This window comes from Dermochelys coriacea, chromosome 20 (genome assembly GCF_009764565.3).
Source record: "Dermochelys coriacea isolate rDerCor1 chromosome 20, rDerCor1.pri.v4, whole genome shotgun sequence".
Taxonomy (NCBI): Eukaryota; Metazoa; Chordata; order Testudines; family Dermochelyidae; genus Dermochelys; species Dermochelys coriacea.
The window spans coordinates 2,634,550-2,702,504 of NC_050087.2; the positions used below are offsets into that span (position 1 = coordinate 2,634,550).

At 59.7% G+C, this 67,955-nt stretch overlaps 3 protein-coding genes across 3 annotated transcripts in view; 2 read left to right on the forward strand and 1 right to left on the reverse strand.

Annotated features, from left to right (window-relative positions):
• Positions 1–1,272: 1,272 nt before the first annotated feature.
• On the forward strand, positions 1,273–6,151 carry SPRYD4 (SPRY domain containing 4). Its single transcript, XM_038378293.2, has 2 exons — positions 1,273–1,462; positions 3,973–6,151. Exons 1-2 carry the CDS (start codon positions 1,291–1,293, stop codon positions 4,518–4,520), a joined length of 720 nt encoding a protein of 239 aa, XP_038234221.2. The 5' UTR covers positions 1,273–1,290; the 3' UTR covers positions 4,521–6,151.
• A 15,040-nt stretch (positions 6,152–21,191) lies between these two features.
• RBMS2 (RNA binding motif single stranded interacting protein 2) lies at positions 21,192–43,445 on the forward strand. The gene is given in 22 exon segments (XM_043506523.1): positions 21,192–21,410; positions 33,904–34,039; positions 34,042–34,081; positions 36,248–36,306; positions 36,772–36,863; positions 37,608–37,644; positions 37,647–37,714; positions 37,716–37,765; positions 38,170–38,249; positions 38,677–38,715; positions 38,718–38,759; positions 38,762–38,784; positions 39,934–39,957; positions 39,959–39,981; positions 40,202–40,295; positions 40,855–40,898; positions 41,562–41,599; positions 41,602–41,634; positions 41,637–41,677; positions 41,767–41,847; positions 42,285–42,368; positions 42,789–43,445. Coding segments are annotated over 21 exon segments (1,191 nt in total). The 5' UTR covers positions 21,192–21,344; the 3' UTR covers positions 42,366–42,368; positions 42,789–43,445.
• A 7,766-nt stretch (positions 43,446–51,211) lies between these two features.
• Positions 51,212–67,955, reverse strand: part of BAZ2A (bromodomain adjacent to zinc finger domain 2A) — a 25,707-nt gene continuing 8,963 nt past the window's right edge. Inside the window, 31 exon segments of the mRNA XM_043506385.1 lie at positions 51,212–54,745; positions 55,157–55,300; positions 55,409–55,641; positions 55,911–56,057; positions 56,320–56,452; positions 56,894–57,177; positions 57,518–57,563; positions 57,565–57,673; positions 57,746–57,832; positions 57,835–57,898; positions 58,321–58,406; positions 58,409–58,461; positions 58,463–58,526; positions 58,881–58,950; positions 59,054–59,607; positions 59,697–59,835; positions 59,964–60,023; positions 60,424–60,586; positions 61,612–61,686; positions 62,273–62,487; positions 62,714–62,968; positions 63,321–63,349; positions 63,352–63,526; positions 63,633–63,698; positions 63,839–63,900; positions 64,540–64,750; positions 65,091–65,192; positions 65,426–65,534; positions 65,650–65,710; positions 65,823–65,999; positions 66,805–67,026. Coding sequence (XP_043362320.1) covers positions 54,577–54,745; positions 55,157–55,300; positions 55,409–55,641; positions 55,911–56,057; positions 56,320–56,452; positions 56,894–57,177; positions 57,518–57,563; positions 57,565–57,673; positions 57,746–57,832; positions 57,835–57,898; positions 58,321–58,406; positions 58,409–58,461; positions 58,463–58,526; positions 58,881–58,950; positions 59,054–59,607; positions 59,697–59,835; positions 59,964–60,023; positions 60,424–60,586; positions 61,612–61,686; positions 62,273–62,487; positions 62,714–62,968; positions 63,321–63,349; positions 63,352–63,526; positions 63,633–63,698; positions 63,839–63,900; positions 64,540–64,750; positions 65,091–65,192; positions 65,426–65,534; positions 65,650–65,710; positions 65,823–65,999; positions 66,805–67,026 — 4,364 coding nt within the window. The 3' untranslated portion in view covers positions 51,212–54,576.

Below are 67,955 nucleotides of genomic sequence, written 5' to 3' on the forward strand. Positions count from 1 at the left end.
ATACACAGAGAACATGAAACAATGGGTGTTACCATACAGACGGTAACAAGAGTGATCAGGTAAGGTGAGCTATTACCAGCAGGAGAGCGGGTGGGGGGGGACCTTTTGTAGTGATAATCAAGCTGGGCCATTTCCAGCAGTTGACAAGAACCTGTGAGGAACCGTGGGGGTGGGGGAGTAAATACGGGGAAATAGCTTTACTTTGTGTAATGACACATCCACTCCGTCTTTATTCAAGCCTAAGTTAATTGTATCCAGTTTGCAAATTAATTCCAATTCAGCAGTCTCTCGTTGAAGTCTATTTTTAAAGTTTTTTTGTTGAAGAATTGCCACTTTTAGATCTGTAATCGAGTGACCAAAGAGATTGAAGTGTTCTCCGACTGGTTTTTGAATGTTATAATTCTTGACGTCTGATTTGTGTCCATTCATTCTTTTACGTAGAGACTGTCCAGTTTGGCCAATGTACATGGCAGAGGGGCATTGCTGGCACATGATGGCATATATCACATTGGTAGATGCGCAGGTGAACAAGCCTCTGATGGTGTGGCTGATGTGATTAGGCCCTATGATGGTGTCCCCCGAATAGATATGTGGACACAGTTGGCAACGGGTTTTGTTGCAAGGATAGGTTCCTGGGTTAGTGTTTTTGTTGTGTGGTTGCTGGTGAGTATTTGCTTCAGGTTGGGGGGCTGTCTGTAAGCAAGGACTGGCCTGTCTCCCAAGATCTGTGAGAGTGATGGGTCGTCCTTCAGGATAGGTTGTAGATCCTTGATGATGTGTTGGAGAGGTTTTAGTTGGGGGCTGAAGGTGATGGCTAGTGGCGTTCTGTTGTTTTCTTTGTTGGGCCTGTCCTGTAGTAGGTGACTTCTGGGTACTCTTCTGGCTCTGTGAGAACAGGGGGAGCCCTGGGACTAGAACCCAGATGTCCAGGCCCCCCCAGCACCCCCTGTTCTAACCCCTAGACCCCAACTCTGCTCTCCGAGCCAGGATCAAACACAGGAGTCCGGGCCCCCCAGCACCCCCTAACCACTCAACCCCACACCCCTCCCAGAGCTGGGGAGAGAACCCAGGCGTCCGGGCCCCCCAGCGCCCCCTGACCACTCAACCCCACACCCCTCCCAGAGCTGGGGAGAGAACCCAGGCGTCCGGGCCCCAGAGCAAGGCCCCCCAGCCAGTCCCCCAAGCTGGGCTCTGGAGCAGGGACTTGCCCCGCCCCTTTGGCAGGTGGAGGTCAAAGGTCACGCCTCGGCCCCGCCTCCCAGGTTTCAGCGGAAGCCAGGCCCATCCAAGATGGCGGCGTCCCCGCCCGGCTACTTCCGCCCGGGTCACGTGAGGCGGGAAGGCCCGCGACTCCTCCCACGCGGCTCCAAGATGGCGGCGCCCATGCTGAGCGTTTTGCGGCGGCCGGGCTGGGGCCTGCGCGGGGTTGGGCGGGCTCGCGCCAGCGGCCCCCACGGGAGGGGTAGGCACCGGCCGGAGCCCCGCCCCCCGGGAGCCCCGCCCCCCAGGCCCACGGGGGCTGGGATTCGCCTGGCCTGGGGGTGCCCCCCCCCCGAGCTAGCCCTGGGGGGCTGAACTGCCCGCCGGGGTGGGGGTGGGGCTGAGGGGACTGGGGGCTGGCACTGCCCGCCGGGGTGGGGCTGAGGGGAGTGGGGGCTGGCACTGCCCGCCGGGGCGGGGGTGGGGCTGAGGGGACTGGGGGCTGGCACTGCCCGCCGGGGCGGGGGTGGGGCGGGGGCTGAGGGGAGTGGGGGCTGGCACTGCCCGCCGGGGTGGGGCTGAGGGGAGTGGGGGCTGGCACTGCACGCCGGGGCGGGGGTGGGGCGGAGGGGAGTGGGGGCTGGCACTGCCCGCCGGGGCGGGGGCGGGGGCTGAGGGGAGTGGGGGCTGGCACTGCCCGCCGGGGTGGGGCGGGGGCTGAGGGGAGTGGGGGCTGGCACTGCCTGCCGGGGTGGGGCTGAGGGGAGTGGGGGCTGGCACTGCCCGCCGGGGTGGGGCTGAGGGGAGTGGGGGCTGGCACTGCACGCCGGGGCGGGGGTGGGGCTGAGGGGAGTGGGGGCTGGCACTGCCCGCCGGGGCGGGGGTGGGGCGGGGGCTGAGGGGAGTGGGGGCTGGCACTGCCCGCCGGGGCGGGGGTGGGGCGGAGGGGAGTGGGGGCTGGCACTGCCCGCCGGGGTGGGGCTGAGGGGAGTGGGGGCTGGCACTGCCCGCCGGGGGGGGGCGGGGGCTGAGGGGAGTGGGGGCTGGCACTGCCCGCCGGGGTGGGGCGGGGGCTGAGGGGAGTGGGGGCTGGCACTGCCTGCCGGGGTGGGGCTGAGGGGAGTGGGGGCTGGCACTGCCCGCCGGGGTGGGGCTGAGGAGAGTGGGGGCTGGCACTGCCCGCCGGGGTGGGGCTGAGGGGAGTGGGGGCTGGCACTGCACGCCGGGGCGGGGGTGGGGCTGAGGGGAGTGGGGGCTGGCACTGCACGCCGGGGCGGGGGTGGGGCGGGGGCTGAGGGGAGTGGGGGCTGGCACTGCCCGCCGGGGTGGGGGTGGGGCTGAGGGGAGTGGGGGCTGGCACTGCCCGCCGGGGTGGGGGTGGGGCGGGGGCTGAGGGGAGTGGGGGCTGGCACTGCCCGCCGGGGTGGGGGTGGGGCTGAGGGGAGTGGGGGCTGGCACTGCCCGCCGGGGCAGGGGTGGGGGCTGGGTCGGGGGAGGGGTGACATTTTCCTGGTACTGCCCCGCTGGGGTGGGGGCTGGCTCTTAGGGGGCTGGCCCTGCCCCCCTGGGTTGGCTCAGGGCTGGCATGACATCACTTCCTCAACACTGAGCTGCCCTGTTCTTGCGGTCCCACCGCCTCCTCCCCAGCTGGCCTGGGCCCGGTACCTGCTCTCTGGCACTCTTCTCCCCCCCCCCCCCCGTCCTGGGATTGGGACCCTAACTCCCATTCTCCTTGCTGGGGCAGTGTGTGGGTCCGTCCTCTCCCTCCCCCCCCCCCCCGAAGCTGGGCTGCCTTTGCAAATGTTTGGTGCGACCTTGTCAAACGATTTCCCAGTCCCTGATGCACAGCCCCTCCCAGCCCCTGAGACTCGCAGCCTGACCTTTCTCCCATTTCTCTGCAACCCACTTCCTGGCCAGCTCACTCTCCTCGCTGAGACTTGGCTCCCACCATGGAAAAGATTAGAACAGCTGCAGGGGCGGCTGTTTTTAAAGGGACGTTCAGCTCAGCCCCACGGTTAAGCTTTGTTTAAGAACCCTCCGAGATCTCACGTGAGTTACTGTGATTTGCTTTGCATGAGTGCCTGGTGGGGCACAGGGATCCTGTCTGGGTGCTCACAGGGGTCCCCGCACCAAAGACTGGCTTCAAATTGAGAGAAATCGGCATTGGGTTCTTTTGATCTGCCTCCTACTTTAGGATTCATGCTTTTCCGTGCTCCTATGAAGGTTACAAACTTACTCCTACGTTTTTTGCTGGGAAGCTGAGATGCTCCTGTAAATCAGCTCACTCCAGGAGCCAAGACATTTAGCAACATTGGGGGGGTTTCTTGACTCACGATGAAATTGCAAGAGTTGGCAATGCTGTGATCATTAATGCATGTATCCTTGCAATGCCCCTTGTGAGAGAGAGAACTGCGATTAACTTCATTCTACTGATGTGCCAGAAGAGAGATTTTTCAAAAGCGACCTGCCTGTAAGACTCAGAGCAGGGTCTGTCTTTTAACTACATCTTTGCAGTGCCTTGCACAAAGGGGCACTGATGTCAGGTGTGACTAACCCTAAAAATGTCAGGTGTTAGCAAAACAGAAAGGACCCCAAAGTATAATTTTTATTTTGTGTGCCCTTTAAACCAACAGCTTAACTGCCTCACCCCAGCCCACTAATGTGAATTATCTTGGTTCTAGTCACTTGGAGTGGAAGAATTTGCTGCCCTAGTGGATTCTTTCTGTGAGCCCTCAGTAAAGCTTCTCCTTGTTTTTTCCCCCTCTCCCGCAGACATCAGTTTCAAGCTAGATGAGCGAACGGCTCACAGCAGCCTGGATCTCTCCAAAAAAGACACCGGCGTCATTTACCGTATGCTGGGGATTGACCCAACCAAAGTCCCCCAGAACCCTGAGCGATTTCGGGAGTGGGCTGTGGTGCTGGGGGACACTGCCGTGTCCACCGGCCAGCACTACTGGGAAGTGACAGTCAAGCGCTCGCAGCAGTTCCGTATCGGCGTGGCTGATGTGGACATTTCCAGGGAAGGGTGCATTGGGCACGACGACCACTCCTGGGTGTTTGCGTACTCCCACCGCAGGTGGTACGCCATGCTGGCCAACGAAACCACCCCCATCAGCAACATCGGCAACCCTGAGCGCGTGGGGCTGCTGCTGGACTATGAGGACAGGAAACTCAGCCTGGTGGATGTGGGCAAACAGGTGTTCATCCATACCCTGGTCACAGAATTCCAGGGGCCCGTGGTGCCCGCGTTTGCTCTCTGGGATGGGGAGCTGCTAACTCATTCTGGGTTGGATGTGCCCAAGAACCTCCAGGACAGTTAATGGTCAACCGCAGGGCCTGGGATGTCTGTACATGCCCTCCTGTAGGGAAACCCTTTGACGATCCTTCAGCGTGAGACGGAGAAAGGGATTTGGTCAGTCCCCTCACCCCGTTCAGCCCCGAGGGGGCGCTCTCCAGGCAGCTCTAGAGCTTGCTTTCCCCTTGGGAAGGAGCAGTCCCCTCTCAGTCCCCAGCTAGGAACCAACTCCAGCTCTTCTGCTCAGCTAAACCAGGGTCCTCAGGCCAAGATTCTGCCCGCTACATCTGTGGCTCAACCCTGGAGCAGGGAAGCCCCTCGCTGCCCTGGAGATCAGGCAATCCCAGACTTGTTTCCCTTCTCTATCTTAGCTAGTCCTAAGGAGCTTTGTGGCCATCTGCCACTCCTCTGCCAAACGCCCTGCCGGTCCATGCGCTTGTTCCCCCCTCAGTGCTCCCGGTGGCAGATTTGGATTTGAATGACATGAGGCTTTGCTGAAGGGAGGGAAGCGTCACTGTCACCCCCTTCGTCTCAGGGAGGGGAGGACAGTCGGGTGCAGCAGCTCTCAGCCGGTCAGTCCTGCGTCTCAGCCGCTGCACCTGAACCCAGCCGGAAATCTAGATTCTATTCCCCTCCTGTGTCAGCAAGGGCTGTTACGCTTCCGTTTCCACAAGTGCTTTATTAAGACGTGCTTTATTAAGAAGCTCCCCCTTCTCCCACAGCATCCCCGCCAAAGCTGTGGTCATTTCCCCCCCACTGTCTGGAGCCAATCAGCAGGCCCCAGGGATGGGCAGGCAAAGGAATCCTGGTGCCATTGCTTAGTGCTGCCACAGGGCTGTTCCTAGGTGCAGGGGAAAAAACCCAGGAAGGAGCAATAAGTTTGGGCAGGGGCTTTGTGTCTGTAGCTTTCCTCTTAGCCATGGTTTGTCTGGCTTAGCAGGGGAGGGGGAGCAGTGCTACCCCCTCACCCCAGCCCCATTAAGGACTTTGCCACTGCCCCTTCCCAATCCTTCAGGGCAGGGACGGCCAACCTGGGGCTGAGAAGGAGCCAGAATTTACCAATATGCATTGCCAAAGAGCCACAGTAACATGTCAGCTCCCCCCAACCCCCTGCCCCCAGCGTCTCCTGCCCGCCACGATCAGCTGTTTTGTGGTGTACAGGAAGCTCGGGGGGGGGGGGGGGGAGGAAGGGCGTGTCAGACTTGGGGAAGGGGCGGGGGCCTTGGGGAAAGGCAGTGTGTGTGTGAGTAATGTGTAGCATGTGTGGATTGTGTGTGTGTAATGTGTAGCATGTGTGGATTGTGTGTGTGTGTGTAATGTGTAGCATGTGTGTGTACACACGTGCATGTTTCCACTGGAGTGGGGCATAGCCAGGGGTTGAGCAGTGAGCACCCCCCAGCACATTGAAAAGTTGGCACCTGTAGCTCCAGCCCGGGTGTCTATGCAAGGAGCTGCATATTAACCTCCGAAGAGCCGCCTGTGGCTCTGGTGCCACAGGTTGGCCACCCCTGCTCCAGGGGAACGTCCTGTCCCTCAGCAGCCCCAGTGCATACAGCTACATTCACACAAACCCAGCCCCCCCGGCGGTGCTTTGCTGACTGTGTGTATTGGCGGGTCTCCCAATCCCCTCCCCTGTAATAAACCGGAGAATCCTCAGCAGTGTGCGTCCCCTCTCTCTGCGCCGGTGCCGCTCTGCCGGTTGCCGGTGCAACGTGTGCCAGGAGGGGACTTTTAGCGAAAACAGCCGCTCCCTAAACAGTGCCCAAATGCAGCCAGGTTGGTCTGTCTGGGCCCCACCCCCCCGCAGCTTTGCTGATGCTCCTCACTCCTGACCCACAGCCCCCTGCTCTCCCAGCCCTAGGCTCCCCTCAACTTGGCTGGTGCCCCTGACTCCCGACCCGCAACCCCCTGCTAGCCCAATCCTGTGCTCCCCTCAACTCTACTGGTGCCCCTGACTCCCGACCCGCAACCCCCTGCTCTCACAGCCCTAGGCTCCCGTCAACTCGGCCGGTGCTCCTGACTTGCAACCCCCTGCTAGCCCAATCCTGGGCTCCCCTCAACTCTGCCGGTGCCCTGACTCCCAACCCGCAGTCCCCTGCTAGCCCAGCCCTGGGCTCCCCTCACAGCTTTTTTTGGCGCCCCTCACTCCTGACCCACAGCCCCCTGCTAGCCAAGTCCTGGGCTCTGCCCCAGCTCTGCCAGCACCCCTCAATCCTGACCTGCAGCCCCCTGTTCAGTAGTGGTCCATCTTTCAAAAGCCAGAATCTTGCTCTCAAATAAGGCCCCAATCCTCCCCTCCTCTGTTCGGATCTATTAGGTGTGTTACAGTTGCATTAGGAGCGCCAGTCCTGGGCCAGTTGTGCGAGGTGCTGCACAAACAGAACAAAAAGCTGCTCAGGCCCCTAAGGAGCTCACAATCGAAGTGCGCGGACAGGCCTGGTCAGAGATCTGGCCGTGCAGAAGTCTCTATGGGACTCTGTGTGTACTACACAAGAACTGCAAGAATCAGAAGTCATGGGGCTAACAAGACGTGCTTTAAACCGCTGCTCCAGCTGCTGTTCTCTGCCGGAGCTGCGCTTCCCCCTTCCTCTATACATGGTGGTCTCTGGGAAGGCAGCGAGACCCTCTGATCTGACTACTATGGAGAGAAATAACCAGCACCCATAAAACGATCATTAAGGTAACCCAAATCCACACGCTGATTTTAAGCGTCCCACCCCCACCCCAGAAACAAAGGCTGGGCTGGAAGGGACCGCAAGGTCATTGCATCCAGCTCCCTGTGCTGAGGCAGGACCAGATAACCCTAGACCAGCCCTGTGAGCTGTTTGTCCAACCTGCTCTTAAAAACCTCCAATGTCAGGATTCCACAACCTCCCTTGGAAGCCTGAGTGGGAGTTTAACTACCTGTAGAGTTACAAAGTTTTCCCTAATGTCCAACCTAAATCACCCTTGCTGCAGGTTAAGCTCATTGCTTCTTGTTCTCCCTTCTGTGGATGTGGAGAACAATTCATCGCTGTCCTCGTTAGAACAGCCCTTGGCGTATTTGCAGACTGTTCTCAGGTCCCCCCTTATTCAGTTTTTCTCAAGACCAAACCTGCCCGGATATTTTAACCTTTTCTCACAGGTCAGGTTTTCTCAACCTTTGATCATTTTTGCTGCTCTTCTCTGGTATCTCTCCAATTTGTCCACATCTTTCTTAACGTGCGGCACCTGGAACTGGATACAGTTCTCCAGCTGGGGCCTCCCCAGGGCTGCGTAGAGCAGGACAGTTACTTCCTGGGTCTTACGTATGATGCTCCTGTTAATACAGCTCAGAATGATATTAATCTCTTGCAGCTGCATCTTCAACTTCATTGAAGATTTACCTGCATGTCTACCAATGTGATATATGCCATCATGTGCCAGCAGTGCCCCTCTGCCATGCACACTGGCCACACTGGACAGTCCCTACGTAAAAGAATAAATGGACACAAATCGGAAATCAGGAATGGTAACATACAAAAGCCAGTGGGAGAACACTTCAATCTCCCTGGCCATTCTATAACAGATTTGAAAGTAGCTAAACTTGAACAAAAAACCTTCAGAAACAGACTTCAAAGAGAAACTGCAGAACTAAAATTCATTTGCAAATTTAACACCATTAATTTGGGCTTGAATAGGGACTGGGACTGGCTGGCTCATTACAAAAGCAGCTTTGCCTCTCCTGGAATTGACACCTCCTCATCTATTATTGGGAGTGGACTACATCCACCCTGATCGAAGTGGCCCTGTCAACACTGGTTCTCCACTTGTGAGGTAACTCCTTTCTCTTCATGTGTCATTATATAATGCCTGCATCTGTAATTTTCACTCCATGCACCTGAAGAAGTTGTTTTTTACCCATGAAAACTTATGTCCAAATAAATCTATTAGTCTTTAAGGTGCCACCAGACTCCTCATCTTCAATTTATGATCCACTCGAACCTCCAGATCCTTTTCAGTAGTACGACCGCCTGGCCAGTTATTCCCTGGTTTGGAGTTGTGCATTTGATTTTTCCTTCCTAAATGTAGTACTTTTCACTTGTCTCTATTGAATTGCATCTTGTTGATTTCAGACAAATTCATTTGTCAAGGTTGTTTTTAATTCTAATCCTGTCCTCCAACGAGCCTACAACCCCTCCCAGCTCGGTGGCATCCACCAATTTTATAGGCATCCTCTCCACTCTATTATCCAAGTCATTAATGAAAATATTGAATAGAACCAGACCCAGGACTGACCCCTGCGGGACACCAGGAGATACGCTCTCCCAGTTTGATAGCAAACCATTGATGACGGCTCTGAGTACCGTCTTTCAACCAGTCGTGGATCCACTTTATAGTAATTTAATCTTGACTGGATCTCCTTAGTTTGTTTATGAGAATATCATGTGGGGCCGTACAAAAAGCCTTGCTAAAATCAAGTTCTATCACATCTACTGCTTCCCCCCATCCACTGGGCCAGTAACCCCATCAAAGAAGGAAATTAGGTTGGTTTGGCATGTGTTGGTCTTGACAAATCCATGCTGGCTTGTCCTTATAACCCTGTTATCCTCTATGAATTGGTTTATAAACAGATTGGTTAATCACTTGTTCCAGTATCTTTCCTCGTATCAAAGTTAGGCTGATTGGTCTATCACTCCCGGGCCCTCTTTATAAAGGTAGGTTCTGTGTTTATACATCTCCAGTCCTCTGGGACCGCCCCCGTCCTCCAGGAGTTGTTGAAGATAATTGCTTCAGCTAGTTCCTTAAGTACCCCAGGACGAATTTCATCCGGCCCTGCCAACTTGAATACATTTAAATTAATGAAATATTCTGTATCTTAGGGTTTCCCTGTTCGGGCTTATTATTTAGCATGTTGAGCATCTGGTAACCATTAATGTCTTTAGTGAAGACGAGAGTGGATAAAAATCAATGATTTTTTAAAAAAATCAGAATTTTTTTATTTAAATCAGATTTTTTTGATAAAATTCTTTTTGAGGGAAAAACCTGTCTAAAGATCGTTTTAATTAAGATACATTATAGCTCAAAGATCTCTCATCATGGAATAGGGATTATAAATTTTAATTCTATAGTATGAGACAATATATTCATGTCATGTTTAAGAAAAGTTTTGTAAATGAGTTCCAATGGTTCATGGATTAGAGACCCAATTTTATGGGTCTCCACAGGCTTCTGTGTAGATTATTTAGGTTAATCTTTCTATCTGCCCAATGGGATTCAGTGCTCAGTCTAGAAGATACCATCAGAGATGCTTAGTTTTGCAGTTTTCAAACTGTGGATTTGTGTCTCCAGAGGTAACATGCTTATTAACAGCAAAAAATTTTTAAATAAATCATATATAGAAGTGAGAAATAACAGACCTCAACCCTATTGTCCCTCTGCAAATTTGTGTACACAGAGACAATCTCTTACCTCTCTCTAAAAGTGCAAATTTTCAAAAAGTTCAATGAATAGAGCTCTGGGGGTGGAATAGATCTGGACACGGAGAAGAAGTCTGGAGATAAATGTGAGAAGGGAGGGACAGGCAGTAGAAACAAAAGTGAAACTGTTTGAGCAGCATAGTCCAGAAATCTTGCGGTCTTTCTGAGTGTGGCCTTCATTGATTTGAGATCTACATACCATTCTGTCACTAGAAGGGAAAACTTATAATGGCAGCAGGCCGTAAAAGAGACCCAGTTTGGGAATACAAACCATTCAAGAAATATATGTTTGAGGATGATGTTTTAAAGAAAGTCACACCAGTGAACTGGTGGAAGTCACTCAAGCACTTGGATTCAGAGGCTGTTGAAGTGATCATCTCACTTTTAACAGCAGTAGCTTCTTCTGCCGGTGTAGAAAGAATATTTTCTTCCTTTGGACTCATTCATGCCAAATGGAGAAATCATTTGGGTCCTGAAGAAGCAGGAAACCTGATTTTCCTTTTCCAGATTATGAACAAACAGGAGAATGAAGGTGAAGACGACTGAGTTAGCTGCAGAATCTGATATTTTAAGTTTCTCATGATGGCCTGGCTGACACAGTCGATTTAAATTTTTTTAAAAAGTATTTTTGAACTATTTTAGTTTAAAACAATTGTAACAAACACAAACCTGATTTTAAAAAACGTGAATGTTTAACTAAATTCAAAAATTCATATGCTTGTTTTGTTAAAATATTATATGTTTGCTGTTGAAGAAAAAAAATCCAGAATACATAACGTTGTTGTTTTAGTTAAATAAAACAATTTAAATGTCTGTCTAGTGATGTTCTCCTCCTAATATAGCATGGCAAGGAAATCCTCCAAATAAATAACCTGTTAATTGGAGATAGTTCATCTCCCAATGACTTCATAAATATCTGCTTCAATTACCTTTGGTAAATGAAATAACCAAACAATCATTCATTTTCTGATATAGCTGTAAAACTAATCTGAAAAGTTCTCAAAATAAATCACTTAAAAATGTATAGTGTGTACCTTCTAAAAATGAAACCTACGTCTATCTCTGAGTTGTGAAGAATACGTATTAACGTTATAACAACCAACATGAAAGCACTTTTATGTAGAAAACCATGATTACATCAAGTCTTCCTGACTAGTGAGTTAAATCATGATTTAAATCAATTTGATTTAGATCAAATCCACCCTGGTGAAGACTGAAGCAAAACACGTGTTAAACCCCTCAGCCTTCTTGATGTCGTCAGTTGTTAGCTCTCCTTCCCTGCTGAGCAAAGGACCTCCTCTTTCCTTCATCTTTTTCTTGCTCCTAATGGATTTAAAGAACCTCCTCTTACTGCCTTTTATGTTGCTTGCTGGATGTAACTTGTTTAGCCTTTCGCTCCCTGCTTGTGCTAGTCCTTTGTGCTGCTCCTTAACAATTGGGCCATGTTCCACTTTTGGTAGGATTCCTTTGTGATTTTGAGGTCAACAGCGAGCTCCTGGTGGAGCCCCATTGACCTCTGCCTCTGTCTCTTCCCAGCGGTAGAGTTTGCTGTTGTGCCTTGAATATTGTCTCCTTGAGAAACTGCCAGCTCTCCTGAGCTCCTTTATCCCTTGGATTTTCTTCCCATGTCAGTGCCCACGTACAGTGACCTACCCTTGGGGTGGGGGCACATAGGCTAGAACTGTGTGGATCCCAGGGGCAAGGTGTGGCCCTGCCTGTGTTTGACATCGAGACAGAGCTATTGCGATATATTTAGTAGCCAGTGACGCAAGCCCCAGAGAGAACAACAGTCTCTGAATGTTTAGGGCCAGGGACTAAATTGGGATGGGGGGGAAAGAAAAATCATAGTCTTCCCCCCCAGCACTGCACCCATGCACTCACCCTGGCCAGGAGATGTGTGCACCCCCCTATGGATCCTTCTGCTGCTGCTGGGGGCTGCTGTTCATTGCCTCCCATCCCTTTGGGACAGGGGAAGCGCAGAACCCACTGGCTGTGCCATGCCTAGGAGACGGGATCCCCTAGCCCCCTACCTCCTCTTCCAGGGGCGCTGCCCCCAGCTAACTCCAGGATGCCATGATGAAGTGCAGGGCTGAGGCTGTCTCTCAGCCTGGAGTGAAGAACATCTGGGGGAGGGGGGCTGGGGTGTCGGGCATCTCCACGCAGGTCTCCTGCCCCTTTAAGGGAGCTGGGAGCAGCTGTGTGACAAGTACCCACCGCAGGTGGGAAGGGAGGGACCAAGGGGGGGGACTGACATAAGCTCTGGTCTATCAGCAAGGGAAAGGGCTGGGGGAGAAGGGGAGGGACCCAATGGGGAATAGAGGGAGGGGATCCAGGAACGCCCCCATCCTTTCCAGTCTCCCTGTGTCACATGGGAGAAGCGGCCATGCAGATAAGAAGTTTGGGGGAGAGGGCAGCGCTGAGGGGTCCCTCTTCAGGGGGACAGAGGGGGCAGTGCTGGGGGGGTCCATCCCAAGGGGAACACAAAGGGGAGGGGTGCAGTATTGGGATCTAGATGTATCCCTGCTTTTCAATGCGTGTTGCTTTGTGATTTCCTTGCAAGGGGGAGAAGAAAGACAGAGAGAGAGACAGACACACACCCCCGTGCCAACCCCAGCCCTGCTCCCCTCTCTGTGTCCCTTTGGTTAGTGGCCTGTTTGTGTTAGGGGCCTGTCCAGGATACGCTGCACCAGGTGCTGCCCAGACAACCTACCGGGGGAAAGGCCCTGCCCTGAGGCACTCACGGGCCTGGCATAAGATGAGACAGCGGGTCGTGCAGCCAGGCAGAGACGACAGCATGCCAAGGTGCGGCCAGAGGTCCCAATTCTGCAAATGGGTCTATGGAGAGTGCCGCCGGGGCCATGCCTGCGTGGATCAGATCTCAGGAGTGGAGCTGATGCCTCTCGAGGGGGGTGGTATGGAAATCCGTGCTTGTAAAACTCTGATCCAATCAAAGGAAAATACTATACCCCCCCCAGGCCACTGGTTTCCCAAAGCACTGTTATCAAAGCGGGGAATAAACGGGATAGAGAGACAGACTTAAAGGCATTTTAGTGTGTGGTGGCAGCATGTCCTAGTGACTAGAGCCTGAGACAGAGGTTTGGGCACATCACTTTCCTCTCTCGTTTGTAAACTCCTTAGGGCAATGAACTGTCCCACTAGTGGGACATGCCGCACCCACCACAACAGGATTCTGCTCTACGCGGGATCTCATCCAGCCCTCCGCCAGACGGTGTAGAACATCCTGAGCACGCCAGCGTGGCAAAGGGGAAAATTAGTCTATGGAACTCTCTGCCACATGATGGCATGGAGGTAGGGTGACCAGGCAGCAAGTGTGAAAAATTAGGGGTGGGGGGTAATAGGAGCCTATATAAAAAAAAGACCCCAAATCGGGACTGTCCCTATAAAATCAGGACATCTGGTCACCCTACATGGAGGCCAAGAATTAAGCAGGACTCAAAGAGGGATGCGATGTTTCTAGGGAGGACAGGACTAACTGGAGTTAGAAGAAAGAAAAGGAGGACTTGTGGCACTTTAGAGACTAACACATTTATTTGAGCATAAGTTTTCGTGAGCTACAGCACGAAAGCTTATGCTCAAATAAATGTGCTAGTCTCTAAGGTGCCACACGTCCTTCTTTTCTTTCTGCGGATACAGACTAACACGGCTGCTCCTCTGAAACCGGAGTTAGAAGAGTTGATGCTAACACAGATTTTTGGAAGGGAGGTAAAACCTCACACTCCGGGATTGAAACCAATCTCTTAGAGGTTAGAATGAGACCTTCGCAGGGGCTTGATTATCCCACAGCTGCCTCTGGTCCTTGTCCGAGGCAGGATACTGGTGCAGATGGACCAGGGGTAAGGAATCCAGGGGGAAAATCACTCCAGGTCTAGTGGAGCGGTTCCTGTGACCCTACAATAACAAATCACTGCAGCTTCACCAAGCTTCTCCTCCATTCTAGTTGTGTGTCATCACCTGAGGAGTGACCCTCCCCCCCGGACATGACCGGGGCGCAACACAGAGAAACAACACATGGGTAAAAATGTGACCCGTCTGGCTTGGGCCTCGTGTGTTTAATGGGAACCAGACGTCAGTTTTCTAACCGCAGCACCTGACGGTTCCAGGCCGCTCTGAAACACCCCCGGTTCATGCACATGTAAATATTTATTGCATCAATACAGGCTAGCCAGTAAACCAGCCGGCCGTTGCTCATTTCAGACCCAGACCTCCTAGTCTGTTTGCTTTCTTGGTTTGGCTGGTGAATTTTATGCTTAGAGGGGGAGGTGGAAGAGAAGAGTTGAAGGCTTGCTTGGCTCTTGCTTGATGCTGCATGGCCGTGGTCCCCATCCTCTCCCTGCCAAGGGAGGTCAGGAATTACCCCCACCCAAGAAGGGAAAGAGGCTGGGAATAGACCCCAGGAGTCCTGGTGCTCAGTTCAGTGCCTATGCTGCAAGATCATCTTTCCTTCTCTTAGGGATTTCAGTTCTCGTCAGACGTGCAGTCCCATTGCAGAGGGGCAGGTTCTGGTTTAGCGACTGAGACCTAACAGCCCCCCACACCACCTGATATTCAGGGGTCTGGGAACTAATTTGCCACTCTTGGGTTTCCTTAGAGGAACTAAAGCCCTGTGGATTTTTACAGAGCCTTTTGCATCATGGGAGGTAGGTCCCGCATCATGCACCAGAGGCAGCCGGTTTACATTTTCTTCACCCCACGCATGGTCAGCCTGTGGAACTCCTTGCCAGGGGATGTTGTGAAGGCTGAAAGTATAACTGGGTTCAAAAGGGAATGAGCTCCGTTCATGGGCAAGAGGTGCCCCAGTGGCTATTAGCCAGAGTGGTCAGGGACGCAGCCCCATGTGCTGGGTGTTATAAATCCATGGGACGCCCACATTGTGAATGCTCCCTGCAGATGTGGGCATCTCATGCCATCTCAAAAAGATCTAATGGAATTGGGAAAGGTTCAGAAAAGGGCAACAAAAATGACTAGGGTTTGGAATGGCTGCCATATGAGGAGAGATTAAAAAGACTGGGGCTTCTCAGCTTGGAAAAGAGACGACTAAGGGGGGATATGCTAGAGGGCTGTAAAATCATGACTGTGTGGAGAAAGTCAATAAGGAAGTGTCATTTACTCCTTCTCATAACACAAGAACCAGGGGGTCACCAAATGAAATTAACAGGCAGCAGGTTTAAAACAAACAAAAGGAAGTATTTCTTCACACAACGCACAGTCAACCTGTGGAACTCCTTGCCTGAGGACGTTGTGAAGGCCAAGACTATAACAGGGTTCAAAGAAGAACTAGAGAAGTTCATGGAGGATAGGTCCATCAATGGCTAGTAGCCAGGATGAGCAGGGATGGTGCCATCTGATTGCCAGCAGCTGGGAATGGTCGACAGAGGATAGATCACTTGATGATTCCCTGCTCTGTTCATTCCCTCTGGGGCACCTGGTATGGGCCACGGTTGGCAGACAGGACACTGGGCTTGATGGTCGGATCCCAGTGTGGCCATTCTGGTGTCACCAACTGCCCAGGTGGGGCGTACCTTGACACCCCACTAGGTGGCAGCATATCTCCTTCATTTCAGTGCCCAGAGGCTGGTGTCCCTTGGCTTGCAGGCAGGAGGGGGCAGTTCTGCGGAGGATTTGGGGTGGGATCATGGGGCCTTGGAGCTGGCTCTCTCTCCACCTGGAGTGGGGTGGGGGAGCGGCACATGTAGCGCCCCTCACTGTTTGCCCCGCCCGCCAGGAAAGGAATCACGATGCCCTGCGGGCCCAGGAAGTCGTTTCTGAGCCATGGGGCATCTCGCCGGCTGGGGGAATGATGCCTGTATGAGAACGGGACGCCACCCTGCCCGCACCCAGCGCTCTGCTCCACCATGCTGGCACCAGAGTCATCCCATGGCCCACAGAGCTGGGCAAAGTAGCTGGGTTATGCCAGGCAAAGTGCCACCCTAGGGGAAGGGAGGAACTCACCTGATTTATCTGGTTTCACTGCCTGGCCTAGGGACCCAGGTGTTCTGGGTTGGGGACGCCCAGAGGGCAGGGCTGCTTAACATTTGTACAGCAAAGCATGTTTCCTAACATGAGCTAACCCAACCTCGCAGAGAGATGGGGATGTACTGTAGTGATCAAGGTCACTGCCTCTGCTGGATATTATCAGAGCAGCACAAGCTTGTGTCATAAGCCCTATACTGCTATCAACGAATGGAGAGTCTCCGTTAGCTCAGGTGTTGGGGGCTGGGTTCCTGGAGCAGAGGGGTGCCGTTTTAACCCTGCTGTCATCATGTCTGGCTTTGTGTGATGAAAGGGAAGATATTGTGGGGGGGCAAGAATTTGATACAGAGGGGGGAAATAGGCACAGGAGGGCTGACTTGCCCTGACACCCTCAGTGGTAGCACTGGGACTAGACCCCAGGAGTCCTGAGGCCTATCTAGTGCCCTACGCACTGGCCCATGCTGCCTCTCCTGATGCCGGGTGAGCACATCCACAGAATAGAGCTGATGACCTAGGCTCCTTTGGGATGGTCCTGCAGAGTCCATTCCAGCTGGTGCTAGGATCCAGGTTGGGTCTTCCCCCCTCCCCACTCTAAGAGAATTTACAGGCTCAGGAGGGGGGTGGAGTTTGCATTCTAGGCTCCGCCTGGCATGGTGGTGGGGAAATCCTGGACTGGAATGCTTTCCATAATGGGCCCATCTGGAATGGACTCAGGCTGCAATCCCAGCTCTGGGCTCCTGGCAGGGCGTGTGTCAATGGGCCCCCATCCCATCAGGGGAGGCCGTGCAGGGCAGGTTTGGGGATGGGTGCAGGGGGATTCGCTCTGACCCTGCTGTAGCCCCGAGGTTCCCACAGTAACCCCACCCCAAGCCATGGGTAAGCCCACGGGTGCCGTCAGTGTAGTTCCCCAAATCGGCCAGAGGCATTCCCCTCCCCCCCTCGGACTGGCCTTGCTGGAGCTCAGCCTGCACTCTGGCCACATGTTCCCTGCCCGGCCAGGCCCCTGTTGAATGGCTGGCCGGCCTCCAGCACATCTGCAGGGAGCGCGCCAACGGCTGCAAAACCTGGAGGCCATGACGACAGCAGAGGCCATGTCCCAGCTGGGTCCCAAAGCCTGAGCCCTCCCACAACAAGGCACCTGCTGCTGCCCCGGCTCCATCTCCCCCCACACACACACACACGTCGTCCCTCTGCAGATTGGAGAGAAGGAGAGGGGGGGATCCGCAGAGCCTGACTCCCCCTGCAGAGTCCCCCCGCCCCCAATCTGCCATCAGCTTGAGGACCAATTGGGTTTGATCTTTGCGGCCCCTGTTGCAAATAGATTCAGCTTCTCCCCCACTTTGTCAGGCCATTTGGGGAACCCCCCCTGCCTTCGCCTGAGGCCTGGAGCAGCCCCTCTGCTCCTAGGTCACCCAGAGACCATGTGGCCTCCCGCACCATCAGCTCTTGAGTTAAGGCTGGGGGGCGTGTGACCCTATGCAGCCCTGATGGGGTTTAAAGCCCCCCTCATGCCCCAGAAAGCAGGCCAGGCTTCATTTGGGGGGTGGGGGCAACTGGGGACAGAGAACTGCATTCTGTGTTGGGGGGCTCCCCATCCTGCCTCCCCTTAGGGGGCCTCCCGGATCCCACGTCAGCTCCTTCCTCTTCCCTGCCCCCCTCGCCCGGGAGCTATGCGAGGAATTCACAAACAATCCGGCCCTTGGCTCAGGGTCCGGCCTGGTGCGTGTGGGGAGATCCGGTTTCCCGGCTCCGGCCAGCTGCATAGGGAGCCCAGGAATGCGCCGCTGACCCCAGGCAGCCCCCCACCCCTTGTGCCATCATCCTGTGGCCTAGCCAGGGAAGGGGCAGACAGTCCCACGTCCCACCTGGGTTGGTGCGGGGGTGGGGGGATGCTCCAAAGTGGGGGATCTGAGATGGCCACACTGAGGGGAATGTTCTAACAGGCACATACATTTGCATGCATTTTTCTAAGTTGCTTTCTTTCCAAGGCCCAATTTCGGAGCATCACCTCCTGGCCCGTTCTGCCCCATGGGCTTTCTCCTGTCTCCCCTACCCAATCTGTCTGTCCTCCAGGCCCCCAGTCATCCCAGATCCGCTTTGGGGGCTTGCGCCCACCCTCCGACTCCGGGCCACGTTTTCCTTCTCGCTCCTTGGGAGGGAGGGAGAGAGCCTCTACCTGCCTCTGCCTCAGACTGGGTGGGTCCCTGGCCTTTCACCTGCTGCAGCTGCAGGGAAATCCTGGCCTGGGATCTAGTCCCTGGTGGCCTGGGCTGGAGACTGGTTACCCTGCAGGAGGCTTCTGTGACTGTAACTGGGGCTGGTCCTAGGCCCGGGCCCCCCAGCTCCCCAGAGGGCTCAAAGTAGAGCTACAGAGCAAGAGGAGGCGGCTTGCTGTCCCCTCCCCCATAGTGAGGAGCAAAGGGTCTGTGACCTAGTGCTTAGAGCAGAGGGAGATGGGATTCCTGACTTCTTCCCCCTCAGTCACAGATTCACTGGATGAGCTTGGGGAGCCAATCTCCCAGGCCGCTCTGTGCCTCAGTTTCACCATCTGTCAGATAAGGGTTGCTGATTCCCTGCCCTTGGGGAAGAGCTTTCCATCCAACCCTCTAATCCACCCGTCTGTCCCTCCATCTAACCCCTATTTCCATTCCCCCAACTTTATCCATCGCCCCACTCTCTATCCATCCCCCCATCCATCCCCTCTTGCCATCCATTTCCCCACCTACCTACTTTTCTCTCTCTCCTTCCCAGCTCACCCTGCCAGGCATTGGGCTCTAATTGCCTCTCTTAGCTGCAGCTCAGCTCCCCTGGGACAGGCTGCTCCCTCCCCAGGGCTCCCTGCCCCCCTCTTCTCCCCAGAGCAGCATCCGCAGCTGGGCCCTTTGTTTGTTCCAGCCCTGGAGCTGGGCCTGGACTGTGTTCCACATCCCCTCCCCTTGGCGTGATGCTTCTCTCACCTCCAGGCGCAGGCCCCAGAGACCCCCCATCTGCAGGGGGAGGCATCCAACCCCAAATACCTGGAATCAACTGCCCCATGAAACCTCACCCTGAGCCTGTAAAGCTCCTCCAGGTGAAAGGAGCTGGGGCGGGTGCTCTGTCCCGGGGGGAGCCCCTTGTGTTCTGTTCTGCATCCCCCAACCAGGGGGACTCTCAGCCTGCCTCCCCTGCCCAGGATCTCCCAACGAGCAGGGATGCATGTGGGCTGGGGACCAGCTTGCTCCAGGGTGAAGCTGGGCAGGGGGCTCCTGATTTTTCTCAGTTCCCCGAGAAGCTCATGTGATCGGCCCAAATTCCTCACCTCCTGAGCCAGCTGCCTTGGGGCTAGCATACCCTAGAGGGGAAAGGCCCCATGTCCCATTCCTGGACCCCCGACTCTCCCCCCAGCCAGCCAGTTCCCACCCTGGGGACGGATCAGAGCTGGCGCCCCTAGGGGAAAGGCCCTGTGTCCCAGTCCCTGCCCCCTTTGCCCCAGCCAGTCCTCTCAGCTTGGGCCATCCTGACATCACAGCTGCAGAGAGATGACAGGGCCAGATTTTCCAGGCTTCCCCATAAAGTGCACCCTGTGACTTGTTCTGGCAGCGCCCAGTGGCCCCAGTCAGGGATCCAGGCCCTGCTCGGCACTGGGCAGAGGGCAATGCAGGGAACCCCTGCCCCAGATGGCGGGGAAGGGGGCCGTATGGGAGCTCCGGACTGGGGACTGGAGTTGAGCCCAGAGTGGCCTGAAGGAGACTCAGGGTGATGGCCGTTGGACTGACCAGGTTATTCCTGAGAAGTCAGGGGAGGGGGATCTGGTCCGTAGATCAACCCCCCCCGGCCCCGAACTCCAGAGGATACTGATGGCTGCAGCCGGATCCTTGGCAAAGGGAGGTGCTGAGGGGTGGGACCATGAGCGCTCAGGGAGGGGCACACGGAGCAGCTGGGTGACGCGCAGCATGGGAAGGGTTAAGTCTGTCCCCATCCTGTGCTGGGTGTCGTCCCCCCAAGTCTCTGGATGTCTGGGCCTGGGTGGGGCCTTGTGATCGCCCAGTACAGAAAGCAGGGGGCTGGGGGCCCCATGGCCCCGGAGCGTTCCCCATCCTTCGGTGACTCATGTGAAAGACCCCCCAGACGGGGCAGCGTGGCACAACCCAGCCCAGAGGGGGCGACGCTGAGATGGGCTCGCACAGCCCCGCCTGGCCTGGGGGGATGATGCTGAGACCGGCTCACACAGTTCCTAGGGTGGGGGTGGCCCCAGGGTGACTCCGTTCCTGCCAGGAATATCCCCCCAGCTGGAGACCGTGCCCCTCCCCCCCGGGGATGTTAGGCTGGGGCTGCCCTCTGTCTAACCCCCACAACAGTGCTGGCCAGCAGGGGGTGCTGTCCTGCACCCACCTGCCCCTCACCGGGCCCTAGGTGACAGCCCTGCCCAGGGCAAGTGCTGGGCTACTTTGTCCGGAAGCACATGGATGGGAGATGAGTGGAGGGCTCAGTAGGGGGCGCTCTCCTCCGACAGTCAGTGCCCCATGCACCACTAGGGGGTGCTGTGCTCTAGGGAGTGGGGCCAGGGGCTCAGTAGGGGACGCTTTCCCCTGGCAGTCAGTGCAGGCCCCAATGCCTGCCAGGAATAGGGGCGAGGGGCTGGGCTCATGTGGGGGGCTGGCTGGAGCAGGGGTGAGAGGCCTTCCCGAGGGTCTGGGCCTGCTCGGCGAGGCTGTTCCCTGTAGGGTGACCAGATGTCCCGATTTTATAGGAACAGTCCCGATTTTGGGGTCTTTTTCTTATATAGGCTCCTATTACCCCCCACTCCGTCCTGATTTTTCACATTTGCTGTCTGGTCACCCTAGTTCCCCGAGTAGCGCGGGGCGGCTGGCCGGAGACGGGGCGTCGGGCCCAGCACCCCGAACGCCGGCCTGCGCCTTCGCACCCTGCCGCCGGGCCCGACTTCCCGCAGCTGGGTGCGTGCAGCGCCTGGCGCGCCGGGGGGGAGTGGGGCGGACTCTGATTTCTCCCTGCGACTCTCCTGAAGCCGCAACCAGGGCCACACCCGCCCCCCCCCAACACCCAGAACTTCAGCAACACCCCAGCCACCCTGGCACCCCCCACGCCGAGCGGCTACTGATTCTTTGGGCTGGTTGCCCCCGGGGCCGGCATTATTTCGGGGACCCCGGTGCTCGCTGCTGTGCAGGAGGTCAGACTAGAAGGATCCTCGAGGGGTCCCTTTCCGGCCTGGGGACCCCCCCGCCCCGTCGGGGAGGAGAACCGGCCCCTCCCTCGGGCGCCGCTCCTTCCCCGGGGCGCTAGGACCCAGTGGAAAGTTGTCATCCCAGCCCCGGATTCCAGGCTGGCTTCCCTGGGTGTGACGTCAGCCAGCAGCCCCGTCTCCCCCCCCCTCCAGCGGCCCCCCCCGCCCCGTTCCCAGGCCCGTAACATTAGGCAGGAAAATGTTACTTTCCGTCCAGCCCCGGGCCGCCATCGCCACATTTGGCTACAATAAGACCAGCAAGAAGGTAGGAAAAGCGGCTCCGCCTAGCCCCCCCCCCGCCCCAGCGCGCCCCAATGCCCTTGGCTCCCCGGCAGGGGAGAAGGGGGGGGTTCCCACGCCCCCGCGCTCCCTGCACCCCCCCCAGTGAGCCGCGGGGCCCGGCTCAGGCCAGACCGAGTTAGCCTTTGTGCTTGGGGAAGTTGAGGGGGCCCCCCCACATCGCCCCCCCCCGCACCGCCCAGGGTGAAGATCTGCGCCTTCCCCCGCCCCGCCGCGCTGCTCGAATCGCTTTTCCGGGCACCCCCGCGCCCGGACCCAGCTGGGCTGCGCCTCCCCCCCCCCGCCCCCAGCCCCGGAGTGTGGGGGTGGCGGGATCTGACCGCCATCTCGGGGTTCAGGGGCAGAGCGAGGTCCCCGTGTTCCGGGGAGACGGGTTTGATTGGTGGGAGAATAGCCCAGGCAGGCCTGGCCTGGCACCAGATTCCCATGGACGGAGGCACGTGGGTGCCAAGAGGGGGGGGACCCCGTCTGCTCCCCATCTCCCTCTGGCTATGACTGGCTCTGGGGCTACCTGGGGGGCGCTGTGGAAGGGGTCAGGGAGGGGCTGTGTCCCCCTTGTGCCAGGCAGAACGCGAGGGGGGTGGTATTGGGCATTGGGCTCAGAGTTAGGGGGTTTAGGGTCTTGCTAGGATTAGATTTGGGATTTGGAGTGGGGTCTAGTGGGTTAGAGTGGGAGGGGGCAGGAAGCCAGGACTCCTGGGTTCTATGCCTAGCTCTGGGAGGGAAATGTAGCCTGGTGGTTAACACAGTAGGGCCTGGGGAGGGGCGAGCAGGACTCCTGGGTTCTAGTCCCAGCTCTGCCACTGGCTGGCAGTGTGACCTTATGGGGGGTGGGGACAAGCCTCTGTGCCTCAGTTTCCCTGTCTGCAGAGCAGACTGGGGCGCGGGGGGGGGGGAGGTGGTTGAATTCTCATGTCTCTGAATCCCAGCGAGACCCTCTGCCCTTCACAAGCCTCTTCTCCCACAGCGCCAACCCGGTAGGCAGAACCCTTGTGCCCTTACGTGCTGCTATCGGGGGGTGGGGGGCAACAGCTGGCCTCTCTTGGTCCCACGGGGCAGGGATCCATGCAGCACCAGGGGGCCTCCAATACCACCCCCATGTTCTTTGACCCCCCCCCCTTGGACTCCAGATTACACTCAGATATATGGTCCTGTAATCCAGATCTCTCCCTGCCCTTTCGGGGCTCCCTTCTGCAGACCATGGCTTGGATTCCCCCCACCCCCTCTTGTCCCCGTGACATTAATGTCCTGAGCGTTGGAGATGAGTCTGCAGCTCCAGCCAGCCAGGCTGAACTCCCCATCCAGAAGCCATGACTGACAGGCCCCGCCACCCACCCCGAGTGTCCGCATCCCCCCCTACACGCCTAGGGTCCACCGCCGAGTCAGGCTACCAATTCCAGTACTGCAGGAGATGGGGAGGAAAGTGGAGGGCACTGAGAAGCCAGTTGTGCAGATTTAAAATCATTCCTTTGTGTGTGCAAGATCTGTCACTTTCCAAGCCACTGAACTTTCTCCAGGGGAGCGTGTGGGTCGTTGTCGGGTTCGTGTGTGCAAGCCTGGGGGATCAGCGTGTGTGTTGTCCGCAGTGTACTTGTGCCAGCCTGTTCTGTCGGTGGGAGTGTACAGGGGGTGTCGGCACGTGTTTTGTGTGCTTTTGGCGTCTGTCTGTCTTTGTGCGCCCAGTTCGTCTCCCTGTAACTGCTGGTGCATGTCCGGTGTGTATTTGGGGCAGCGGTGTTGGGATGTGCACCTGTAACATAGTTGCCGTATTGATGTATGAGGCGGTGAGTTTGATGACATGCTGGTGAATTTGCTCTTGTGTGTCTGTGTTGGCGCGCGTGCATGTCTGTCGTACTGGTGAGTCTGTGTGTGACAGTCAGTGGGGTGGCGGAGGGGAGAATCAACAAGGCGGGCGAGTTTGTGGCGCACATCACCGCACAGTCATTGGAGTGGTGTGTGGGTTTGTGGAGGAGCTGCTGGGTGTGAGTGCCTTGTCCAGGGATTTTGTAGATCTGGGTTTCCAGTTGGGATCTGGGATTGTGGGACATGGTCCGCCCAAAGATGCAGCCACTCCACCCCACACAGGCAGTTCTCAGCCACAAAACAGCCCCACCCCTGATGTCTGTAACGCAGCTGGGGACGCGGGGAGTCAGAATACGTCTTCCCTGAAGTTAGGGGAATTTTTGCCTCATAATTTGCTGACTGTCTGAGTTACTCATCTCGAACGAGTGGAAATACTCTGCGGGGAGCTCTGCGATTTAGGCCATTTCTTGGGCTGAGACATGTTACTTGCTGATTTTGCGTATTTAAAGGGGTCCAGTGGCTTGGTGGCTGGTACTGTTTTGTTTTGGGCAGCCCAGGTTGATGAGGCTCTGATCTGGGTGCGGAGTTTCTAGTTGCTACATAAAACTACCACGACTAATAGCTTCATAGACTTTTAAGGCCAGATAATCCCATCTGACCTCCTGCCTAGCAGAGGCCAAAGGATCTTGCTGTTCCTGCACCCAGCCCATATCTTGTGGTCGAGCTAGAACTAATATCTCAACTGGACAGGAACTCAGCTCAGACTCCAGGGCCACCTAGTGTCCGGTCTCCAACAGGGGCCAGCACCAGGTGCTTTAGAGGACGATGTAAGATCCTGCCCTTTGGCCCACATGGGATAATCTGTCCCCTACTCTGGGCTCATCTGGCTCTCTAAGAGATTGGTGTCAGCCGTAAAGCAGGTGGGTCAGTACCGGGGCTGGCTGGAGAAAAACTCCATTTTGTGGGAAATGTTGAGGTTTTGAAATTTGTTTCCATTCCATGTTCGGAGACTGGGGGGAGGAAGCGACCACACAGTAACCCAGGGGTCAGGGCATGTACCGGGCATGTGGGAGACTCCGGTGTGGTCTACACTACAGATTTATGTCGGTGTAACTACATCGCTACGGGAAACATACATCCCTGAGCCGTGCAGTTAGACCAACCTAGTGTAGACAGCGCTCTGTTGGTAGGAGCGCTTCTCCGAGCAGCACAGCTCCCACCTCTCGCGGTGGTGTATTCACCGTGCCCATCTCCCGTTGGGGTAGGTAGCGTCTTCTCTACGCACCGCAGCTGTACCAGCGCAGCATGGCACGTGTAGACAAGCCCTCAGTCATGGCCCCGGGTCTCCCCCTCCCAGGCAAGCTCCTGGCTCCTGTTCTGGGGCGTGTCTTGCTCTCGTTCTCCTGTGGTTCCTGGTTTCTAGAGCGTGACCCCTCCAGGAGCTTTGACCTCTCTGCCTGTGATGACTCATGCCAGTCTGCACCCTGAGCCTGTTTCTTACCTCTCTCTGCCCTCCTGGCGCTTCTTCTGGGATCCTCGTTGTTCGTTAGCACGAGGGTGACGGCTTTGGGAACCCAGCTCCGTGGATTCGGTGCTTCCGAGCCCATGCTGGGTTGTCCGTCCGACCTGCAGCTCCCAGCGACGCCGCTGCATCCACGCCTCTGTCTTGGGTCTGCGTCCACACTGCGAAACGACAGGGCTGGGACCTAAATCACAGTGGGACTTGGTTCAGACCCCACTCCCCTGCTCCAGCAGGTCCTAGGACCCGGGTCCTGAGTGCTTGCTGGCCTGAGCCAGACTGATTTGTATGTGGACGGAAATGGGGCTTGGCTCAAACCTGAGTCAGAGCCCAGCCTTTAGTGTGCAGGGTAGACGTACCTAAGAACCCCAGTCATGGGCCATGGCCCCATGGTGCTAGGCCCTGTGCATTATTTAGGTCTATTACGGTAGCACCCAGGAGCCCCATTCGTGGGCCAGGGCCCCATGGCGCTTGGCGTGGGCTGGCAGAGCTCTGGGAAGCAGCCATGCTGGCCCCAGAGATATTTGACATCATGGTTTAAAGAACCAGTCCCTCTTGTTAGGTTTGAAATGAAACCCTCGGGCCCACAGCCTTTCGCTTGCGAGCTGCCTGGGGTCAGCAGGGCCCTGACCTGCTCCTGCGAGCCCAATGCGAACGAGACATTATGCACCGGGGCAGACCCCTCTGCCCCAGTGGCTCAATGGGTAACCTGAGTGAACAGCTTGCCAAGGGGAGCGGGGGGCACAAAACCTAAATCTATGGTGGGGACAGTCTGAGGGGACTGCCCACAATGGCACGTAGCTGATCTGCAACTATTAGCAAATATCTCCACTGGCCCGGCCGGGGACGGGACACTGGCTGGGGAGGGCTCTGAGTTACGACAGAGAATTCTTTCCCTGGCGTCTGGCTGGTGGGTCTCACCCCCATGCTCAGGGTCTAACTGATCCCCAGATTTGGGGTCGGGAAGGAATTTCCCTCCCCGTCAGGTTGGCAGAGACCCTGTGGGGGAGGGGGGTTTCACCTTCCTCTGCAGCGTGGAGCACTTGCAGGTTTCAACTAGTGTCAATGGTGGATTCTCTGTAACTTTGGAGTCTTGAAACCAGGATCTGAGGATGTCAGTGACTCAGCCAGAGGTTTGGGGTCTGTTACAGGTGTGTGGGGGTGAGGTTCTGGACATGCAGGAAGCCAGACTAAGGTCTCTGGGTCTGAGTCGGCAGGCCTGAAAAAGGAATTGTGGTGTTGGGGCGCCTGGGGGACCCCAATTCCAAGCAGAATAATTACAACATGGCCGTGTAGGTGTCCCTATGGAAATCTGAGCAACAGGGAGGCTGTGTGGCCTTGTGGTAAAGCATGGCCTGGTATCCAGGGGGCCTGGTCCTAGCATCTTGGGCTCTGTGCCTCAACTTCCACATCTGTGAAATGAGGTTAATGATCCCGCCCACCCTCAGTCACATGCTGTGGGAGCAGCGCTCGGTGCTGTTCGTTTTATACCTGACAGTTTTCGATGTTTCTGTTAGTTTAAAAAAAAAAATCGTCCAGTGAACCTCGAACCTGCACCAATTTCCCCACGTGCCTCACTTACCGCTCCTGAGACGTGCCGTGAGCTTCGGCGGGGCTAAACATCTGTGTGAAATGGGGCGCTGGGGGTACATCAACTAGGCCAAGCTTCCCAAAGGCCCCACACCCACAGATCGGGCCTGGAGCTTGCAAAGATCTCAGCAAGGCACGAAAACAAATGGTTGGGTTTTTCAAGAGGGGCTTGGAGAGAGAGTTGCAATGGGAGTTGTGTGGTGAAATGTTGCCCTTGTAATATCATTATTAATTGGGGTAATAGGATAGCACCCAGGCGCTCCAGTCAAGGCCCCATTGCCGGGCGCTTTACGTGATTTGTTAGGTGTCTTACGGTAACATCTCGGTGTCCCAGCCATAGGCTGGCACCCCAATATGCCAGACGCTGTACAAAACGCCTGCTCCCGGGCATTGCTTCCTGGCAATTCCGCTCTTTGGCAAACCTGGCACAGCCGGTGGGTGCTGGGGACTATGACCCCCGGCTGCCCTGCAGCCCCACTGCAAAACAGCAGCTTCAGCCCGCAATAAATCTTTGCAAATGTAGGTAGCATTGGAAGGAAAAAAAAACAAAAATGTATTGAGGAATGTCATGGTATCAGCCACACCCAGCTGGCATCACTGCCCAGGCATGTGTTGTGGTGATAATTAGTGATGTCACCAACCATTTCCTGTGGCGGGCGGGGGGCGGGGGGGGAAGAGAGAGAGGGGACAATTCTCCTGCTGGCCTAGTCCAGCATCACTGGAGGGTTCTGTCCCTCTGTGACTGAGTCATGCAAGGGGCATTGCAGGAGCTGGTGGGTGAACCCAGACCGGAGTGGTGGCTTTGAGCTCCCTTTTTCACAGTGATCTCAGTTTTCGGAACAGTCACAGTAAATTTGGGCTCCCGCGTTTGTGAGTTTTGTATCGGTTTTGGTGGGTTTTGTTTTTAAATTCTTGGAGACATTGACCAAACTTTAGCTCAGTACAAATATTTTCTCCAGAAACAGCGTTTTAATAACAATGACAACCCCACCCCCTCCACACATTCTTGTATCTCCAAGCGCTTTGCAAAGGAGGTCAGCGTCAGTGCTGTTTTGCAGCTGGGGAAACTGAGGCACAGAGCCGCCGTGACGTGGTGGCAGAACCAGGTATTGAACTTAGCTCGCTGGACTCCCGGCCCAGAACTGAGCCTTCCCCACCACCCTGCCTTCCTGTCAGGGCCCCCTGCTCCTGCCTGAGAACCCGAGAGTGACACTGACTAGAAACGAACTGGAAGGGAGTGTGAAACTGACGGTCTGTTTTCACTCTGGAGGGGCCAATCCTGAGCCTTCAAAATCATGAGTTTGGCTTGAAAATCAGGAGATTTTATCCAAACTCTTCTTCAGAGCCTCCTTGTGTCTGAGCCTTTGGGGTCACACTCAGGTCATGTTTTCAAGGTTTTTCCCTGCAACCAGGAGGGCTAGAAATTTAATCTTTGGGGTGTTTTTTTTTTTTTTCCAATTAAAGCTGAGATTCCCGCCTGACCCTCTGGCTCCTGGAGCTGGGTCTTTCAGAGAAACACCAGATAGTGTTCAGAGCAGCAGCCGATGGAGTGAGCTGTAGCTCACGAAAGCTTATGCTCTAATAAATTTATTAGTTTCTAAGGTGCCACAAGTCCTCCTCCTCTTTTTACTAGATAGTGTGAGACTCATGATAAGATCATGAGCGTTGGCAAGACATGGAGACCCGCCATTTTTTTTAAAGCAACCCCAAGGTGGAAAAGTAATTCGTGTCTACGAGTGCCAGGCATGGACCCAGCCCCAGCTGTGCTCGGCGCTGTACCAACCTACTTCAGCTCGTTCCATTCCACTCACCTCTGGGGCGGGTCAAAAACCCAAGGCAAGGGGATGATTGTTCCTTCAATAACCGTGTGTTTGTTAAGCTCTTACCGTCTCAGCCTTGGATTTTCAGAGGAAAACTGACAATCTCGCCGGCACATCCCAGCTTAGGGCTCCACCAGGCTAGCCCTTTCTCCAGCTGCCTAGTTGGAGCTGTTCCAATTTGTACAATAATTACACACCGGCTGGGCCAGTGGCAGACACGGGCCCTATGGCCCGGTGGTCATGGCCCTCGCCTGGGGAAAGCAGAGGTCTGCATCAGGCGGAGCAGGGAGTGGAATCGGGGTTTCCAGCATTGCCATGCTCTGATCACGGGGCTGTTGGCTATTCTGGGGCCGAGGCGCGTATCTTGTTCTGACCTGAAATCCTACCCTGGCCCGGGAACCCGCAGCATCAAAACCGGCGCATTTCCACGGGCCGTTCGGGTTGCCACAAACCGGTGTTTTCCCTGGTTTGGTTGACAAACTCCGGAGCAGCTTTGGCGCAGAAGCTGCACTATTTCATACTCTCTGTCCGGCTGGCGCTCCTTCCCTGGGTGTATTGCGGTAGCAGCCCGACCGCTGGTGGCGCAAGGCGCTGTACGTAGGGTCCCTGCCCCAGAGAGCTTCCAGTCTGAAGAGACAAGGGAGGGGAAATCCAGGGACAGCGGGGACTTGCCTGAGGTCACAGGCTGGGGCCATGGTGTTGCTGGGAGAAGAACCCAGGTAGCCTCACAGCCAGGCCCCTAAACTAACCTTGCTCCTGGAGCTGGGGAGAACCCAGGAGTCCTGACACGTCCCTCCCTCTGCCAACGTTCGATTCACCAAACCCAACCCCTCTGTTGCTCTCAATCCCACCTATGTTTGTGGCCTCAATTCTTCCAAACCCACCTGCCTCTAATGCTTCCTGTCACCCTTAGCACACCGCGTCTCTGCCGGGACTGGGGGGTCTCTGGGCCACGCCCTCCCCCGATGCAGAGTCCTGTTGGCTTCATGGGCACTGCGCTGCAATATGGGGGCCTAAGGGTGGGATTTTGGTAAGGGTTAAGGGAGTTAGGCACACAACAGGAGTCTGGCACCTAACTCCCCTGGGCTTTTTGAACCACCCCCCACCCCCACGTGGGTGAAACTAGCCCGCTGATCCATGTTGCTTTCCACGTCCCGCAGGCGCCCCCCCGTCTCCTTTAACTACCCACTCAGCCATACCTCCCGCCCCTCCCCTGGCAGCTGTCTCCGTCCACCTCGCTGCCGCACCCCGACATACCACCTGGGTGGGCTTCTCTGAAGCCACTGGCAGCTTTGGTGGAAACAGTGTGCTCGGCTCACGCAGCTCGGCAGTGAAATGAGCAGCGGAGGGGAGAGGAGCTCGCATCCCGTCCACCCTCTCAGAATAACCAGGTTCACACATGATGCTGAGAACGTGGCTGGGGCCAAGTCATGTGCTTGAAGCGTTTCTTTTCTTGCCTGTGTGGACCTGCCTGGGGACCCGTGTCCTGCCCCTTGTGGCTTGCTGGGCCGAGACGGGGGTTTTCCGCCCTCCAGTCTCAGAGGCAAAGGCAGAGCAAGAGCCGGTGGCTGGGAGGTGAAGCCAGAGCCACCCCGACGAGACGTAGGGCCCAGGTTGTGAACAGGGAGGGGAACTGATCCTTGGACCCGCTGCCCGAGGCATGTGGGGTTTCTCCATCACTTGGAAGGCTGTACCTCGAGATGGGGCTTTCACAAAGATTGGGTGTAGCTCAACCACAAGGTATGGGCTGGCTGCAGAAATCCTTGGGACAGGGTGTGTGTGTGTGTGTGTGTGTGTGTGTGTGTGTGTGTGTGTATTACCTCTGACCTAGGGTGGGGGTGTGGTGTGTGTGTGAAACTGAGGCACGGACATGTCTTGCTCAAGATCCTGCAGCAAAGTGGGGTGAGAACCTAGGGGTCCTGGCTCTCCGCCCCGCTCAGTAAACTGATCACCTTTTCTTGTGCGTCGGGAAAGCTTCAAATGAGGAAAGGGGTATCAGGGAAACTCAAGTGGGCGTTTCCCCTCTGACATTCATCCCTGACCTGGTTCTGTTTCGCCTGGTCTGGGCCCCTTTCCCATCCCAGGTCTCTGGCCCTGGCCCTGATCCTGTTCAGTTTGGGGTCCCTCCTAGTGTCCTGAGAAAGACTCATTTCTGTCTCTGGTTTTGTGAAGGTGACTCTGCTCCCACCTGGTCCTGGACTCACCTCAGGCACCTCTCACCCCCCTTCCCACACTGTGCCTCAGTTTCCCCAGCAGTAACTCACAAGGAGGAGTTGATAGATTAGTATTTGCCAAGGGCTTTGAGCTCCCTGGGCAGAGCAAACCTTTGCTGATGAGCCTCTGGCGTTGCCCTCTGCTGGATGGCACAAGAACTGCTCACGTATGGATCATAGACCCCATACTACTTTGTGCTGCTGGAGAGTCCCCCATTAACTCAGTGGGGCTGGGGGCTTTCGGAGCAGGTGGGCCTGAGTTCTAGACTTGTCGCTCTTGTGAGGCCCCGATGCTCTGTGCCTCATGCACGCAAGCCCTGCACGTTCTGGGGTGAGTTCCAACTCCGCCTCTGTCAGTGGGGTGAGCTCCCCAGAGACGCTCCCATGCCGGGCTGGGCTGGGCAGGGCTGGTACCGGCTGCCCAGGGAGGAGCATTGGACCAGCCCCAAGCGCTGCCCTGGGCCAGCCCCCCATGGCGCTGCTGTTGGGGAGCAGGGAGCCGGGTCCTCATGGTGAGCTGCCCTGCCATGTCCCACGCCCCTCCGCGCCTGGCCCAGGGAAGCCGGTGGTACCATTCCCGTGGGATCAGCGTTGGGTGCTGGGCAGACGTGGCTGGCACAGGCCTCCTGCTGACCGGAGCAGCTTTCATCACATGGTTGCAATGGCCCCAGGAGCAGCCAGAGTCTGAGAGTGCAGGGACAGAGGGCTGAGGTGGAGGCAGGGAGGGGCTGGTGCCCCTCACTCCCGACCCGCAGCCCCCCTGCTAACCCAGCCCTGGGCTCCCCCCCCAGCTCTGCCAGTGCCCCTCACTCCCAACCCGCAGCCCCCTGCCAGCCCAGCCCTGGGCTCCCCCCCAGCTCTGCCAGTGCCCCTCACTCCTAACCCGCAGCCCCCTGCCAGCCCAGCCCTGGGCTCCCCCACAGCTCTGCCAGTGCCCCTCACTCCTAACCCACAGCCCCCTGCCAGCCCAGCCCTGGGCTCCCCCCCAGCTCTGCCAGTGCCCCTCACTCCCAACCTGCAGCCCCCTGGTACCCCAACCCAGGGCTCCCCCTTCCCCAGCTCTGCCGGTGCCCCTCACTCCTGACCTGCAGCCCCCTGGTACCCCAACCCGGGGCTCCCCCCTTCCCCAGCTCTGCTGGTGCCCCTCACTCCTGACCTGCAGCCCCCTGGTACCTCAACCCAGGGCTCCCCCCTTCCCCAGCTCTGCTGGTGCCCCTCACTCCTGACCTGCAGCCCCCTGGTACCCCAGCCTGGGGCTCCCCCCTTCCCCAGCTCTGCTGGTGCCCCTCACTCCTGACCTGCAGCCCCCTGGTACCCCAACCCGGGGCTCCCCCCTTCCCCAGCTCTGCCGGTGCTCCTCACTCCCGACCTGACCAGCAGCCCCTGCTATCCCAGCCCTGGGCCTCTCCTGAGCTCTGAGCCAGCCCTTCCTGAACACTGCAGCGGTTTTGCAATGTGGAGCGACACCCACACAGGGCGAAGTGGATCCCCCCCCACCCCCGTGACCCCACTCAGCAAATCACAGCCCAGCCTGGGGAGTAGGGAGTTACTGTGCCCGGCCCCAGATGTGCATTGCACACCCCTCGCACACTGGGGCACAAGCATTCTGGAGCTCCTCGTGTGTCGCACGGCCCCTCCCTTCCATCCCCCAGGGCACATCCTGCCCTGCCGGGTCTGGGGCGGGGGATGGGGGTCCAGCTGCGAAGGGCTTTGACAGCGGCCCAGGGGTTAGGGGCTGAGCCCTCCCTCCAGGCCGGACTTGGGGTTGGTTCCAGGCAGGCGGGAGCTGGGGTGGGGTGGGGGGCATGTCCCCGCCTGTGCTCGCCCTGTGGCTGAACTGAACACGTGCCTGCCGTTCAGCAAGGGGGGGGTTGTTCCCGCTCCCGCCCCCGGTCTCTGCCTCAGGAATCCCCCCCCGCCTCAGTGCTGACAGGCGCATCCCTCTGTTTCTGTCCTGATGCGGCCCAGGGCAGCGGCCGACCAGCGTCACCAGAACCCCAAGGAGCACGTGGGCCAGTGGCTGGGAGCCCGGGCTCCTGGCGCCTATTCTGGATGGTGACCTTGGCCCCATCCCTTAGCCCCTCAGCTGGCACTGGTGTGCAGGGGGGCGGGTGTCTTACACCAGCGCTCGTCCCACCAGCATCCAGAGCGCCCCCTGGGGCGAGCGCAGCCTGGGGCTCGTGGCGGGCGCTCAGCGTGGCCGGAAGGTTAAAGCCGGGCTGGGGACAGGTGGGCGTTTTGGAGGCTGGAGCTGTGACCCTGGAGGAATCCGGCTGGATTTCCGCAGAGGAACCTCCCGCCGCAGCTGAGTCAGCTTCCTCCCTCCCCGCTCCCTCCTGCGCCGGCGGGAGATAAACCTGAGGAGCCAGCAGGCCCGGCCGGTCGAGGGCCGTGCTAATAACATACCCCCCCCAGGCAGCGGGGCAGATGGGCAAACTGAGGCACGGGTGGGGGAAGGGACTCATTCAGGATTGCACAGCGGGGCCATGGCAGAGCTGGGATCAGAATCCAGGAGCCCTGACAACCAAAGGGGGGGAGCGGGGTGCGGGGAGCCCAGGGCTGGGAGCGCAGGGGGCTGTGGGTCGGGAGTGAGGGGCACCAGCAGAGCTGCAGGGGGAGCCCAGAACTTATCTCTGATTGTGGGGGATGGTTTTGGGGGGTAAAGCCTCAGGTTCAACCCCCTCAGACCCCCCCCGGCCTCATGCCATTGACTGTACCTAGGATGGTTTAAACTGGCCCCTATAGGCGCTGACTTACTCAGATCCTGGGGGTACTCGTCCCCTGTTCCACCCCACATCCAGCCCCCACTCCACCCCCACCCTGCCTCCTGTTCCACCCCACTCCACCTCTTCCTCCAAGCCCCCGCCCTGCTCTGCCCCACACGCCACCCCCACTCCACCCCTTCCTCCAAGCCCCCGCCTCTTCGCAGATCTGATCCTCCCAGTCTTCTCTCTCCCCCACCAGCACCTCCTGCAGGCCACTGAACAGCTGATCGTGGGGGCTGCCAGTGGGTGCTCCAGCCCCAGAGCACGCCTGGAGTCAACGCCCAAGCTGGTCCCTGAAACCCACAGCCCTGCCCTCCCCCCTGTGAGCGTCATGGAACGCAGTGAGGGGTCACCCTGGCATCTCAGCCCCCTGCCATGCTCCTCCCCAGGGATGGCTGCATGTCCCCAGCACCACGGGGCGGGGGGCGCTCTGGAAGCAGCCTGAGGCAGGGGGTTGTTACAATCAGGCCTTGGTTCAGTGGAAGCTCCCTTTGCTCTCTGTCCACTGCCCCCGGCCTGCCACTCCATCCCTCTCCCCTCCCCGCTAAGGAGGGGGGCAGGTAGCCTCTCTCTGCGGCTCCCTGAGATCCCTGGGAATTAGGAAAGTAGGCCAGGGCAGGAGGAAAGATTCAAAGAGCCGGAGGGGAAACATGAGCCAGCCAGCCCGCCGTGGATCCCACTGCCCCCACCAATGTCCCTCGGGAGCCCCGCCCCCTGCTCACCAGCTCCTCCCCCTCTTGTCTCACAGCAGCCTTATGTGTCAGTGGCCCAGCAGATGGCGCCCCCGAGTCCCAGTGGCAGCAACAACAACAGCGGCGGCGGCGGCGGCGGCGGGGGCGGCGGGGACCAGCTGAGCAAAACCAACCTGTACATCCGGGGCCTGCACCGGGCACCACCGACCAGGACCTCGTCAAGCTGTGCCAGCCGTACGGCGCGGGGAGGGGCCGGCGCGGCCGGGCGGGGGGCTGGCGGTTTCCCAGGAGGGGGTCGGTCTGAACCCCTGAGGGAGGGTTCCCCCCAGGGGGCATCAGGGCGGGATACGGGGCTGACACATCCCCCTGGTAGGGTGCAGAAATGGGGGACGGTGGGTTCCGATGTGGCGGGGATGGGAGATGGGGGGGGTCTGACGTGGGGGGGGCGGGAGATAGGGGATCTGATGGGGGGGCGGGAGATGGGGGGTGTCCCACATGGGGTGGGTGGGAGATAGATGGGGGTGAGCTGACATGGGGGGGTGGGAGATGGGAGGTGTCCCAAATGGGGGAATCTGACATGGGGGGATCTGACATGGGGGGGCACATGGGGTACCCTGGACGCTCCCTTAGACCTTAGCCAGAGGCTGAGATGCGGCCACAACTCCGGGGCTCGTCCCCCCCGCAAAATGTTGCTTCTGTTCGGGGCTCTGAACAGAACCAGAGACACCCCCCCCCACATCTCCCCGCCCCCTCGCCCCCGTATTCCCAGCTCACCACAGCCACTGGTTTCCTTTGGGGGCAAGAATCCATCCTGGGCTCCTCCCCAGCTCGGCCAGTGCCCCTCACTCCCGACCCACAGCCCCCTGCTAGCTCAGTCCTCGGCTCCCCCCAGCTCTGCCAAAACCCCTGATGAGCTGGGATCGGGCCCAGTGGCGTGGGGCCATCACCCCATTTTGGGAAGGGCTTTGAGTCTGGTGCCCAGCAGGGACTGGGTCAGACTGTCCCACTGGATCTCTGCATTGGCCGGGGTGGGGAGATATGAGGGGGTGGGGGGCCCTGCTGGGCAGCAGCCCGTGGAGGGTGGATCTGGCCCTGCAGTGGCCCAGGAGCTGGCATGGGTGGGAGGGGCGGGGGCTGTTGCTGCCGTAACCTCAGCTCAACCCCGGCCGGGAATGCTGGAAGCGGCCCAGAGCCGGCGCCAGCCCTGGCAGGCCCGTGCAGTTCGGATCAGGAATTTGCAGGGGGAGGGGCTCTGGGAGCTGCTCTCAGCTGCTGGGGGGGGATAACTCCTTCAGGGATGGGTCAGGATTTGGGGGGGGGTGTTTCACATCACACCCTGATTTCCCAGGGCCTGCACTTCTTGCTGTGACGTGGCTTCACCCCCCTGTGCTGCGCGGGGTTGCCGGTTCCCGCCCAGTTTGTGAAGGGTTAATTCAGCCTCCCTAATTGGGCTCCAATTTGCAGATGGGGAAACTGAGGCACAGGGAAAGGTAAAATGGGAGGGGAGCAGAGGCTAGTGGTTAGAGTGAAGGGGGAGGAGGGGATGGAAATCAGGACTCCTGGGTTCTCTTCCCACCTGTGCCGTTCACTCCCCCTCCCCCCGCCTCAGTTTCCCCACCATCCATTTCCATGGATGGTGCCTATCCATGGCCATGTGCTCCTGCCACGTTCTCTGCCCTGCCTTTGGGCTCTGCGGGTCTCCAGTGCCACACAGCGCCAGGGACTTGGTCAATCCCACAGCTGGTCGGATTTCCTCCCCCACCCTGCCTGTCTTGGTCCCTCCCCGCCAGGAAATCCGGCCAGGCTGACCCGGAGGGAGGATGGGCTGTTTCCCTTCCCTGCCTTGTGGTGGTGGTGGGGGGGCTCAGAAGGCATCTGCCCTTTAAAGGCCCCCCTCATTGGCTGCGGCATCCTGGGGGAGGGGAAATCTGACCCCCAGTGCTGGAGGAGGGGTTCTGGAAACTGTCCCGCTGGGGATCCCCAGCCCACCCCACCCTAGCTTTGCAGCTGCTCTGTGGAGAGGGGGAGGGCTGCCCCCTGGGAATTCCTCGCTGGGGCATCTTTCTTAGCTGGCACTGGTGGGAATTCACCCCAGTTCATTGAAGCTCCCGAGCTCTGCCCCCAACGTCCGCAGTCCCAACCCTGGCTGCAGGATTCGCCTTCACTTCCCGGCCTAAATCAGCGTGGCTGTTAAACAGCCCCCTGCCCCACCCCAGACTTGGCTGCATCTTGGTGCTGGGCGAACAGTCCATGTATAACCAGCCCCTGCAGAGGCAGCCACAGGCGCGGCATCGGGTGAGGTTTGGGTGGCAGGCGTTGTGGGATGCACCGTTAAGGGGTCCCGCTGGCCGCTCTGCCCATGCCCACTGTAACTCCTCTCTTTGGCATCCCCTCCCCCAGATACGGCAAAATCGTTTCCACGAAAGCCATCCTGGACAAGACGACCAACAAGTGCAAAGGTGAGGCCCAGTGCCCCACAGTGGTGCCAGGGGAGGGTCACTGGTTCCTGGAACGCCCACTGCTGCTTTCCCCCGGAGTCTGGGCTCTGGATAAATTCCAGCAAAGGGTCCCGATATACCCAGCCCCTGCGCCTCATCCCAGAGCCAGCCGCATCGCAGAGCCAGGCAAGGGATCCCTGTATAACCTGCCCCTGCGCCCCACCCCAGAGCCAGCCGCATCTCAGTGCTGGGTGAGGGTCCCCATAGACCCAGCCCCCACGCCAAAGGGCCTCCTCTCAGCACTGGGTGAGGGGGGTTGCAGGGTGGTGGGAAGCAAAAAATCCCATAAAGGGCTTTAAGACAAAAAAAACTGCGAGATCCTCAATATCCAACAGACACGCTCTGGTCTGAGGCTGCTAGGTCCCCCTTCCTGCCCACCCCCCCCCCGATCTGGGTCCCCCCTCACAGCCCCTCCGTCTTTTGCAGGCTACGGCTTTGTCGATTTCGACAGCCCCACAGCGGCGCAGAAGGCCGTGACGGCGCTGAAGGCCAGCGGGGTGCAGGCCCAGATGGCAAAGGTAAGGGCCCCCAGATGTTGGGGGTGTGTGTGTGTGGGGGAGTTCCAGCCGCTGGCCTCCTCCTAAAGCACTGAAAGGGTTAATGGTTCCAGCTGTAGGAGCTCCCTTCCCTGGGCCCCCACCACCTTGGGGTGACCCCGCCCCCCCAAGGATGTGACACTTGCTTTGCAGGTTTGTGACGCGCCCTGCAGCTGGTTGGGCACCAGTTTTGCCCAGGTGGGTTTAGGGGGGGCGCCAAGCCGACCAGAGAATCGGGGCTGTGGGGCTCTCTCGGCCCGGGGTGGGGGGGCGGACAGGGCCTGATCTCAGGCCAGGCTGGAGCTGCGGATGATTCTTCCCAGGCCAGATTTTGGACTTTCCGTCCTGCCCTGAGACAGGGAAAAGTTCTGAAATCTGGGGTGTTGTCCCAGGACGGGGAGCCCAGCTGCCCCCTGCTCCCCGAACGTTCCAGCCCTGGGCTCCCCCCAGCTCTGCCACTGCCCCTCACTCCCGACCTGCAGCCCCTCCCTAGCCCAGCCCTGGGCTCCCCCCAGCTCTGCCACTGCCCCTCACTCCTGACCCGCAGCCCCTGCTAGCCCAGCCCTGGGCTCCCCCCAGCTCTGCACCTCACTCCTGACCGGTAGCCCCATGGGGCAGGGGGAGAGGAGGCAATTCCCCACACAAAGGCCAATTTCAGGGGAAGGGAGACCCTGGGGGGCCCCTTTGGGGGGTGCTGGGCAGGCCCTCACTGCCGTGTCTCCATAGCAACAGGAGCAGGACCCCACGAACCTGTACATCTCCAACTGCCGCTCAGCGTGGACGAGCAGGAGCTGGAGGGGATGCTGAAACCCTTCGGGCAGGTGATCTCCACCCCGCGTCCTGCGCGACCCCAACGGCACCAGCCGCGGTGTTGGCTTCGCCAGGTCAGAGCCCCCCGCCCGGGGCACCCCTGGAGTGGGGGAGGGTCATTGGCGCGGGAGGAGATGGGGATGTTGGTGGGGGAGGGATGGTGGGCGCGGGGACGTTGGCGCTGGGGGTTGTCGGCATGGGATGGGGAGGGGATGTTGGTGCTGGGGGTGGCTGTTGGCGTGGGCCGTTGCCCTGAGGGTCGTTGGTACGGGAGGGGGCATTGGCGCTGGGGGTCATTGGCACGGGAGGGGGACGTTGGCACTGGGGGGTGTTGGCACAGCAGGAGGAGGGGGGCATTGGCGCTGGGGGGGCATTGGCACCGGAGGGGGAGGGGGGGTGTTGGCGTAGGAGGGGGGGCATTGGCGCTGGGGGGGTGTTGGCGCTGGGCTCAGGCCTTCTCTCTCCCCCCCACCCCCAGAATGGAGTCCACAGAAAAGTGTGAAGCCATCATCACCCACTTCAACGGGAAATACATCAAGACCCCCCCGGGGATCCCAGGTGGGTGGCAGGGCCTTGCGGGGATGGGGGGCACCCAAGGGGGAACCTGGAGTGGGAGTCGGGCAGGGGGCTGTTATATAGTGACTCTCCTGGGGGATGGGACCCTTCCCTTCTGGGTTTAACTCCTGCCAGGCTGAACTCAGGACAGCAGGGGGCTGCGGGTCGGGAGTGAGGGGCACCGGCAGAGCTGGGGGTGGGGAACAGGGGGGCTGTGAGTCGGGATCAGGGGGGCCTGCGGGTCAGGATTGGGGGGCCCCGGAAGAGCATGGGGGGAGCCCAGGACTGGGCTAGCAGGGGTGCTGTGGGTCGGGAGTAGGGAGGGCTGGGGCCAGGATTGGGGGGCCCCAGCAGAGTGTGCGAGGAGCCCAGGGCTGGGCTAGCAGGGGGGCTGCGGATTGGATTGACGCCTGCCTCTGTCTCTGGGCAGCCCCCTCAGATCCGCTGCTTTGCAAGTTTGCCGATGGGGGCAGAAGAAGCGCCAGCCCCAGGGGAAATACGTGCAGAACGGGCGGGCTGGCCACGGGACGGCGACTCGGTGAGACCAGCTCCTGGGGGGGTGGGAGTCGGCCCCCTTGCCCAGCCTGGGGCCCCCTTTTCCCCCCCATTCCAGAGAGACCCCCCACCGCTCTCTGGCCCTGGACGGAGGAGGGGCTGCAGGTTCCCTTCTCTAGGGTACGGTTGTGTGCCCAGGGTTGCAGGTGCCTGGGTTTTGACCAGAACTCCCGGTTGAAAAGGGACACTAGTTAAAAGTCTGCTTGGCGGCGCAGCGGGGCTAAGGCAGGCTTCCCCACCTGCCCTGGCTCTGCGCAGCTCCCCGGAAGCGGCTGGCGTGTCCGGCCCCTAGGCACAGGGGCAATCAGGAAGCTCCGTGTGCTGCCCCTGCCCTAACGCTAGCTCCGCAGCCCCCATTGGCCGGGAACTGCGGCCAATGGGAGCTGTGGGGGCGGGGCCCGCCGTCACGGGCAGCGCACACAGCCTGGCTGCCCCTCCGCTTAGGAGCTGGACATGCCAGCCATTTCCGGGAGCAGCGTGGGGCAAGGGCAGGTGGGGAGCCTGAGGTAAGCGCTGCCTGGCTGGAGCCTGCACCCTGACTCCCTGCTCCCATGTCGGAACTGGCATCCTCACTCCCTCCCAGAGTCCACACCCCTCCTGTACCCTAACTCCCCACCCCAGCCTGGAGCCCCCTCCTGCATCCCAAACCCTCATCCCCAGCCCCACCCCAGAGCCCGCACCCCCAGCCGGAGCCCTAACTCCCTCCTGCACTCCAACCGTCTGCTCCAGACCAGTGGAAGTGAGTGAGAGTGGGGAGAGCAAGTGACCGAGGGAGGGGACTGGGAGTGCGTGGGGGATGGGGTCTCAGAGAAGGGGCGGGGCCTCGGGGAAGGGGCGGGGCAGGGCAAGGGTGTTCGGTTTGTGCAACTAAAAAAGTTGGCAACTCTGGTGTGCCCCCAACCCCATGAGCTGGCGAGGGGTCTCTCTACCACTTGGGGGGAGACATGGATGTGTGTGTGGGGCTGATAAGCCCCTTCTAGTCTGGGGGGTGTGGTGGGGGGTCAGTCCCTGAGACACTGTGGCAGGGCAGTGGCTACCTTGGGGGTCGTGGGGGCAGGAGGGGGGTTCCTGTAGCTGGGCGTGGGGGCTGCGCTTCTGGGCAGGCCTGACCCAGGTGTTGTGGTCCCCACAGAGTGGCATGACCTTGACCTATGACCCCCACCACAGCTCTGCAGAACGGGTGAGTCCCTGCGTCCTTCCCCCCCTCATTCCTCCCTATGTGTGCTGAGGGGGGCACACTCCCTTTCTGTGCATCCCACAGGGGCGTTTAACCCCATAAGGGCCATGCTCCTCTGTGCAGCGTATTGTGTGTGTTGGGGGGGGGTTTGCCTCCCACACCTTCTGTGCTGCCCGCCATGGAGTTTAACCCTGTGATGCCTGGCCCCCTCCTCCCCCCACAGGTTCTACCCGACCCCCTACAGCCTGGCGCCCAATAGGATGATTGCTCAGACCACGCTCGCCCCTTACCTCCCGTCGCCCATGTCCTCCCTACCAGTACCAGTGCGACGGGGCGGGCCGGGGGCCTGGCCACGGGGGAAGGGGGGCTGTGTCAGGGTTTGACCCCCCAGGTGGGGGGCCGTGTCAGGGCTGGGGGGCTGTGTTGGGGTGAGACCCCTCGGCTGGGGGGCCGTGTCCGGTCTGGGGGGCTGGGTTGGGGTGAGACCCCTGGCTGGGGGGTTTGTATCAGGTGCTGTGGGGCCGTGTCGGGGTGAGGACCCCTGGCTGGGGGGCTGTGTCTGGGCTGGGGAGCCGTGTCGGGGGTGAGACCCCTGGCTGGGGGGTTGTGTCTGGGGCTGGGGTGGTTGGTCTGGAGCTGTTGGGCCGTGTCGGGGTGAGACCCCCAGCTTGGGGGGCACATTGGGGGTCGGGGGGGGCCGTGACGGGGGTTGGGGGGGGTCACGTCGGGATTAGACCCCCGGCTGGGGGCCGTGTCGGGGCTGGGGGGCCGTGTCGGGGTGAGACCCCCAGCTGGGGGGTTGTATCAGGGGCTGGGGGGCCGTGTCGGGGGTGAGACCCCCAGCCGGGCCCCGCTGACACCCCTCTTCACCCGCAGGTTCACAGCCCGTCCTGGATGCATCACCAGTCGTACCTCATGCAAGCCCACGGTGAGGCCCAGCCCAGCACCCCCACCCTCGGGGTGGCTCCGGGCCCAGGAGGCCATGGGGGGGGGCAGCTGCAAGGCTCTGACATCACTTCCTGGTAGCCATGGGGCCCAAATGCATCACTTCCTGTTGTTCACTGGGATTTCATTGGCAACAGGAAATGATACGGCCTGACTATACGCATCACTTCCTGTCCCTCGTGTGGTCTCTGACATCATTTCCTGAACAGCCTTCCCACCTGGGAAAGAGCCTTTCTGGTGCCAGGTTCTCAGCTGGCCCAGGCTCCGCCCCGGCCCTGTGCTGATTGGCAGTACCAGCTCCTGTGGCCCCAGGCTCCGCCCCGGCCCTGTGCTGATTGGCAGTACCAGCTCCTGTGGCCCCAGACTCCGCCCCCGGCCCTGTGCTGATTGGCCATACCAGCTCCTGTGGCCCCAGGCTCGCCCCTGGCCCTGTGCTGATTGGCGGTACCAGCTCCCGTGGCCCCAGGCTCCGCCCCCGGCCTGTGCTGATTGGGCGGTACCAGCTCCCGTGGCCCCAGGCTCCGCCCCTGGCCTGGGCTGATTGGCCATACCAGCTCCTGTGGCACTTAGCACCCCCGTTGCCAGGTCCCTCTCCTTCCAGCGCCCCCCCCAGCCGCTCTCCAACCTCTCTCCTCTCTGCCACAGGGGACGGTGCTGACGCCGACAATGGACCACACCATTCCATCCAGCCCGCCTCCATGATGGGCCCCCTGACCAGCAGCTGGGCCACCTCTCCCTCAGTAGCACTGGCACGGTAAGGCCCCCGTCCACCGGCACTGGGGCACCGGCGTGGGCTCCTCTGGGCACCAGCCGCCCCCTGACTTCTCCTCTCTCCCTCCCCAGTACATGCCAGCAGCAGCAGCTATGCAAGGAGCTTACATCCCTCAGTACACGCCCGTGCCTTCCTCCAGCATCTCAGTTGAGGTAAGGGCCCTGTTCCAGGCTGGGGGCATAGCTGGAGGGGCAAGCCCCTGCCACATCTGTCAGCTGCGGGTTCTAAGCTCCCCTTCACCCCTCCGCCCCGCTATGCCTCCCAACCCACCTCTGCAAGGCAGCCGCCTCTGGGGTGGGACGTGGCAGCTGCTGGCCAGCCAACGCAGCAATAAGGAACCAGGGATCACTCACCCTCCATTGAAATGCAGCCACCTCTGGTGTGGGGTATGGACAACTGTTGAACAGCCAACACAGCAACCTTGCCCTGGCAGGCTAGGACAGGAAGTGGCGGGGACGTCTGTCCCCAGCTGGCATCAGGTTCAGCACGGGGCATTGGCTGGGAGCAAAGAGGGCTGGTCAAGATGGGGGTGCAGGGGCCAGATGGGGAGGCCACCCCCCTAACCTCCCTGGGCTTGGCTGCCTTTCAGGAGAACAGCGGCCAGCAGAGCCAAGTGGCTGTCGAGTCTCCGTCAGATCACGCCGCTTACTCCTATCAGTACAGCAAGTAACTGCAGTAAGGGCTGGGGGGCGGTCTCAAGGAACGTCTCATGTCCCTCTTGGTGGTGCAGGCCCCAATCGGCTGCAGGGTATGAGACTGGCTGGCGTGAGGGGGCAGGAATGGGGCATGGGCCTTTCCCCTGTAGGGGTGGTGGCCCCATCTGCCCCAGGGCAAGGGACTGGTGGGCTATGGGGGACAGGGAATGGGGCATGGGGCCTTTCCCCTGTAGGGGTCATGGCCCCAATCTGGCCCAGGGGGGCAGGCTGGCTGGCCATTAGGGTCAGGGAATGGGGCACTGGGCCTTCCCTGTAGGGGGCGCCAGCTCTGATCCAGCCACCAGGGTGGACCTGGCTGGCTCAGGGGGATGGGATATGGGCCTGTCCCCTCGGCTCCTTTGCAACCCCCGGTATCAGTGAACCGTTCTCTCCCTCTTCAGCTGGACCAGGCGTCTCTGCTCCGAGCACTTGCCCTGAGGGAGAACGCCACCTTCTCTTTGATTTGTGCTGCTCTAGAAGATTGAATCCATTTTTTTTTCCTTCGTTCGTTTCTTTCTTTTGCAAAGAAAACAGTTTTGTAAAAAAAAAAACAACAAAAAAACCCGGCAATAGACTCTGCTCACCAAGGAACCAAAGCGGTGGAATGGGGGGGGGCCTTGGTCACCAGATCCACTCCATGCGGACGGACAGACGGACTGAGGCCTGTTTTAATAGGAGGGAAAAAATGTGTTTGGTTTATTTTTTGTCGTTGTTTTGGAGAAACCCCTTTTTTTTGGGTGGTTCTTTAAGGAAAGGGTTGATCCAGTGGGTGGATCTGGCTGCCCCGTAGCGAGAGAGCTTCAGATTCAACTCTCTGGGACAATCCTCATTTTCTTTTGTCAGTTAAGGATTACTTTTTTGTTCCTTTCTTTTTTCTTTTCTTTTTTTAAGGAGAAATATGCAACGTTTGAACAAGTTTATTTTGAGGGAGGTTTGGTTTTGGTTGTGCTGCTCCCCGACTGATTCCGCCCGTTTCTCCCCTCCCCAGCTCCCCTCTGGACGCTTCTCCACGCCTGAATGCCACTGTAGGATAAAGAATTTTTCCCGAGGGGGGGGGGAGAGGTTGCTTTAAAAGAAAAGAAAAAACACGCCACAAAAACCTACAAAAAAAAAAAAAAGCCCCACGTTTTATTGTATTGTTTTTTGCTTTTTTTTCCCCGGGTTTTATAAAAAAGGAAAAAGTCTATTAAAAAAAAAAAAAAAAAGAAAAGAAAAACACAAAGAAACACTAAAAAAACCCAGGATCTAATGAGACAAGCCTAGCAGGAATCCATGACTTTCCATCGGGAGGATGAGGTGGAGATACGCTGCATCGGGCACTGGCTGGCGGGATTTTGGGCAGGGGAAAGGTTGGCCGCGAACTCTGGGCCAGGACACAGCTCCAGGAAACCTCTAGGATCCTTAATCTTCTCCCTGCTTGAGCTTCGCCGGACAGGATTGCTGCACGTGTTGGACTCCAGCTTGGACTGGGGGGATTCGTGATCTCTGCTCCCGGCCCCTGTCCTTTCCTATTAGATGCTACGTACTGGACTCGCCCCGCGCCTGGGTCAGGGCTCTGGACTCGGCCCTCGCCCCCCTTCCAAAAGCCCTCGTGCCGCTTTCTGCGTCACCAGTGACGTCTTGTGCTTCCGGCCTCTCCGCCCCGGTGACGGAATCCACTGTCTGTCCCCCCCTCCCCGCGCACCGAACGCCCGAGGGGACCCGGCACCGGCTTGGCCCCGTCGCCCTGCGGGATACACAGTGCCTTCACTGCCTGCGTTCCAGACCGTGCCAGCAGACCCCACTCTGCCGCCGTGGGGACCTCCTGCCCCCCTACCACTGAGGTCCGTGAACGGGGGGGGGGAACAGCCGATTGGCGACACACAACCCCCTTCCCCCCGCTGCTCTTCACTGCGTAGGAACAGCCGGTCGGCACAGGGCACAGGAGGACGATGGGGCTCCACCCCGCACCCAAGCTTTGTGGGGGGGGTTGTTGGAATTCTGGGTGCGGTTGGATTCTGGGCACAGCTGGATTGCCCCCCTTCTTTCCGAAAGGGGAGGGCTGGGTGGCTGGCTTTTTGGGGGATGGGGGGGGCCGAGCTGATGCTGCCCTTGCTGCAGATGGGGATCTCATTTTCTATGCACATCCCAGCCCTTCCTGGATTCCCCCTCCCCCCCCCGCCCCACGCATAGCCATAGCAGGAGGCAGGGACAAGTGCAAATAAACCAGAACGCCGCGCCCCCCTCACGCTCCCCGATCCCCAAATATCTTTTACCTGGAGACCAAGCTCTTAAGGTACCAGGCACTTTAAACGCATCTGCACGTTCTCAAAACAACTCTCCCCCTGCCCTTTGTGAAATGCTCTGCTGTGATTCCTTCCCCCCAGATGGTGCTAAACCCTCCCCTGCCCCCACTGGATAGATACCCCCCCCCGGCTGGCACAATCCTGCCCTCCCCCCCAATATCTGTTACATTGGATAGACTGTGAAACAGACATGGCCAGCCCCTTCTCTGAGGACATACTTGGTGCCCCCGCATCCCTGCTCGTCTCCCCTTCAGAACCCTGCCCCCCACCCCAGTCCTAACCCTCCTGGCTGGGGGGTTGGCCTGCCCTGCCCCTTGGAGAAAATAGCTCTTATGCAGCTGACAATCAGTGATGTTCATATCGCACGCGCGAGTGAGTTTGTGTTGTAGCGAGAGAAGCAGACGAATGGGGGGGCGGGGTTGGAGGGAGAAGGCAGCCCCGGCCAAGGGGTTTGTAGAGGGGGCAATGGATGATTTATGCAGGTGGTGTATGTGTGTTTGTGTGTGTGTGTGTGGGGGGTGCATCTCTCCCCTCCCAGTCTATTCTGGGCGGGGGGGGGGGAGGGGTGGACACCAGTTAGGTGTTTTCACTTCCCTGTTCCAGTTGGGGTGAAGAATGGTTGGGGCCTGGCAAGTTAAATGTTAACCCCCCACATGCACCGGAGAGCAATTTAAGCTCCTCTGCACACACACACACCACACACCCAAGCTTGGGGGGCCTGGGTCAGGAGAGCCGACTTTAATGGCCAATCTCCCCCAGGGTGGGATCTGTTCGTTCCTCCCTGGGGCAATGCACCCTCCCCCCAGCACCCTATCTCCTGTTCACCGTCCTTGGCTGCCCGCATGGCTGTCCTTGCAGCAGGAAGCCAGGGGGGCATCCAGCCAACCTGGGGTGGCGCGGGGAACAGCAGACGCTACCTCCACCCCCCCAGCTGCAAGGTTCGTGTGGGTGGCCCAGCACTGGCCTGGCAAGCCCCAGCCCCGAAGGGTGAGGGGACCTGCAGCTTGGCTCTCTTCTTTCCTCCCTAGACACTAAGGCCCAAACGTGCCAAAACAGAGGAAAGGGGGCAGAAAGGCTGCCCCACATAATCCGTACTGAGCCTCGCTCCTGCCCGGGGCCCCTCCCATTCTAAATAAAAGCCCAGGCTTCCCACTGGCCCATCGGCGAGTGGGGAGGGCTAGCCTCAAAAATGCCCAAATCCATGGGGGTCCGGCGCCTCACTTGGCCCCACCCCATGCAGACCGCAGTGCCTTAATCTGCATTGTGGTGCTTGGTGCTGCCGCCGCTGGGCTCGAACCCGGGACCCGGGGAGCCCCATGGGGGCAGCAAACCCGCGCTGGGACCTGGCAGCCTCTGGTTTTTGTGCCTCAGGACCGGTGCAGAAAGCCGACAGGCTCTGACGCACTGGGCTGATCCCGGCCCCCGGGTTGGGGAGGGGAGACAGAGCCCAGGGGAACCCCGAGAAAGCTGCAGGCTGTGGCAGCCCCCTTCCCACTATGGCTGCGTTTGAAGATTTTTGTTCTTTTTCATGAATTTTTTGGTAGTTTCCTTTTTTTAAAAAAATATAGAAAACAAGTTCCCTGGTAGTTTCCCAGCCCCCTGGCTGGTGCGGGGGCGGGCGGGGGGGCTGAGCTGTGGTTTTTGCTGCTCATGTTCTGGGCGTTAAGTTCTACCTTTTGGGGGTGGGGTTGGGGCTCCTGCTGACACTAGCGCTGGGGGGGGGGGTTGGCATTGCTGGCCGTGATGCTGTCTTCGGTTGAAAATGTTTGATGCAGGTTTTTTGAAAAATATTTATTGATTTGTGACGTGAATGCACGGGGGGGGGCACTGATGTGGCATGTTGGGGGCAGGTGGTTTGAGGAAGGTTTAAGTTTGGGGTTTTTTTTCTGTGGAGTTGCTCTTTTGGGGTGCTTTGGTTTTGCAGCCCCTGACACTCCCTGCCTGCCAGCTCGCAGGCCGCTGGTTGCATCTGAGATGGGGGGGAGTCCTGTCCATGGGGGTGTGGGAGGGAAGCCCCAGAATTGCCAAGCACCCAGAGCAGCTGGTGCCTCAGCAGGCACAGCCTGGCGGTGTGGGTGAGTCCTTGTCCATTTCAGCTGCATGGGGGGGGGGAGGCCTGTCCCCTCAAAAGCCAAGCCCTCCTCCAAAACACCTCAGCTACTTCGTCTATTTGTAACAAACTGGGGGGGGGGGGCTCGTTAGAAATAAGCCAATATGGTGCCCTGGTAACACCTCCCCCTACCCTCCCAGCTAGTTACCTCCCCAAACAACCACAGCCAGTCCCCCCCAGTCAATAAACCTCCTGTCCCTGCCAGTCCCTGCCAGACCAGTCCTGGGACTTGCAGCCCTGGGCCAGCTGGGGGCGGCCAGCAAGCCAGGTTCAGTGTTTTGTTTTGTCCCGTTAACCAAAGATCCCTGGGCCCCACGGCACCGCCCCACAGCATCAGGGCAGCATCAGCACTGCCCGTGCCCCCCCCCCCCCCCGCAGGCCCTCTCAGGCAGCAGAAGATGCTAGAGAGTCAACCAAAGCACCTGAGGCCAGGCCTGGGTCAGGGGACAGGATGGGCCTCGACAGGCGGGGGTGGGAGGCAGTGGAGGACCCACAAAAAGTGCAGTGAAACCTAAAAGCAAACCCTCTGCCTCGAGCTGGGTCCCTTGCCCCCTCGGGGGTAGGGGGGGGCTGCTGGCTGGCCTGCCTGCCCCCCACCCCTTTGCCTTGCATTGGCCCACCCCTCCGTTCACCCACTCATGGGAGAACTTGGGGGGGGGAGGGTGTGTTGGGGGCAGAGCCGGGGCTGCTGCTGCCCTGTGTTGTATCTAAGAAGGGGGAAGCAGTGGGGGGGGGTCTAAGCAGTTGGGGAGCGTGGGGGGGGGTCTAGTTTCAGCTCTGCCCCTGCCACACTCCAGCATTTCCAGGCCTCGGGGCACACCAGGCTGTGGGGGTCTCCCCTGGCAGAGGCTGTTGGGGGGGGGCATAGGGGCCCTGCAGTCCTAGCCTAGCCATGGGCCAAGGCCGGCCCCTGCTGGCGGGTCCCACCCTGGGTGCCTGGTGCAGGCTGGGGGGGGGTGCCCAGTTGGCACTGCATCTCCCGCCCTGCTGCTGGTGTTCAGGCCGGGGCAATAAGAGGCTATTCGTGGCCACCCCCACCCCACTGCCAGAGCAGGGGCCCGGATGGGCAGGAATCCTGCTGGAGTTTGTGCCTTGATGGTCCCCTGCCCAAGATCCAGCCCCTACACTTTGGGGTCTAGCATGGGATGGCCAGTGATCATCTCCCCCAGGAACAGCCTGGGCCTGCAGTTGGATTCCTGTATCCCCAAGAGACACGCCCCCCCCAACCCCTCGCCCACAACCATGAGTTGTGCCAGTCCCTGAGGCCTGGCAGCTCACAGCTTAGCACCCCCCACCGAGCATAGCTCCCCCCAGGATTCCTGCTGTTTCCCCCCCCCACCTCGTGAAGCTCTGGGAGCTCCTGAACCCAGCTCCGCGGCCGACTTGCGGCTCGCTGTTACATCCAGCGCTCCCTGCCCCTGGCTACACAGCTACCTCGCCCCCTTTCTAGCGCATCGCACCCCGACGGTGAAACGCCATGGCCCATTCCCCACGCTCTGTCGTCCCCCCCCCCCGGGGGGGGGCACATTCATGGTTTCACAAACCTCATGTTGCTGCTAATTACAGGGGTGCCTGGTCGCCAGACAGGGCCCCGCTGGTTGTTTTTTCACATGGCATTTTATTCCATGGCCTGGGGTGGGGAGTGGCGGGGGGGGCCCCCCCCTGGGCTCACACCCCGGGAGCTAACCAAAGAGGGAGAGGGAGACACCTTGGTGCTGGGCAGCCACGTGGGCGGGGTGGGGTGGGGGGATAAAACAGCCTTTTGCATTAAAGGCCATGGGCGGTGGCAGGGCCCCAGCGGCCATGGGCATGGCTGGTGGCTGGGGAGGGCAAGTCACAGCCGGGAGGCTGGTGCCTGCTGCCTCAGGACCAGCCCAGCCTGGGGTTTAATCCCAGCAGAGGAGCGTGAGCCTGGGAAGCAGATCCCGGGCAGGCTGGAGCTGGGTGCCAGGCCGGGGATGTTGGCCAGAGGGCCTGGCCTGCCAAAAACAAAACAGGCTCACACCTGAGGAGGGAAGGGGGGGGCAGCGAGGACTCAGGGCTGAGTCTGTGCCAGCTGCTCCCCCCCCCAATTGAAAGTGGGAGCTCCGAGCCTTGAGATGCAGCAGTTGCGAGCCCCAGATCCACCCTGCATCACCTAAGCTGTAAGCGCCAGCCCCACCGCTGCACCCACGGGCATCCCAGCGCCTGCTTTGGCATCGTAGCAGGCACCAATTCACATGTGAGAGCCGTGGGCATGGGGGGGGTCAAGCGCTGGGGGGCCACGGCTCCTGCCGAGCAGAGGGCTGCAGGCTAGCCCCAGCGGTGGCTTGAGGCAGGGAGGCGCCCGCGCGGGCCATAACTGTGGGGCAGGGGACTGGTCCCGCTGGAGAACGGGGACACTAAACCAACCACCTCTTTTGCCACCCCCCCTGTGCAGCTTCCACCCCCCCCCGCCGTGTCTTGCACCGCCCCCCCAAGGAGTTAGCACCCTTTAATTTATACCAAGGAGCATTTTGTACAGGTTTTTAAGTTTTGGGGTTTTTTAAAAAAATCTCGAGGTTTCTAGTTTTGTATTCTTCCCGCTCTGTGCTCCAGCCGGGCTTGTGTCCCCACCCCTTCCCCGCCTCTGATGGAGCTCCCACTCGGCTCATGTGGAAGTTTTTGTTTTTAAATAAAAAGGTGGGAAAGAAAAAAAGAAAAGTCGGCTCGGTCTCCTCTGTGGTTTGGTGGTTGCCTGGGAACGGCCCTGTAGGTTTGTGCAGCTGCAGCAATTCTGGCTTCCAGCACGAAGGGGCGCTCTCTGCCACCATTAGTCACTTGACACACAACCTGTGGAACTCATTGCCAAGGGATGCTGTATCAGACACTGGCCACTGTCAGAGCCAGGATACAGCGCTAGCTGAATCATTAGGCTGATCCACTGAGGCTGTTTCTCTGTTCTTAAGCCACGAGGGTAGGGGATTCAGGGCCAGTTTAACAGCAAAGGGTTTGTCCAGAGTAAGGAAACACATCCCAGCGTGGCCAGTTAGCCTGGGATTTAGAGCCCCAGCCGCGTCTAGTCCCTAGCACTGTTAGCTTGGGCACATCCGTTTCCCCAGTGGTTTTGGTTGGATCTTTTGCCCAGGAAAACAAACAAACCATTTAACCCTGGCAGAGCAACTGTCAAAGCCCAAGACGTGAGGGGCAGGTGGCGAGCTGCCCCGTAGCGCCCTGCATAGCACCCCTGCTTGGGCGATGCTCCCGGTACCAGGAGCAGGCTGAGGGTAGGCGCCAGCGACTCCGGCGAGTGGTGGTTAGGGACAGCATATTCAAGGCTCCCCTGCAGTGCAGCGGGGGCTCTGCCCCCAGCCCCAGGGCAGAGATCACCAGCCGGGACCCTGGGGCCACACTGCAGTGGGTGCTGTTAGAGAAGTGGTCTGAGACCGAACGTGCTCGTGTTACAGCAGGGCCCAGGCTCACACCTACTCGAGGTGGGTTCATTCAGCACAGGAGAGAAGGGAGCCAGCAGCAGGAACCCGGCCCTCCTCACGCGGCCGGGGGGGGGGGGGGAGGCCTGCAGCTGGGGCTGGCAGCTCTGGAGCTGCCAGGCTCCCTCCCTGCGTTTCCATGCCGAGGAGGGCAGCCAGGGAGGTTGGGATGCCCAGGCATGACTCAGGGGGCGCAGGCAGGCAGCCACCTCTGCCGCAGCAGCTCCAGTGCCACTGGCCTGGGGGCCAGTTGAAAGGGAGGCGGGTGGGAGCCACCAACGCCTGGCTGCATGGGCACAGGAAGCTGGGGGGGGTGGGGGCAGAGGCCTGCCTTCCGTTCCTTGGTGTAGGTGCCCAAATCCCCTAGGCAGCTGAGCTGAGCTTTTTAATGGTAATAGCCTCATTTACCCACTAGCTGCGTATTGGTGCAGTGCTCCATCCTGTGAGTGCTCCAAGCCATACCCCAGAGAATTAGGGACAGGGCTATGCGCACCTTGCACCCCATGGAACTGTGCCCAGCCTGGAGGCACAAGGAAACACGCCCCAGCCCGTTACACCAGGACAAGTTCTGGGCAAGGCCCGGCCGCAGTATGGTCCTTTGCCCACTTCCTCGCGTGCCTAATGAAGCCTGAGGATGAGATTTTCCAGCAGCGAGTGAGATGGCGGCACAGCCGGGAAGGGGGCTCCTGGGGAATTTTTAAATGCCCTGTAATAAAATGAGGGAAGGGAGCATCTACTCCGACCAAACTGAGGGGAAAAAAAAGCCACAAGGAGAAGAGGAATTTTTTCCTACAGCTCACATCCCTTTGACTCCATGCTCCTAACTCTCTTAGGCACGGCTTCTGCCTAATCCCCATTCTTCCTTCCCGACATGAAGGCTGAACTTTGGACCTAAAAAGCCAGCCGGGCTGTTACCACGCTCCTCTGCCCCCCCCCCCCTCCACCTGCCCCTACCAGAAACACCCCCGACGACACCGTCTCTATCAAACGTGGGTTTGTTTTTATTCTCGCAACTTGACAAGCACTCTCTACGGCTGTACTTGTGGGAACATCACATGGCAACAAACAGGAGTTAATCTAGAATTTTTTTTTCCTTTAAACCTTATTAAAAATGAGATTGGTCCTAAAAATATAGAAAGAAAGAAATTTAAATTCACAAAACCTGTACATTATCAAAAAGTCACTAAAACACCACATTGGGCTATAAAAAAAGCCAGTCCTGATCCTTTTACGGGGAACATGAGAATATTTTCTTTTAGGGCGGTTGGTTCTTCCTGTTTTATCAGACAGAGATGGGATGGGAGGGGAAGGGGAGGGCCAATTCTAGACATGCCCCTGAAAAAAAATGTAATTTCCAAAGCCAACTCATTAAGGGTTAAAAAATAAAATATATTCCACATCTTAACATTTCTCTTACTCAGTCCAGAACTGATTTCTATCTACTGGTGCATCCCCAGTAAGGAAGCGTAGACTAGTGGGATTTCAGACACATCTGGATTAATGGGGGTGGCGGGGAGAGAGATGGCAGGGACTAAGAGGGAGGGTGAGGGTTTAAAATTCAGGGCATCTTATCAGGGAAAAAAATTTTTAAAAAAACAACACCACCACCATGCCATTACAGAGACTCTAAAACTTGCCCGTGACAAAAAACAAAACAAAAAAAACCTGACAGCTCCAAAATATTAAAAAAACCAAAACAACCCCCCCCAAAAACAAAAAAGTTAGTTACAGCGCCGTTATTTAGATAAAATATAAATATTTATGCATAATATAAAGTCAGTTCAAATAGACTTCAAATCCACCTCTTCTTTCAAAGCAAAAAAATAAAATAAAAAGGTCTTGAGGTTATTGATAGAAAAAAGGCTACTTTTTAAAGATGACGGGAGGGGGGTGGGGGAATGCATGACAGAGGCTGCTTCCATCTCAGGGCTTCCCACCCCCTCAAGGTAGGTTGGTTGATTTCAGTGCTTATGGTGAGTGGACGACAGGCCGGGGGGGGGGGGAGGGGAGGGATGAGGGACAGTGCCCCAGATGTTGCACAGCTAGACTGGACTCTCAAGGGGCTCCATAGGGGCCCGCCCGCCAGCCGCCCCCAAGCGAGTACCCGTAATATCATGGTTTGAGGAGCTGGGGGGCAGCCAGGGGGTTGATTTCCACACCATCACTCCAGCTCCGTGACTCTCCATCCCCGGACAGGGCTTAAGACTTGGGAAGGGCAAGGGACCCCCCACCCACCCCCACTTTCCAGAAAGGTCTAGGGGAGACCAGCAAGGGCTGCAGAGTGAATGAACAAAGGGTTAATAGGGGGGCCATCAGCGGGGAGAGTTATTTCCAAACAGAACAGGCAGTGGGGGTTAGACAGAACCCAGCTCAGCCTCCTAAGGCCTGGCTGGCCCCTGCCCCCCCCAGCATTCACCAGCAGACACTACCCTCAATACTGGGGAGGTGGGGGGGGTGCAGGCTGCAGCCGCTGCCAATCCATGCAGGGAGCCGAGTGCCCACCCCCCTTCATTTTAAGCTGGGTGCCTAGCCCCCCTAGGCAGCTGGGGAGGATTGGGGGGGGAGGGGAAGCAAGCCTTCACCTCCAGCTCTCTGCACCCGAGCCAAGGACGGGGTCACGGAGCGGAGGGAGACTCTCCCTTTGGACCAAACGCCCCGGGCTCCCCACGGTGCCTTTCCCTTGCCCTGAGCAGGTTGTGAGGTTGGCCACCTCCCCCAGTGCACCTTCACCAAAGGCCCTCCCCCAAACCCAGCAAGCGGTGCTGGGGGGGCGGGGAGGGAAAATGTAGCCTTGAGTAGAGGCGGGGCCTCCCACGAGCTGGGGGCGGGCTTGCACACTGGGCAGCAGAGTCCTTGGTGCCAGCAGAACCATTCAGGGGTTTGGGGGGGGAACAGAGGGGCGGGATCCTGGAGGCTGGCGCACGGGGCCCATCGTGGGACAGAAGGGATCAAAACCACAGCTCTGGCTCCGTGGAGCCACCAATAGGAATCTGGGAGGTGTGTGGGGGGGGGTGCCGACCACCCCTTTGGCCCCCGCATGCCGTTGTGGGGCAGCCCCCAGCCCGAAGGGATGGGTCCTGCCCTGCTCTCCCTGCTGGTTCTTTGCTGCGGCAAGAGGGGGATGGGTGCTGCCTGCAAAGAGCACACAGTGGGGTAGGGGGGCTGGGCCCCCCCCCCATGGAGTGCAAACCCACCAGCTTGGGGGGTGAGGGGGGCTGAAGGAAGAGGAAACACCAGAAGCCCTACGCGGGTGGGAGGGGCACACACAGTCGGGGTCCGAGGTAAGGCTGGGATCCCATGAACAAGCCCAGATCACTGGGGCTGGGGGGGGGGGTGTCTTGCTGAGGAGCAGAGGCAGGGAAGGAGCTACCCCCTCCAGAACCCCCTCTAGCTCCAGCTAGAGGCCATGCTCAGCCCAGCCCAGTCCCTGTGGGCATGTCAGATACATCCCCCCCCCCACTCACACAATAGGGGTGGGGGAAGGGACAGTCCAACAGCAGAGAAGGTTTGACCCAGAGGGGGGTGGGTGGGAGACACAACAGAGGAACACCCCGTTAAAGGGTCTGCCATGGTAGGGGTGATGGGGAAGAGGGAGGGGCCTTTTGAGGGGGTTGGAAGAGGGAGGATGGGGAACCTGATGATGGTAGTATAAAGGTGCTGGAAAGAGGGGGGGCGCAGGTATGGAAAGGCCCCGGAAGGTAAAAGGTGAGGGAAGGAAGGCATGGGAAGGTCCCGGAAGGGAAGCAGCGAGCGGTGTGTGGGTGGGGGGGAAAGCAGCACGTCTCAGTGTCGTTGCGAGTGGGTCCGGGTGTGAAGCTCGACGCGAATCTCGAGGAGTTGAGTTCACTTTACTGGCCATTAATGCCTCAGGGACAGCGCACAGCCTTACTGTCCTCATACACGTTCACTACGAACTATTGCTATGTTAATACTCCCAGCCAATGGGGGGGGGGGGGGGGAGTCTTTCCTCGTTCGCCGGGTGGGGCGGTGGCGAAGTAGAAAAGGAACCCGACGAGCGATCGCCCGTTTCTTTCTTTTTTGGCTTACACAGTCCGTGAGTCCGGGTGGCTGGGGGTGGGGTGGGGGGGAAGGGAGCAGCTGGGCCGTGGAGACACCCCGTTACCCCAAACCCCCTGGTGGTGATGGGAGGGGTGCCTTTTCCACTCCGCGTCGGGACCAGCCTCCGTCGGGAATTCAGCAGGCAGCGAGATCGGCTCCTGGGGAGTCAGTTCTTTTGGAGGGGGGACGGGGTGCCTCTCCCCACCCCGCACGAGACAGGTCTCAGGTCAGGAGCGTGGAGGGAGGGGAGCACCATCCCCCACACAAGCCCCAGGCTCCCGCTTCACGGGTTAGGAGCGTGTTTTCCCTGATAAAATTCCTCCCACCGACTCTCGAAGAAGCTCCGCATGGCGCGCCCAGCCTTGCCCACCTCCGAGTCGTCCTCGTTGAAGGTCTGGCAGTTGTCAAACACCCGCGTGGCGTCGGCAGCGAACTCCTCGCAGCTCACGTATCTTGGGGGAGGGAGGGAGGGACTGAGTCACCCCCAATCGCCCCCTGCCAAGAGCTAGGAACAGAGCCTTGGGGGTGCCTGGTCCCCTGTGCTCCAAGGATCAAATCTCCTCTGACCTCACAACCGCCACCCCATCCCCATTGCCTGACCCCCCCCACCCCATCCTGGCCCTTTCCCTCTATCCTCCTCCCCCCACAGCAGTTGCCCCTCTGGCCTAGCGACACCTGGGCAGTGACTAGCCAGCCCCTGGGAAGGAGGAGGAGAGGCTCCCGCCAGCCCCACACAGCCAGATGGGTGCAAGTAGGTTCTTAGTCCTTGGGGCCAGGCAGCCCCTGGAGGGTCGTGCGGCCCCAGACCGTGAGCTCCCCGCTTCCCAGGAGGAGAGCAGAGCCCCCCCCACCCCGGCACTCACTCGCCCCGCAGCAGCCGCCTGCGCATGGTGGCGAAGTCCATGGGATTCTTGATGATTTTCCTGTAGCCGGGCACCAGCCGGGGGTTGACGGGCTCCAGGAAGGGCCAGGCATCCTCCTGAGACTCCATCTCCATCAGGATGATCCTGCAGAAGGGGAAGGACATATACCAAACTGGGGTGTACAGTGCCCCCCCCCCCCGAGCTAGGACATGCACATGACCCCCTCATCAAGCCCTGCCCCAGGGTACATACTCGCAGAAGGTCAGGTCGCTGCTCTGGCCCCGTGGGGACAGTCTCCTCCGCTTGGAGGGGGACAGGCCCTCCCCTGAGTAGCGGGGCACCGACAGGGTGTCACGCCTCCGCGGCAGGACCCGGCGCCCGGGGCTCTCCTCCTCCTCCGGGAAGCCCCCCCCGAAAAGACGCCCGCCTTTCCGCTTCTTGCCCCTCCTGGGCGAACTGGGGTCATCGTAATACTCGCCTCCTGCCTGCAAGGAAAAAGTGGGGGAGTCACCCGCTGGGACTGGTCGCTCCCTCCCACAACCTGCACACTGGGGAAACTGAGGCATGATGGGAGTCGCTCCTCCAAGGTCACACAGCCACCTCCCAGCAGTCCTGGCTCCCAGCAGGAGACCGTGCTGAGAACGGGGTGGGGGAGAGAGGGCGTTATCTGGGCTCAGAAAGATCTCTGTGAGGGGGGCAGCCAGGCTCAGCCCATGCACGGGTCGGAGGCCAGCTGGGCTCCACGGGAGCGTACCTGGGAGATGCAGACAGAGCAGAACCAGTCCCCATCCGGCACCTCCGTCATCCTGGGCCGGTGGCAGTAGAGGTGGCAGCCACGGTCGCAGCCATCACACAGCAGCAGGTGTTCATCGTCGTCCCCCTTTCGGCACACTAGGCAGGTCTGGGGGGAGAGGGGAACGCGAGGTGGGCGGGCTGAGAGAGGCCCCCAGCAGGAGCCCAGCCCAGCCAGGCATTTATGTCTCACCCTACTAGGCCCATCCAACCCTGACCCCCCCCTCCCCGCCCCTGCACTGGGAGCATGGTTCCCCCAACAGAGTTCCAGCCCCGACTCTCCCTCCTGCAGCGGGAAGTTCCACCTCTTCCCTGCACTACCCCGGCGCTTCCTCACGTCCCACCCCAATGTCCCCTCCCCAACCCCTTACCACTTTGTTGACCGACTTCTCCCAGGCGATGGATTTCTCCAGCTGGTAGATGCAAAGGGAGACCTGGGCTGCGCTCCGGCACCGCTCCAGGGTCTGACGCCACGTCCGCATCCGGGGCGTGATCTCGTAGGCGCTGGGTGGGGGGGAGGAGGACAACAGACACTCACTCAGTCTGGCACATGGAGGGTGCCCTGACAGGGAGCTGGTCACATGCTAAGTGACCCTCACTGCCACCCCCCACCTAGCCCTGGGGAGGGGGCTACTGACCAGGTTGTCCAGAGAGGGAAACTTAGGCATGGAAAGTCAGGGATTTGCCCAAACCACATAGCAAGGGAATGGCATGGCTAGGAAGAAAACCCAGGAGTCCTGGCACCCAGCAACTCCCTGATTTAACCCACTAGACCCCACCCCCATCCCAGAGCCAGGAGAAGAACCCAGGAGTCCAGGCTCCCAGCCTGTGCCCCTAGACCCAGTCCCAAGGCTGGGGGAAGAACCCAGGAGTCTGGGCTCCCAGCCTGTGCTCTGGAGTCCAGTCCCGGAGGCCCCATTGCCCCCTCACGTGTCAGACACTTACATCTCCGTGCTGCCCAGGTCCAGCGCCTCGGTGCTGCTCAGCACGGCCTTCTCCACCACCACCTCATGCGGGGGCCACAGCGGCTCCTTCAGGTACCGGCGCTCCATGTTCTGCTCCAGCGCTGCCAGCCGCAGGACGGCCAGGTCCAGGGGGTTGGTGGCCTCCCGGCGCGGGGGCAACCCCTCCCGCCGGTTCTTGAGGGTGATGTCCTCCAGGGCCCCCACCTTGTGCTCACAGTACTGCAGGTCGTCCCGCACAGAGTCGGGGCTTGGACACGTCCAGCCCTGGGGGGAGGGAGAGCCTTAGAGGGGGGCCGGGATCCTGAGGGGGTGTGGTTCAGCCTGCACGGATGCCCATTGGCTTTACCAACTACCCAGCAGCACCTGGGGCTGCCTTGGGGTCATTCATCCAGGTTCCAACCTCTTGAGCTCACAGCCCTGGGGGGACCCTGGAGCCTGGGCAAGACAGCCAGACCAAGGGAAGGAGTTCACTGGAATGACCAGGCAACCACCCATCCCCTGCGCCAGGTGCACCCTGCAGCACCCAGGAGGCATGCAAACTGCAGCACCCACTAGCTCTCCCAAGCTAGAGCAGGGGGCGCAGGGCGGGGGCCAGGCTCCTTACCCGGATCTGCAGATCCGCCATCAGGACCCGCTGCTCCAGCTCTTCCCCCCTGCAGGAGGGCAAGGTCCATCTCATAGGCCCGCTCTGTCACGGACCACCGGGCCAAGGCTTCCTGAGACACTGGGTGGCTGGCGGTCTGGGGCTGGAAGATGGGATCTGAGCAAGAGAAAGGGAGGGTTACAGCCCGGTGTCCTCACCCCACCTCCCCCCCCCCCGGCGCATCCTCACCGGCAGTGGCGCGGGCGCAGACCTCGCGCAGATACTCCTTGTGCTTGGTGAGATGCTTGTGCAGGGCCTTCTCACGGATCCCCCGCGGTGCAGTGCTCGGGCCATGGCCTCCAGCTCCTCCGGGTCCTTGAGCCACCACCAGCCGCTCTGCATCTCTGCAAGGCAGCGACGGAGCTGGCTGAGCCGGGGGGGGGGCTGCCAGCTCCCGGTCACCATCCAGGGAAGGGGACCCCAGCAGAGAACAGCAGACAATCCGACAATCCCCACCACTCCGCAGCACGGACAGAGAACGGGACCCCAGGAGTCCTGACTGGCACTGAACCCAGCTCCCCTGCCTTCAATAGACGTGGGCAAAAGTGGTCTCCTGCCACCCTGTGCTTCATCCGAGGCTGGGTGCCGCCAGTGAACGGCGGGGAGGGAGACCCACCCCACCCCCAGGCAAGGAAGGAAAGTCTGGATGAGCACTGGGGGGAAACAAGCCATGCTGGAAGTGGCAGGTGGGAACTGGGCTGCTCCGGGGAAAAAAGAGCAGAGCAGTGCTGGGGGCATTGCCCAGCTGTGGGGGGGATCCTCACCTGGGGGACGGGCTGCGCCATCAGCTGGGTGAGATACTTCTGCTCAATCTGCTTGAAGAACTTGGTTGGGGGCCGGCCCCGGCGTTCGGCTGCCCCGGCGGCTCCTGGGCATTCTCAGGTCCACCCCGGCCCCTTGGCACGTGCTGGGCATCCTGGGCTGGCATGGACGGGCGTGGAAGCGAGGGGGGAGGATGCAGGGCCATTGGCTGGGAGGAGACACAGCGCAGGTGAGAGGTACCAGGTGCACAGCCCCTCACTCCAGCCCTCGCCGCCCCCCTGGGAGCCAGTCCCTCCAGCACCACAGGGGCTCTGGATCTAAGTGACCCATGTCACAGGGCTTCCCTCACTTCCCATGGGCCTCATCTGTGCTCCTGCACCACCCCTCCTCAGGGCCCAGCCACCACCCCACTCTCCCAGACTCAGCCCCACACCTCAGCCCAGGGAGCCACGCATCGCCAGGCTCCAGCCAGTCCCCCGGACCCCCTCCCCGGGGCCCAGATCCTGCTGCAGGGCTAAGGGAAGGGGATGGGGCAGCTTTCCAGCCCCGCTTAGAGCCTTACCTACAGGTGCCAGAGGGGAGGGTCCCTTTGGCAGTGCCAGCTGTGCCCACAGGGTCAGCAAGCCAGGCGCCTGCCAAGGGGGAATTGCTAGCCCCCCCCCACCCATGTCCCATTCCCCAAACCCTTTTCGCGCCCACTCCAGCAGTGGCCCCAGGCACCCTGCCAGCTCTCACCTGCCTGCCTGTGGCCTTGGGCTGGTCCCCGGGGTGAAGGCTGTGAGGCTGGGGGGCTGCTCGCGAGGGGGGCTCCTCCTCCGAGGTAGCGAGAGGGGCAGCGGCATGGCAGGGAGTCCTGGGCAGCAGGTTGAACCAGGGCCCCCGTTTCTCCGCTGTCTCTGGGAAGCTCTCCTCCAGGGCGGGCACCTTGGGGGCAGGGGGGCTGGGGTCCCCCTGCCCAGGGCTGCTGTCCGGGGTGAGCACTGAGCCGTTGAGTAGGGACGACTGCGTCTGGCTCAGCCAAGATAGGAAGGCCGACTGGCTCAGGTCGTGCTGGCTCTGGCAGGGGGGCATTGAGTCCTCCAGGAGCCCATTGAGGGGCAGGGGCTTGGGCCCGCCCGGCCGGGTCGGCTCCTCTTTGCTTTTCCGCGGCCGGCCCCGCGCCCGGGACACCGGGCAGTTTGGCCGGACAGGGATGGGCACCGTGACCGGTTCCTTCTTCACTGGGGAGATCTCCGGGGCTGCCTCTTTCTCCTCCTCCTGCTCCGGGTCCTTGGGCCCCTCCTCTGCAGCTGCAGGGGAGGTGTGGGAAGAGATCAGAGCCGTGCAAGCCCCTCCGCTTCAACAGCCCCCCTCCCACAAGGCCCCCGACTCAGCTCACCTGCCTCGGAGCCCTCCACAAAGACCCCGCCCAGGTGGGGCAGGACCCAGTACCGCCTGCGGTAGCGGTCCTGGCCCAGTGCTGCGGCCCGCAGCGTCTGCGAGGCGTGAAGCAGCTTCTTCCGAAAAAACATCTGCCTCTGTGTGTGGGGGGGAAATAGAAGGCAGAGAGGGTGAACGGGGGGGAGGTATCGTCTGCTGGGGGCTGTCCCGGGGGATTCAGAGCCAGAAGCCAAAACTTCCCCACCCCAACACGGGCCAGCCTTACCTTGGCTAGCTTCTCGATCTGTCTCTCCAGCTCGGGGACGCTGGCTGCGGGAATGCTGGCCTGAGCGGGAAAAGACGAGACAGTCAGGAGGAGTGAATCCCCACCCCCTTGCCCATCATGTTCCCCAGGCTCTGCATACGGGACCCCTATGCAGATGGGAGAGTTGGGGGGGGGGGGAGGAGGGGAAAAAAAAAAAGAGAATAGTCCCTCCTTTTACCCCTTCAACATCAGCAGCTCTGGTTCACCCTCGTGCTGTCGCCTCTAGGGCACCGCTGGGGAAACTGAGGCGCCAGGGAACAAGATTTGCACGGGTCAGTGGTAGAGCTGGGACAAGAACCCAGCAGTCCTGTCTCCTCCCCATTTCCTCTGCTTGAGCCCCTAAAAACGACACTGCCTCCGAAAGCCAGAGGCGAACATCCCTACTCCCCTTGCCTGGGGCCTGGCCCTGCCACGCAGCTACCTCCTCATTCTTGCGGGATTTCCGTCCCCGGCTCTCTTCCTCCTCTGCCTCCAGGCCCCTGTTCTCCTCTGGGAGCCGGGAGCTGCGCCGTCTGGGCCCCTCATCCAGGCCCGTGACCTCGGACTCCGGGCGGCCCGTCTTCTTGGCCAGGGCGATTTTCAACCTGCAGAGCCACACAGGGAATGTCCTGTGCACCAGCCGGGGACACGGACTCCCTTCCGCCCCTCAGGTACCCAAGGGGGCTGGGGGCAGGCACGCAGTTTGGATCCAACAGGCCAAGAGCTCAGTTGTTGCCCTGGCAGAGTGGATCCAGCAGCGTACAACCTCCTTCCAATTCACCAAGACACCTGGAGCCCCTCTGCCCCCCCGCCCCATAGCCACCCCATAAGTTCTCTGACAGAAGTAGGGCTGGGCACTTAACTGGTCCTAAAACAGTCGATCAGTTCATCAATCAAAAATGGCCAAATATTTTAAAGCACTGACTTATTCCAACTATAAACCACAGCACCAGAAAAACTAGAAGCATTCATGGCCTCCCTCAGGCTTTGCCTGAGATCAGTGATCCCCAGACAGAGACTTGCGAGCCGCAAGTGGCTCTTCAGTATCTCCCCCGAGTCTCTCTGCGGCACACGATATTAAAACATCGTGTGACTTAATTACTGACCAATCTAAAGTATTAGCCCCTCAGGATGCTTTTGCTATGTTCTTAACCGACTGTAGTTGATGAAAGAATAATACCCAGTCAGTCATTTTGCTGTGAGAATCATATATAAATAAAAACTAGATACTCTTTAAATAGAAGTATCTAGCACTCTAGTCCATGAAACAATGAATTCACAGGGTGGTGGCTCTGCTGGGTAATGCTGAGCAGTAATTTGGCTCCTGAACCACGGAGGTCTGAGTATCCCGGCTTAGACATTGGTGCTTCGTTCCAAACGATGAGCTGCTCAAGCTCAGAATGGAAAACATGATGAAACAAAGTTCCAACTGATGAAAGATCCGATCGCAAAGGTAGGTCAGCGCCTACTTCAGGGCATCTCGCTGGAATATTTAACTCTGGTTGAATAATAGGCACTCAGATGACATTATCTGGATAATCAATCAATTGCCCAGAAACTCCGCCCCCAGCCAGCTCCCAGCCTTCTCCCAGACCCCAGTCAGCCGCCTGAAGCCCTCGGTAGCACCCACCTGCGCAGCTTGCCCTCAATGATCCATTTGTTCCTCCTGTAGTTGGACATGTTCTCTAGAGTCTTGTCAATTTCACTGCAAGGACAGCCCAGAGTTTAGTTAGGGGGAGACCCGCAGAGCAGTCCCGTCCGGACCTCTCCCCGCCCTGCGCCCCCTCGGGAAGGCAAAGGAGCAACACTCTCCAGGGTGCCAGGGCTGGATCTCGCCTCCAGGCCCAGCCTGTTGGGTCCCTGCCCATCGCATGCTCGGGAACCGTTTAGAGCGCGTAGGGCTGGGGTGGGCAGAGCTACGAGTCCCAGCATGCAACACTCCCACCTGGATTGGAGCAAAGCTTCCCACTCAGACAGACGGCAGCACTGCATTCTGGGACTTCTTGTCTACAAGCCCGCTGAGCGCTTAGCCCAAAGCATGCTAGGATGTGCGTTTCCCTGGAGCTGCACCATTCCTAGGCTCGAGGCAGCCCAATGCACGCTGGGATATGTAGTCTCCCCGGCCTGCACCATTCCCTAGGCTCAAGGCAGCCCAACGCACGCTGGGATATGTAGTCTCCCCGGCCCGTATCACCCTGTGAGAGGCAACAGCTGGGTTTTGCTCCCTGTTCTAGCCCCCCCTCCCCCAAGGTTGCCGGGCATAAGCAGCCCTGCCCAGCCCCCCTCCTCACTTGATGATGAGGGCACTGCCATTGAGCTCGTTGACCAGGAAGGCCAGGATGGCCGCCTTGCGGTCCGGGGGCAGCGCCTGGAAGGGCTTGGTCCGCAGGCCATGGCACAGGTCGGCGTCGGCCCCATAGGCCACAAGGAAGCAGCGCAGGATCTCGGAGACTGTGTCCCGGTTCAGGCTGATCTCGGACACCTTCTCCCCGAGGATCTTGAGGGACTGGGGGGGGGGGGGAAGAGGAGGAGGAGAGGAGTTAAAGCAGTGGAGGGGCCAGGGAGGCTCTTTGCTGGGATATGGGGGAGGCGGGATCCTGTCTGCACAACGCCCCAGGTCATGCAGGAAGTGTGGGGCAAGGCAGGAAACGGAACCTGGGTTTCCCCAGCCCAGGCTGGCACCCCCCACGCCCGCCTTGTTCATACTGAGTCCAGGGGGCTCGGCCACGTACCTGGCAGTAGGAAGGGAGGCCGGGGTCGTAGAGCGCGGCCTGGAGTAGCCGCACCAGCAGGTCCTGCACCTCGCCCAGGCTGTCGTCCACACCGAACAGCCCCTCCTGCAGGGTGCAGAGGCTGGGGATGTCCCGGGGCACCTCAAAGCCCAGCACCCGGCCGTAGCAGTGCAGGAACTCCACGATGGTGAGGCAGTCGGAGAAGGCCCCACTGGGCAGGACCAGACCGGGGATGCGGGAGAAGGCTGGCAGGGGCTGCAGGGGGCGGGAAAGAGACGAGCGGCTGGTAAGTGGGGCCTAGTAGGTGGAGCAAGGACCCTACCAGGTTTCAGCACGATTCTCTTCCTCCCCCCAATCCCCAACGCCCAGGAATGTGATACTGGCCTCCCCACTCCCAAAGGGCCAGCGTAAGAGGCACCGGGCCCCGTGCCCCCCATGGCGGGGGCCTCGCTCAGACCTTTGCCCTGCGGGGAGCCCACGCCTGACCCACTCATGGGGAACCCAGGGCAGCTGGGGGACACTCCCCACAAAGCTGCAGAGCCAGACGGGCAGTAGCCTCGGGGTGGGGGGCCCTGATCTCCCCTCTCCCGCCAGGGGTTCACCCAACCTGATGGTCGCCCAGACACATATCCTCGTGGGCTTCTTCATCTCCTCTAGGATCATCTGCTGCCGACGCCGCTCCTCCAGCCGCCGCTGGGCCAGCAGGTTCTTGTCCACCTTCCGCACAGCCTTGGCCTTCTCCTTGGGCCGCCCCTTCTCCTTGGGCCGCCCCTTCTCCTTGGGCTTCTCCGGCCGCCCCTTCTCCTTCTTCACCTGGGGGACAGAAAGAGCGACCGGCACAGGGGCGAGGCAGGGATGCAGCCTCCCCCTCACTTTTTGTCTCCCCCCTACTCTCCCAAACAGGGCCCTCCACACCCACCTTGGCTTTCTTCTTGGCCTCCTTGGGCTTGGGCACTTTGGCCTCCTGCTTCTGTTTGTTCCTTGCCTAAAGGGATGAAATCCAGCTCAGGTGCCTGACAGGGAGGGAAGTCCCAGACGGGGGGGGGGGGGGGGAAGAGGCACCCAACTGGGTGCCCCAGATGGAGAGGAAACGGATCAGGGAGCCCTCCCCAGTGCCGCTTGTACCTTTCGCCTCATCTTCTTCTTGATCTTGCTCATCTTCAGCTTCTCTTCGTCGCTGAGCACCTCTGCAAATCCGAGGGGGGGGAGAAGAATCAAGGGTGGAGCCTGGCACAGCTGGGGGGGGGGGGGGAACGCACACCCCTAACCCCCCTCCCAGGCTGGGAACAGCTCCCTGGTCCTGGATTCCTGTGCCCCAGCAATCACACAGCCCTCTTTAGGCCCTCGCCCCGCTGGAGGGGGCAGGTCTGAGCTGTGGGCGTCACCGGGCAGAGAATTCGTGTCTCCTGGGTCGCCAGGAACGCGGGCACTGGGACCACACGCTGTCTGGAAGCTGCCATTCGACTCGGTAGCGTTCGCCAAGATGGGAGGATGGGAGCAAATGGGGGGGGGGGGGAAGGAGACGGGCCAGGAATTGCACTGAATGGAGCGGATTGGTCAGAACTAACCAGGCTGCAGTTTTAGGCCCAGCCTGCCTGAGCAGACGCAAGCTCACGCCCTCCAGCTGGCAGCGTCATAGCCGGGCTCCTCCCTGGACGGTGCCTTTGCCACTGGAGCATGCAGCGGTTGAGGGTGGGGCTGGATCCAGAGTGATGCTGAGCAGCCCCGTCCCTGCTTTGAAATCAACAGGAACGGACCGGCGCATCGGGGCCAGTAGATGAGCTCCCTTAGGGAACAGGGGCCGCATGGCACGCGGGGCAGGGTACCTTGGGCTTCCAGTTTCTTCAGGAGCCGGGCGTCCGTCTTGCTCAGCAAGTCAGCCATCTTGGCCTTGGGGGGCCGGCCCCGGCCGCGCTTCACCTTGGGTGCTTCCTTGGCCTTCTCCTTCTCCGCGTTGCGGGGGCGCCCGCGCTTGCCCGTGATGGCCTGGATGCGCGAGGGGATTTCCTCCTGGGTCAGCTTCACCCACTGCAAGCCCTGGGCGGGAGAGGGGGGAGCCGGAATCACCGTGGGGTCTCCACACCAAGCCCTGACCCGACCCCCCAATGCCCGCTTGCCTGGGCCCCTGGGGAAGTCTCCTTTTACGCCCGCGGCGAGGGCACCAGCCGGGCAGGGAGGCTCCGGGGAGCACGGGAGGGGCTCCGACTTGCCAGCTGGCAAAGCCACGGGGCCTGGGCCCTGCAAACCCTGTGCCTTGAGTGCATCCCCAATAAACGTGCGCTTGCCTCTGCCCCTACCCACCCTGCTCCCAAGAGACGAGCGGGCCCCATGGCCGGGCACAGCTGGCTGCAGCCTGCGCCCCAGGGAAGGTGCCCACCTCAGGCGTGTCCCGCTCCTCGTAGAAGTCGCCCACGGGCATGCGGGGACTGAAGCTGAAGTGTTCGCGCCGGACGTCCTGCACCACATTCCGGCTCAGGTACTGGGGGGAGAGACAAGGCAAATGGGGGCTGATCAGGCACGAGCCCCAGCACCGGGACGCCCCGCTCTGCAGCACAGCTGGCAACCCCCCAGCCAGGCCGATCATTGCGCACTGGGCATCGTCATGGGGCACCCAGCAGCAGGGATCTGCGCCGCTCCAACCCACCATGCCAGCCTCCCGACGGCCACGGGCGACGGATTCCACCCTGGCCCTTGACGGGGAGAGAGGTTTACCTTGATCACTTCTGGGAACTGCTTCATCCTTTTGCCGCAGGGCCCGTAGTACCACGTCTCCCCCTGCCAGCGGTGGCTGCCCTTCTTGATCCGCACTTCCCTCCTCCACCTGCGCGGGAAAGGCCCGTCAGTGGCCAGCACCCACCTGGGCGGAGCGCTGGCCGTCCACCTCCCACCCCGGCATTGCTCCAGGACCCGCCCCCGGGGCGTGAGGCGCTACCTACCCGTGCTGCAGGGGGAAGCGAACCTCCTCCACCGTGGCAATCCGTCTGCGGGGGACTTCGCCTGCCAAGACAGGTGGCCAGTCACTCACCAAGCACCAGCTGGTCGCTTACAGGCCAGGGTGGGAGCAGGGGAAGGGGCTGGAACAGCCGGGGGTAAGCAGCTTCTCACCTACCCCTTGCTGATGCGCTGAGCGGGGCGGCTGGAGCCTCCAGGCAGCTGTCCTCAGCCACTTCTTCCTCCTGCTCCAGACAGGCGGCCGGGGACTCCGGCTCCAGCGGGGGGCTGTGCTCCAGAGACTCCAAATCCTCCTCCCCTGGGTCGCCCCCGTCCTGCAGGTCTAAGCTGCTGTCTGCAACACCAGGGAGGGGCAGAGACTCATGGGGCAGGACCCAGCTTGGGTGGAGTGGGGGATATGCCGTCTGCTGGGGTTATTTGCCCGGCTGCCACCCCATGCTGTGTCCCACCACTCAAGGCAATCCCAGTGATTCATCCTGTCGCGCCCCACCTCCCCGAAAGGGACGAAACAAACCCTGTCAAGTCACACGGCGAATCTGCAGCCAAGATGGGACGGCAGCCCTGGTGCTGCATCACCTCTGCTGTAACCGCTGAGCCACGCTCCCTGCAGAACTGGAGAGGCCAGCTGCAGGATTAGGACTCCCCAGTTCGCCCCCTGCTAAAATCCTGCTGTGGGGGAAGCACCCCTTCAGCTAGACCCCGAGCCTTGCTGCTTTTCATGGTTCCTCTGGGATTTTTCTCCCCTGGCTGAAGCCCTTAGAACCAACCCCCCCACTCAATACCCCCGGCTTTCCACAGGCCCACCTCCCTGGGGGTACGCCGGCCATCTGTATCCACCTCTTAGCCGGAGCTTGGAAGCTCTGTGGGGCAGGGATTATCTTTTTTCCGGTATGTACAGCACCCTGCACCGTGGGGCCCCGATCTCTGACTCCCAGGCGTTGCCGTAACGCACAACGCTAGGCAGGATTCCCCCCACGTCGTGCGCCCACCTCCCCAGAAGAAAGTTTGAGCCGCTGGGTTGGAGATGACGCAGTGTCTGCTGGGACACGTAGTCCCCACCAATTGTACGCTTTGCAAAGCGGCCCGAGCTGGCCCCACGGCCACTCGTAAGCCGGTTCCGCATCACAGATGCCCCCTACCTTGCAAGACGGCCTCCCCCAGGACAGGCGGCGAGTCGGGGCTGACGAAGAGCGAGGAGGGGGCCTGGCTGTCGTCTGGCAGCAGGCTGAAGGAGCTGGAGTTGTTCAGGGAGGGGCTCTCGGAGCAGTCGAGGGTCGAGATGTCTGGAGCAGCCTCCAGAGAAGACTTGTCGTTCACCAGCTGGGAGTTGTCCATCTCGTAGAGATCTCCGGTCCCTGGGTCTGCGGGGTGGGGAAATTGGAGCAAGATGCCTTAGGCGCGTCCTACCGGGGGTGAGTGTTCACCCCATTGTGGTTAGGGTCGCGCGTGGGGAGGAGCTGGGGCGGGGTGGGTGTCTGTTTGGGAAGTTAAACCCACACTGAGCGCACTTCCCGTGATTCCAGCACACCAGGGGTTAATGGATTTCGCTGGCTCCAGCACACCAGGGGTTAATGGATTTTGCTGGCTCTAGCCACGCCCCCCGCTCCTTTGGGAACCGAAACCCACCGGAAGCGAGTTGGGCTGGGTGACTGTGTATAAGGAAGCCTGGCCCTTTAAACAAGGAAGCCAGGTCCTGTAACCCCACCCCTATTGGGCGGGATTTCATGGCTCCACCTACCAGTGGGCGGGATTCCACAGCCAGAGGGGTATAAGAGGCAGCGTGTGGCCCGGCACCTGCCCCCAGTGCTGATCTGACAGGGTGTGGGCAGAGCTGGGGGAGGAAGTTTGCGCTTAGAGACCACGTGAACCTGGAGCTCTGCCCCTGGGGGTCTCAGCCCCACAGCTGACACCGTTGCTGGGGCCGACAGGCTCGGGCCAAAGGGAGGTGGGAAGAGTTTGCCAGCACCAGAAAGGGACATTTTTCAAGGCCCGGGATGGGGCCCAGCAAATAGTCAGCGGCTTCAAAGATGCCCTCGGCACCAGACTTCCCAGCGGCCTGACCCCCAGACCCACAAGGCCAGCGGGGCAACAGGGTGCAGGCCGACAGTCTTCGATTGGTCGAGATCCAGCTCGTTTCCCCAACCTGCCCCCTCACTTCCTCCACTCCTCACCCCAGATCGAAGATGCTCTCTGAATACCTCACACCCGCAGCCGGCTGGCCTGGGAGCTTCCCCACAGACGGGGCACGGAGCGCCAGTGGGCCCAGCTTTGAGAAAGAGGCAGCTCACAT

Bases quoted from the DNA above. Each gene is read 5' to 3' on its own strand.
- SPRYD4 (XM_038378293.2), top strand. From the start codon at position 1,291: ATGGCGGCGTCCCCGCCCGGCTACTTCCGCCCGGGTCACGTGAGGCGG. The intron at 1,463-3,972 runs GTAGGCACCGGC...CCTCTCCCGCAG, and splicing joins CAGCGGCCCCCACGGGAGGG to ACATCAGTTTCAAGCTAGAT.